This window comes from Neofelis nebulosa, chromosome 3 (genome assembly GCF_028018385.1).
Source record: "Neofelis nebulosa isolate mNeoNeb1 chromosome 3, mNeoNeb1.pri, whole genome shotgun sequence".
In the NCBI taxonomy this organism is placed as follows: domain Eukaryota; kingdom Metazoa; phylum Chordata; class Mammalia; order Carnivora; family Felidae; genus Neofelis; species Neofelis nebulosa.
Window position 1 is genome coordinate 46,062,191 of NC_080784.1, and position 55,256 is coordinate 46,117,446.

The following is a 55,256-nucleotide window of genomic DNA, read 5'->3' on the forward strand; positions in this document are numbered from 1 at the left end:
GACTCACCCTTTAAAGTAAAATCTACTCACCTTCTCTCAGATGATGGACTGGCTCCTGCATTTTGAGAACAGTGGCTAAGATCATGGACTCTGCAGCTGGATTCAAATCCTGGCTCTCTGTTTTATGGCTCATGTGACTTTGGGCAAATCACTTAATTTACCTAGGCCTCAGTTTTCCCATCTGCGAAATGGGGGATAAAAAATAGTGTCCCCCTCATCATTGTAATGATGATGTCAGTTGTGTATAAATGATGCCTGTGTGGTATAATCCAAAAATATACTTCGTCCTGGCTTCTGACCCAGAGCCCCTCAAACCCTCGGCATTTCCTCAGGGATAGGAGTGTCTTTCCTTATTCATAAGGAGCCTCTTGGATCACACCTGATTTTCTGCTAATGCTGACTGAAGGTGGAAATCTGAGGTAGCCTCCTGATGGGAGATGGGGCCTGTCACCGGAGAGAACTAGTGGTTAGAGGGTTGGAAATTTCAGTGCCACCGGCCTCTGCCTCTGGGAAAGGGGTAGGGGTGCTGGAGATTGAGGTCTATAAAGAATCCAACAATGAGGGGCGCCTGGGTGGCTCAGTCAGTTAAGGGGTCTGACCTCAGCTCAGGTCATGATCTCACGGTTCGTGAGTTCAAGCCCCACATCAGGCTCTGTACTGGTGGCCCAGAGCCTGCTTGGGATTCTCTCTCTCTCTCTTTCTCTCCTTCCATCCTTTTCCCACTGGCACTCTCTCTCTGTCTCAAAATAAATAAATAAACTTAAAAAAAAAAAAAACACCAACAATGAGATTCATGCTTCCAGATTGGTGAACACAGCAAGGTGCTGGGAGGGCCACACATCTGGGGAGGGCAAGGGAACTTCGCCTCCTCTCCCCGTACCTTGTCCTATGCATCTCTTCCATTTGGCTGTTCCCGAGTTGCATCCTTAAAAATAAGCCAGCAAAGGTAAGTAAAGTGTCTCCCCGAGTCCTGTGAGCCATCCCAGCAAGTTACCGAAACTGAACAAGAGGTCATGGGAAGCTCCGATTTACAGCCAGTCAGTCGGAAGTTTGGGCGGCCCAAGACTCCCAACTGACATCTGAAGTGGGGAGACTGAGCCCTCACCCTGTGGGGTTTGCACTGTTTCTGCGACTGGAGAGTTGATGGATGTCAGAGAACACCCAGCCTGGCACCCCCAAGTGCTCAGTAAATGTTAGCTATCCTCCTTCCCTTGGGCTTCCTGCTGTTTTCCTAACTGGTCGTGTTGAAAAAGAAACACCAGAGCCATGATGGAGTCACTTGTGCTAAGCCCCACATCAGCAAACCAAGACCTAATACCCAGCCTGATTTCTGTTTCAGGCCTCTCAGGAATCTGACCTTTGACCAGTCAATCTGGCATAACCTTGTCAGCGCTAGTGAGGTAACCTGTGTGAAAGACCCCAGCTTTTTCCCAAAGGAAGGAGACCTCCAGGCTTTGCTAGAAACTTCCTTTTCCCACTCCTTTCTGCCGATAAGCCCCTTCAATTTTGTGCAGCTTCGAGGAGCCCCCGTCCGCTTGCTGGATGGGGCGCTGCCCGGTTCATGAGTCATTGAACACATTTATTCAGTTGAATTGCATTTCTAAACGGTACCTACTCAGTTCTGTCCTCTCTTACAGTTCACCGTTTACATATTTGACTCTTCCATTAGAATGGAGGGCCCCAGCAGAGGGAATTCTTTCATTTCTAGGATTTCCAGCCTGTTTTCGTGCCCAACAGATAGAAGAGACATTTATTTCATTCGTTCGACAAAGCGTGACAGAAGTCTTAGTCATTGATTTAAGCAACGCGTATGGAGTGGCCACTGTATGCCAGATATTGTTTCTGGCACTGAAGATACAGCAGCAAACCCAAAGAAATTCTGTGGCCTCGTGACACTAACGTCATAGCAGAGGGGACAGATAACACGCAAATAACAAGTAAATAGGTGTAACCTAATAGATGGGGGTCAGATGAGGCAGCATAAGGCAATCAGGAATGATGAGGAAGACCCCTCCGACAAGGTGACCTCTGGGCAGAGTTCAGAAGGAACGGGGGGACAGGTCGTGTGGATTTGGGGGGACAGAGCGTTCCATGCACAGGGAACAGCAAGTGGCAGCAAGGTGGGAGGGCACTCCCCGTGCTCAGTCACGGAAGAGTTGGGGACCAGTGTGTTTGAAGCAGCGTAAGCCAGAGGAAGAGAAATAAGAGGTGTGGTCACAGTGCCCTTTGAGCTCATGTCCCCCTCACCCAGGGTATTGAAGACCCTGGGAAAGACTTTGAATTCTATTCTGAATGAGAAGAAAAGCCTAGAAAGTTCACAAAAGAGAGTTACCTCATCTGAATTAGACTTTATTTATTTTTTTAACATTTATTTATTTTTGAGACAGAGAGAGACAGAGCATGAACGGGGGAGGGTCAGAGAGAGAGGGAGACACAGAATCTGAAACAGGCTCCAGGCTCTGAGCGGTCAGCACAGAGCCCGACGCGGGGCTTGAACTCATGGACCACGAAATCATGACCTGAGCCGAAGTCGGCCGCTTAACCGACTGAGCCACCCAGGCGCCCCAGACTTTTATTTTTTTAATGTTTGTTTATTTATTGGTTTATTGACTTATTTTGAGACAGAGAGAGCGTGTGGGGTTGGGGAGGGGCAGAGGGAGAGGGAGAGGGAGAATCCCAAGCAGGGTCCGTGCTGTCAGTGCAGGGCCTGACGCGGGGCTTGATCCCACGAAGCATGCGATCATGACTTGAGCTGAAAAAAGTCAGATGCTTAACTGACTGAACCACCCAGGTGCCCCCGAGTTAGACTTTTAAATCTCCTGTCTGTCTGGCACATGGGGGATGACAAATCAGGGATGCAGGGGACCAGTTAGGTAGGAGGCCTGTCCGGTGGAGACACTGTGGCACGTTGGGCCAAGTGGGCGGTGAAGGAGGCAGAAAGAGGTTGGATCCTGGATGTGGGGAAAGCGAGTCCAGCCGGATTCCCTGACACACTGGAAGTGGGGTGTGAGAAAATTTGTCAGGAATGCCCCCTAGCAGGTGGTGACCACACTTAGCATGGTGGGCCCCATGTAATGTGTAAAACCGTCAGATCACTGTGGTGCATACCCGAGAGTAACATAACATGGTGCGTCAACTACACTTCAATTAAAAGAAAAGAAAAAGATTGACCTCCTAGGCGTTCGGGTTGAGCTGTGAGAAGAATGGAGCCACCATTTACTAAGCTGGAGAAGAATCAGGAAGGATAAAGTCTGGGGAGAAAATCAAGAGTTTGGCCCATCACTGTGTTGGGTGCTGGGGATACAATGTTAAAAAAAAAAAAAAAAAAAAAAAAAAAAAGCTGTGCTTGCTGCCCCCATGGAGTTGATAGTCTAGTAGGAGAGGCTGTGATTAAATAAGGGCACAAATGGCTCTGTAATCAGGAATTGTGATGGGCTGTGAAAGAAAGGGGGCCGCTAGATAGAATAATGAGGGACAGAGAGCCCTTAGTTTCCACTGGGGGCCAGGAAAGGCCTCGCTGAGGAAGTAGTGGCTAAGGTGACCCGGAAGAATAAACAGGCATCAGCCAGGCAAAGAGGGAGGCCAGGAGCTTCCCTAACCCCGGGCAGGAAAAAGCATGGTGCCCTCGAGAACAGACCCATGTTGCTAGAGGGAGTGATGGGGGGCCGGTGATGGAGGGGCGAGGGCTCTCCTCCCTCCTTCCTCTCCCTGGCCAGCCCTGAGGCACGTCTGAAGGCTCCAGGCTCCTCAGAGCTCTGGTCTTACAGATGCATCAGGATTCAGGAAGGCTCTCGATTCACAGCCTTCTCAGGTCACAGAGGGGGAGGGCTTTTTCTGGTGGACCGAGGCAGCCCAGCCCATCAGGAGCTATGGTTTCATGGCTCCTTGGGGTCTGTGACCCATTTCTTCTAGGCCCCCTTGGAGGACCTGCTCCACCCATCGTCTTTTTTTCCCCAGAGGCAGTGGAGAGGATGAAGCCAGACACAGGCTGACGCCCCTCTTCCTGAGCCCTGTGGGGGTCAGACTATTCAGGTGCCAGAAGGCAGGCAAGCAACACTGGCCAGAAGGAGAGTGTGTGAGTGTGTGTGGGTAGGGGTGGGATGGGCGGAGGTGGCTGTGCAGGGGAGAGAGAAGGTGGCATGGGGCCAGCATTTTTCCGAAGGTGTGTGGACGTGAGGCTTCAAGGTTGTAGGAAAACAAGCATAGAGGAGAACAAGAGTGACATTTACTGAGGCACTAAGGTGCTGAGCACATCGTGTGTGCTACAGCTGATCCTTGAACAACGTGGATTTGAACTGTGTAGGTACACTTCTGGGTGGGTTCTTGTTTTTGTTTTTTGTTTCTTTTCGTTAAGTGTGTTTTTTTTTTAAAGCTTATTTATTTATTAAATTTTTTTCATGTTTATTTATTTTTGAAAGAGAGAGAGAGAGACAGAGCATAAGTTAGGGAGGGACGGAGAGAAGGAGGGAGATGCAGAATCCAAGCTGTCAGCACAGAGCCCAACGCGGGGCTTGAACTCACAAACCACGAGATGGTGACCTGAGCCGAAGTCGGACGCCTAACCAGCTGAGCCACCCAGGCGCCCTAGTTTATTTATTTATTTTGAGAGAGAGAGAGAACAGGGGAGGGGCAGAGAGAGAGGGAGTGAGAGAATCCCAAGCAGGATCTGCACTGTGAGAGCAGAACCCAATGCAGGGCTCGGTCCCAAAAACCATGAGATCATGACCTGAGCCGAAGTCAGAGGCTTGACCGACTGGGCCACTCAGACGCCCCTGTGGATTTTTTTTACAGTACAGTACTGTAAATGCATTTCTCTTTCTTATGATTTTCTTAATAACTTTTGTTTCTTCTAGCATACTTTATTGTAAGAATACAGTCTATAGCACGTATAGCATGCACAGCATGTGTTCACTGACTGTTTATATCACCAGTAAGGTACCTGGTCAACTGTAGGCTATTAGTAGTTAGGTGTTTGGGGAATCCAAAGTTGTATTCAGATTTTCGACTGTGCAGGGCGGTCAGTGCCCCCAACCGCCATGTTATGCAAGGGTCAACTGTATTTCATTTAATCCTCAGTGTCGCCCCCTATGGGACTACTATATTGTCTCAGAGATGAGGACGTTGGAACTGCTCTTAACCAACTTAACGGTGGTTAAGCGACATGCGTGTGTGGGCACGCGTGCATGTGAGGACAGCTGCGTGTTGGGGCTGGAGAGGGCTCATTTGGCCTCACTCCTTTCTGTGCTATGACAGAGTCCCTCAGTGGAGCAGCTGGTCGGGGAGGGAAGTCGGGCTCTCCCAATCCCCCCCCACTCATGGTGGGTGAGGGCCTCCCCAACCCAGGGCCCAGGCTCACACATCAGCGTCCCTCTCAGCCCACGCAGCACTGAAGAAGACTGAAGAGGCGCAAAAAGCTACTTGGTGGAGAAAGCTGGCATGTGCTATTCCTGGTGGGAGGAGAGATCCAGATAAGCCTGGGGTATTTCGGGTCCCCCCATGCAGGGGGACAGGGCCAGCTGGGGGCTGGTGAGGCTGAGGACTGGGCTCTCCCTTTGCAAGGCATGTGGCAGGGGGCCCAAGGTTGAGGCAAACCTCAGACTTTGTCTAGAGCTAAGCTTGCTTCCAGCCCTCACCGCTATTTATAAAAATTATTTTTATCAAAGTAATGCACACAGATGGTTAAAATATGAAATCTCATGGAAGCGCTTGTAATGAAAAGGAACAGTCCCCTCCCAAACCAGCTCCCCGGAGGCGGCTTTCACCTGGTTTGCTTTTAGTTCTATGCTCTTTGTTGATGAAGCCACTGAGGGAGGTTTTTAATCCCCTGGGATGGGGGGGGGGGGGTCATTCCTCTGGCTGAGGGTGGCTTTGCAGGTTCAGCTTTCAGGAGCGCCCCCAACAGCTCTCCACCAGATGGAGCTGCCTTCAGGCTGGTGGCTCTCCATAGATTTTCAAACCTGGTTCTCTGGGTCACCGTTACCCTCTCCCAGCACCATGGCCTGTCCCCGCAGGTCCCTCTGGCCCACTTGGAGTGTATGGGAAGCCCCTCCAGTCACGGGGAGCCTCATTAACACACATCTACGGCTGAGCCTCAGCCTGGCAGGTTGGGCTTGTAATCTGCATGGGACCCCAATTCCCTGAAGCAGCTGTCCTCTTGGTGCCTTGCTGGCCATGGGGGATTTCTGGGCTGGCCCTTTGGCCTTTGTCTCTCTTATCTCCCTCTGCTTCTTTCCCTCTCTGTGTCATTTCTTCCTCCTTTCCTTTCCTGTCCACTTTGTGCACCCTAAACCTCTCCCCCACCCCACCCCCCTGGACGGTCAAGGTCAGACTTCCGTGCAGGAGATGAGGCTCTATTCCCTAAGACCTGTCAGGCTGCCTTGGGGCCCTGGCAGTCCTGTGGCCATGGAGGGGGAGGTTGGGAGAGACATCGAAGGAGGAGCCCCCTCCCTGGGCCTCCCTCCTGGGGACTGCGCTCAGGGAGTTTGGGTGTGTCACTGGAGTCTCAGTGCCCCGGGTGTGTGAGCCAGAGTATCTAGTTTTGGTTTCACTCGGGGCTGATTTGGCTGTTTTTCTGCCCCAGTCCCTAGCTGGGTCTTTGGTTTAAAGCTATGGGGAAGGGAAGCGAAGGCTTGGGTGTCCGGATTGGGCAGCCTCTTAAGGGGAAGTGGGGCCTCTTAACCTCCCTGTGTCCAGCTTCCTTATGTACTCAGTGAGATGCCCATGAGGGCAGCTGGTTGCGGGCGCTCAGGAGTTAGTTGCCTCTTGGACGGTCTCCCTTCCTCCTCAGCCTTAGAGGATCATGTTTCATTTATGAAGGAAGGCAACAGTTTTCCCGACAGCCCTTATCTGCTGGGTCCATCAGGACTCCACCCCGGTTTTCCATGGAGATTCAGGCAGACCGCAAAGCCCAAGCGGGCTGGGTCCAGCACAGGGACACTAATGTCTACTGAGATTTTACTATGTGCCAGGTTCTGTATACAGCGTTTTACACGCTGGATCGCATTAAAAAATATGCGTCCTTGATTTTTTTATGTTTAACTAGTCTCTACACCCAACGTGGGGCTTGAACTGATGACCCTAAGATCGCGTTGATGCCTTAATCACATTTAAACTTCACAACAACACCAGGAGGCAGTCATTCTTCCTATCACCTTGGGGCACCTGGGTAAGTGGCCAACTCTTGATTTTGGTTCAGGTCATCATCTCACAGTCATGAGATCGAGGCCTCCCCCCTCCCCACCTTAAGTGCTCTCTCTCTCTCTCAAAAAAGTTTAATATCACCGCTATTTACAGATGAGGAAACTGAGTCACCAAGGAGGTTAAGTCTTTGGCCGAAGGGAATTTGACTGGTGAGGAACAGATGTGGGAGTCAAACCCAGACAGACTGGTGCCAGAGTCTTGGAGCAAGCATTTTGGCTCTGTGCGTGCGTGCGTGTGCGCATGGGTACACACGTGTGCACGTGTGTGTGCCTGTGGGCAATAGCTGCTCCCCACCCCTGGCGTGGGCCTTCTCATTTCACTTCTGCAGCTCTTCTCCCTGTGAGCATGTTCCTAAATGAAATGCATAATGTCCTTTTGATGCCTGGGCTCCTTGAAGTAGACACAGTGAGAGCCCTGTTCCTCCGTCGCTGCCCGCCCCCCTCCCCCACCCTGCCACCGCCCCAGGCTTGGGCGTCAGCTCGGGGCTCTCAGGGGCACAGTGGCTGCCAGATTGGCCCGGGCCTCACAGGTGAACAGAGCCATACTGTGGACAGCCTATGCCACGGCCGAGACGCACAGTCTGGGAGAAGGCCCGTGACCAGGCACACAGACCCAGGCCCAGGCAGAGGAAGAAGGTGGCTCTCACATGCATCCCAAACCTGGACCTTTACAGTCCCTGCAGGCCCCAAAGTCCTCACACCGTCAGCAGCAAGGTCAAGTAGGAAAGCAAAGCAGGGACCCTGAGAGACCTCAGCTTTGAGGTTCTTGCCCTCACCTGCAGGCAGTTTGTGGGGCAAGGGTGATGAAAGGGATCAGAGGCCAAGGTGAGTAGAGACAGGATGCAAAGAAGGAAAAAAGGGGAGACAGGGAGAGGGCTGGGCTCACCCAGAGGCCCCCCCAAATGGAGGGACACCCGCCCTCTTTCTCTGGTGGAGGAGACGCCCCTCTTCGGAAGCCAGCAGGAGGCAGGAAGGCTGTGCCCCACTAGGGTGAGACCAAGCGGGCTGGGCTGTCTGGTATGGAGGTGTCTGTGGGGAGCCCTGGGGGATCAGCGGCAGCCCCTCCAGCCGGAGGCCCAGCTGGTAATCTCTTCCCCGGGGGCCAGCCGCCCCAGCTGAGGAAAGCTGTTGGCGGAGGCTGCCTCTGCGGATCCTGGCTTTATCTTCCCCACACATTGAAACCATCAGGCCCTCTGACTGCAGCCTGCCTGGCCCTGTCAGCTAGAGACATCGCGCTTTCATCCAAACCAGACCTTCCCTCCTCTGGTTCCCCCCACCCCCCCCACCGGGGCGGGGGGCAGTGAGCACAGCCTCACTCGTGCCCCCCTGGAGCCACTCTCAGAACTTCTTAACTAAAAGTTAAGATTTTGCTCTCCTCTCTGAAATGTTTACGAGGCCACCTTCCATGCTGGGCCCCTTGCTCCGCCCTCATTCTCCAAAGGGAATTTTAGTCGATGCTGCAGAAAGCGGGAGTTCTGGGGGCCCCCGAAGCACCAAGCTGCTCCATGAAAGCAGCGAGTGAACACTCTTCAGTGCTGCTTGTTCTGGGGAAGCCAAATCAGAGGCAAACCCTGAATTCCTCTTGCTCACGGCCAATAAAAACCTTGCTTCAGTGCCGGCTTCCTCTGCTGAAATCAGATATCCTAGTAATAAACAAGTCTGAAAGGCAGGGAAAGGCTCTTGCTTCTTTTTTCTGATTAGTTTTTCTTCCCTTTAAAAAAAGTTTTCTCCTATAACAGGATGCCTGCCCCAGAAACTTGAGCCCTGAATTGTGCCCTCTCCTGCCCCTGTACCCCCACTCCTCACCCTCTGGGTTTCTGCCGGCGGCCGAAGGGTGGGGCCTGCCTTCCCCAACACTAGGCCACTAGGTGGCTGAGCTCAAAGTCAAGTCAAAGGGTCTTGGGGAGAAGGGTCTTTGCTGCGGGGGGAGTTGACTGCCAGCTTACAGGGAGAGCTGGGTTCTCAGCCTTCCGCTGCAGGTGGCGGTAAGCATTGGGAAAGTGAGGCAGGAGAGGTTGGGACCACTTTTTTCCCCCCTGAAGACAGTCCTTCTGAATCTCTCTCAGTGCATCACGGGGCCGTAAAAAGCCCAGCACTGTGGATTCTGGTGTTGAGGGCACAGGTGAGAAAGCCAGACAAAGTGCATCTCTGATGAGAGGACTCGTAGGGCAGAGGACTTGGAGTTTCCCTTCCTGGGGTTGTCCTCGCCTGGGCTCCCCTTCCTGTCCTTGTCCCTTCCCAGGGTAAGCCGTGTCTGCACACGTGGCCTGCTGTGGAGCGCCCTCCCCTACGTGCTGACATCTCTTCTCTCCCCTCCCTCCCCCAAATAGGTTTTTAAGTGACTTTGCTGTCAGAGATGCTATTCTGTTTGTTTTTCCTTCTGACACTATCTCTCTGGAGAGTTTCTGGTCAAGAGAATTATGTCGAGGCGGCAGATTGCAAAAGGATTGCGCCTAATGGGGAACAGACAGACAAGACACCTTTCAAGTCCGGCCAAGTTTTCCCCCCTCTTTCTCTCTCTCCCAACTTCTCATCTTCCCTTCTTGGCTTCAAAGTTGGCCCTGGTTTGTGCTAGTTTCTTCGGTACAGCTGGCGAGTAAGGTCACACATTGATTTTATTGTGGAGATTGGCAGCTGGCTCAAGCTTTGCTGCGGAGTCTGAGAGCCTCAGGGCGGCACTGAGCTGGGGCGCCTGGGCGGGGTGGGGAGGAGTGGGGGGAGGTGCTGGCAGGGGGCGCACGGAGCCCCCAGAGTGCAGCTTAGGAAGGCACTCAGGCACCCAAGGAGTGGCTTCTGCTCCTTTGTGAGCTCGGAAAACCTATTTGAAATACAAGAAAGGTACCCAAAGCCCCCTCCCCTTTGTCCCTAGCATATTCCATTTTAAATGTTCATCTGTGCTGGACTTTACCAGGCAAAGAGTGTTAGCTCTGAGGTCTCTTGCACCCTTGAAGTGAGTAAAGGAGAGGAGGTGAAGTTCAAGGGCCCCCTACCTTGTGTAGAGCCCCTCAACAGCACGCGGCCACGGCCATGGCGGATGCCCATTGATGAAAACTGGCTGGAAAAGGAAGCCCTTTTCTTTTTTACCTATAGGCTTCTTGCAGGGAGAGGGCAGATTAGTACAACTTCTTGGTGGACGGTTTGGATTCTTTTGCCCTTAGTCATGAGGCTGATGTAATAGCAATTCGACTGATTTCATGGTAAAGACGGTCACAGTTCCCACAGCAAATCAGTTCCAATTGCACCACTGACGACATCCACCCTTATCACAGCCCTTCAGGAATTGGTGGGCGAGTCCTTCCTGTGCAGAGCTTTGGTGGGAAGCACGGGGCCACTGCTTTCAGAAGGAAAGAAGTGCCTTGGGTTTTAAGAATGTCCCATTTGACCTCATTCCCCCATGTAGCCGTGGGGAACACAATTTCCTGCCAGTCTGGCTCAAAGGGGAAAAGGGCACTGCTCTGCACGACCCGATCTGGGCCTCGCGGCCCATGGGATAGTTTGAATCTGGGGGGGGGGGGGAGATGTGTGTTAGGGAAACAGGATGACAGAAGGGAGAGGCTGGGTTCCACTCAGGCTGGGTTTAATTCTCTCCTCCCTGCTCATCCTCACTGCTTGTGGTTTCAGAGTTTGTTCTGCATTAAAGATGTGTCAGTTTTCCACAACTGCAATAGACTAAAAGCATACAGTTCTTTAACGGGAATACGCTTCTCTTAACTGAAACCTATAGATCTAAGAATATGCCGCTTACCAATCATTATAAGCCTGCTCTGGACTGGGAATCAAGAGCCCGGAGTTTATTTCTTACTCTGCCACTGACCCACTCTACCCTCAGAAGAGCGTGCAGAGGGGCACCTGGGTGGCTCAGTCAGTTAAGTGTCTGACTTCTGCTCAGGTCATGAGCTCACGGTTCATGAGTTCGAGCCCCGTGTCGGGCTCTGCGCTGATGATGTGGAACCTGCTTGGGAGTCTGTCTCTCCTCTCTGACCCTCCCCAATGTCTCTCCCAAAATAAATAAACATTAAAAAAAAAAAAAAGGAGTGCAGAACCTTCTCTGGGACTCCGCACTCTGTCCACAAAGGGACACCACCATGTAGCCTAAATTATCCTACCAACTTCTGTGAGGGCAAAATGAGAGAATATAGGGGAGAGCACTCTATGTGCCTGGAATGTTTAGAAAGTGAGGTGCGGGGAGCAGAGTATGATTCGAGTAATAGAGATGCAGTAGCTGGAAACTAGGAGGAAGTTTTCCAGGACAAAGCCTTGCGGGCTAATTGGGAGCCTCTGAGCATCCAAACCTTCTGAGGCAGACACCGGCCCTGGCAGCTGGTGGCACAGAGGATGCTAGGCTGAGTGGTGGGTCAGCCCCGAACAGCATGCTGTGGGGACCCGGGAAACTTGCTGGGGATGCTATCACTGATCTGATGAAAATCTGGGAGTGTTCTACCTGCTGCCTGTCACGTGTAACAAAACCAAAGTCACAATTTTGTTCAATTTTCTTTCCGCTGTGGGTACACTGGACAGACTTACCGTGGTTTCCCTTTCCTTATCTGCATTTGATCAGGCCCTGGCTCGCCTCTTTCATTGTTCTCAATCTCTAGGCACAATCCAGAGTTCTTTATTAAGCTTAGTTAGACCAGTTCCCCTCTCCCAAAGTGCTCCACGGCCACAGTCAGGCCACTAGCCCAGGTAGCAAAGAAATGAGGCATCTGGAAGAACCTAGCGGCGCCGCAAGAGTCAGTCACATCACTTGGAAAAATCGTGCTCTTTGGCCTCCACTCCCGCTCTCTGAAGGGGTGAGACTAAGGGTGAGGGGCCCCTCCCAGGAAATTTGCTGAGCTGGGAACCCCAATGCTTGCCCACAGGTTAGCCAATGTCGCCATCTAGAGGCCACTTAGAATATAGGTTCTTGCAGTAAGAGGTTAGTAAGCTCTTGATTTTGGTAATTCCTGAAATGCCAACATTTCCTTTTCTTGCCTTTAGAAGTTCAGAATTGCTCTCTCATCCACCGTGTGGCTTTGGCTGCATCTGGGACTCAAGGGAAGTCCTCCCCTGAAGCCAGGCTGGCACAATGTCAAGTGATGGGCACAGCTGCTACCTGTTGCTTCCAATGCCCCGCTCCTGTTAATACTCACTCGTTACACAGGGTCATAAAAAATAAATCTTTTAATTGCTTTGTAATTGGCACAGATGGTATAATTCAAACTCACATTTTTATTTACTAGACTCTGAGACATGTTATAGCTCTGACTGAAACAGTGCAGGAATCATAATGGTTTAAGTTTTACAAAATTACATTCAGCAGCAGCAGCAGCATCATGTTCTGAAAGTTATTTCATAAAATGAAGACTGGGGCTTGAATAAATAAGGAAAAAAACATCTAGAAAATAAACCACCCAGATGGAAGTCATCTGTTATGGATATCTGAGAATTGTGCTTTCTGGTGTTTGAAGACCTTGCTGCTACTTTATTAACAATCAAGAAGTTGCCAAATTCTGGCTTATATATATAGCAGGGCAGTGGGGACGAGGAAGGGCTTTAGAGGTGCCTGGAAAATGCTCTGCAGGAACAGGAACCTCAAAGCCAGGCCTTATTGGAACTGTGGGCCTGAACTGGCCTTAAAGGAGTTTCTGGGGAGCTACACTCACTGTGGGGCTGGTCTTTGAGGCTGCCTAGAGATTGAGAAGGAGTCACTGGCCTTTGAGATAAGAAATCACCATTAAGAGGATTAGAGTGGAGAACAAATCATAGCATTTAATTCTCATTGAGGAGAGCCCTGTCTCTTCAGGAGGATATTCGAAAGGCCCAAGTCCCTTTAGGTTACCCCTGCAGTTTTCAGGGTCCACAGGGACCACCGAGGTAACGAATGACATAACCTCTGATCATTGTGATTTGGGTTTGCAGACTACCTTGAGCCAGCTCCTGAAGTTACCTGCACTGTCATTCCAGAGTAGGGACAAATATTTACTGAGTGGAGTCAAACCTGGGCGCAGAAATCACTTTGCCCCAGAGCAGCAAAGGTGATTACTCAGTAGGGGGTCTGCATGAAGGGACTTTCCATTAACGTGGATGACAAATGGGAATCCCTCTCACTTTGGTGATTATAGGCATGAGTGACCACATTTTAATCTGGGGAAGGCATTTGTGGGTTGGTTGGTGCTCCTGGGCAGGATTCAATACTGAACTCGATTCCTGGCTACTGATTTGATACCTGTTTTGCAGAAATGTCTGGATTTCTCAAACCCAATCCAAAGCCACTACCTGAAGTGAGCTTCTTATGTCAGATCCTAAGTACACACGGTTCCCATCAACACCCACAATCATTAGCGCGCTCTCTCCAGGTCACAAGGAGAGCATGGCTGTGCTGTGACACGGGGAATACCAAAATGGAGACCAGGTAAGTGCATAGTTAGTGTTCCTGGACAGGCCCACGGGCCACGAGGCATGGCTGGCTGTGCCTGGGCTCAGTGTGCCTGGGCCACCTCCACTGGGGCCTTCAGGTCAGCCGGGGACTTGTCCAGGGCAGGTTTCTTGGAGTAATCTCGCTCTCCAAAAATGGTGCTTCCTATTCGGACATTCGTAGATCCTACTTCAATCTGTGGGAAAGAAGAGAGAGTATCAAGGGCTGAGTTTAAAATCATGCAGCAAATGCTGAAGTCCCGCCTCTCGTTCTGGCTTTGGAGGGGCTTCTATGAAGAACAAGGCTGAGGCAGCTGAAGAGGGGTGCAGGGCAGGGGTTCCCTTTGGGACAACAGCACCTCCGGGGGTGTGTTTAAGAAGTCAGGATTTCCTTGGCTGTCACAGTGACTAGGGGACATGACTGCCATGGAGTTGGGGCTGTTAAGACGTGTCACCCTGTGTGACTGAGACACAGTGGCACAACGAAGGGTTGTCTGACAGCCCACACCCCTTTCTAACGTTCCACTGTCAGAAGAAAAAATCTCCCAGTAATTGTTTGAGCACGGGACCGAATTCCAGTTCACTTATAAACACAAAGCATTTTTGCACCGTTTTGATATATATGATTTTCTGAGACTGCAACTACTGGATACACACAGTGAGGTTGACACTTTGGTTTTTAGAACTTGATCAAGTTATTTACTGTTCCAGAGCCACACACCTCTTTCAGCATATAGTTAACAGCTGTTGTGAATCTACCCGTAAGATGAACTCCAGACTATTTCATTAGGACTCACTGTCACACATCCATGCCCAAACATTTATACAGTGCGATGCTTTTTTAAAAAATTACAGTTTAGGGGCCTTTGGCTGGCTCAGTCGGTACAGCGTGTGACTCTTGATCTCAGGGTCATGAGCTCCAGCCCCACAGTGAGTGTAGAGATTACTTAAAAACAAAGAAAGAAAGAAAAATAAGAAATTAAACTATAATTTTAAAAAGTCTATTTAAAAAAAAAATTTTTTTTTAATGTTTATTTATTTTTGAGACAGAGAGAGACTGAGCATGAATGGGGGGAGGGTCAGAGAGAGGGAGACACAGAATCCGAAGCAGGCTCCAGGCTCCGAGCTGTCAGCGCAGAGCCCGACGCGGGGCTCGAACTCGTGAACCACAAGATCATGACCTGAACTGAAGTCGGACACTTAACTGACTGAGCCACCCAGGTGCCCCTGAAAAGTCTATTTTTGAGAGCGCGCACGCGCGAGAGAGTGAGCCAGGGAGGGGCAGAGAGAGAGGGAGACAGGATCCAAAGCAGGCTCTGTGCTGTCAGCGCACAGCCCAGACTCACGAACCATGAGATGGCAACCTGAGCCAAAGTCGGATGCTTAACCGACTGAGCCATCCAGGTGCCCCAAAAATAAAGAAAGAAAAATAAGAAATTGAGCTATAATTTTTAAAAGAGTTTATTTATTTGTTTTTAAGTAATCTCTACACCCACCATGGGGCTTGAACTCATAACCCAGAGATCGAGAGTCGCATGCTCTAGCAACTGGGCCAGCCAGGTATCCCTTCTGATTTTTCTTTAGAATCCCCTTAGGGAATTAGATGGAGTTTAGGAGAGTTATGTGTCAGGCTGTAATTTCTATACATCTCATTTCAGAAAAGAAGGGGGTGGGGGATGTTGGGACAGTTGAGGGCCACTGCTGTTGGCTGCTCTATAGCCATGATGAGGCGTTTCAAAGGTTTCTCCAGCAAACATTGCTTTCCTGCGGCCTTTCGGGCCCTCCCCTTGGGTGGACAGGGCAAGGAGGACACTTACCGCATGCTGGAAGTCCATGGACATGCCCATACTCAGCTCAACCTGCTCAGTGGGGACGTTGAGCTTTTTACACAGCTCCTCTCGGAGGGACAGTAACGCCTAACAGAAGGACAAGTGTCACATTATTTCCTCCTGCCTTCTCCAAGGGTGTCTGAGAGTGGCTGAATCTGAACATCTCTGACAAAGACTATTGGTTCTTTGTGGTTTCAAGGCCTGTCCAAATTTCCAGAAGTTACCTAAAGTTTTTTAGCAAATGCTCCTATTTTCAAAACAATGATCAGTCACTGGAAAGGAGGAAAAGAGCTCATTTTCTCTAGAGACTGTGTTTTAGCCAGGTTCAAGGGGAGTTGAGAGTTCAGAAGAGGGTCATAATACCCGACAGGCAATATCTGGGAGGGCTTTCAACTTTATTACAACAGCCAGCCCTGCAACAGCATTTCATTCAGATGCTTCTCTAGTGCATGAGCAATCCCGCCATCCTTGGACCCCAGTACCTGGAAATCTGGGTTTGGTCCTTGACTAAGATCATGTCCAAAGCTTCCTATGGTCATCAGCCCCACGAACTCCAGGCTGGGGCACTTGGCATTTATGTGTTCCACCATGGCTACTGTCTCTGAAGGCAAAAGGCCATGTTTACCTTCACAAAAAGAAACAGAAGACACTTGTACCAAAATGTTTTAAGTAGCCAGAGGAAGGCTCAGTTTCCATCCCTTCCTTGTAACAGAGGAGGTGACTCTCGGACAAGAGGACTTCTTGAAAAACACATATCCTCAAGTCCTAAAGAGTAACCTAATTTTTGAGGTCTTTGTCTATGTTGCTTCCCTTCTGAATAATAACCATCTGAATCTCAGTGATATGAGCCGAGAACAGCTAGAGTACAGGGAAAAGAAAAAAACACTGCTTTTCTTGGGACACCAACAAGACTCACATTGCCAAACACCAGATTTATCTGAGGATTCTTTTCCTAGTTCTGGTATTTCTACAGTTTCATTAATTTATTGGAATTTTAAACATTTTAAATTATTTTTTTAAATGTTTATTTATTTATTTATTTAGACAGCGAGTGCAAGTGGGGGAGGGACAGAAAGAGAGAGAGAGAGAGAGAGAGAGAGAGACAGAGAGACAGAGAATCCCAAGCAGGCTCCATGCTGTCAGCACAGAGCCTGATGAAGATTATGACTTGAGGCAAAATCAAGAGTCAGACTCTCAATCGACTAAGCCACCCAGGTGCCCCAAGACTGTAAACATTTAAAAATAAAGTATCTATCACACGGGTTTCACTATATATTTTCAAAATTTAATTGCACTTGCCAATTAACAACTAGAGGAGGAATCTGCAGCAAATGATTATTTGTTATGCAGTTATAAGGAATATTGATATCCTCTTTCCCTCACTTATCAAATGGAGATGCTAAGAACATTCACTTTAATCTTTAACTACAGCAAATTATAGCTGATTACCAAGAAATGATGTCACAGACTTGACCTGAAGTCAATTTCAGATTTACCTATATTGGTAATGTAAGATATAATCTAGGTATGTGTAGAAATAATGACAATTATTAAAATTTACAGAACACTTCTCTGCCAGGTACACATGCCAAGTCCTAAGAGCCTTTCACTTAATACAGTAACTATGAAGTAAGTACTCTTACTATCCCCCTTCTACAGATGAGGAAACTGAGGCACAGGAAAGCTAAGTACCTTTTCCAAGGTCATTCAACTAGAAAATGTGCAACTGGGATTTCAGTCTGGGAAGCCTGACCTGAGGGCCCATCTAGAAAATAGTCTTGGCACTGTGCTCCTTCATATTACGGTTTGATGAACACTGGTCTGATGGTCATAAGCAAACGACTAGTCTGTAAACAATAAAGTGGCTAACAAGTGAGATGGGTGGGGTTCTATGCCAACAGCTTTGCCCGCATTAAGACTTATAATCCTTACAACACCCTCTGAAGTAGGCATCATTATGACAGCACTGTCCACCAGGGAAACTGAGGTACAGAGAGGCTAGGTAACTAACCCACAGTTATGACGGACAGTGCTGGAGGTCAAACCCAAGATCTGATTTCAAAGCTCCTGTTCTGTTCACTAGGTTACAACGTTAACGCAAGCCCCTTGAAGGTATTCATTAACGGGTGCTCACGGGATTTTCTTCTGTTCTCTCCCAAGATTATGCTAAGTAAATTTTTTTTAACACTGGAGAAGTGTTATACAGGTAACTATGCCATCTCTTTTAGGAGTGATGGTGACTTTTGGGAATTTTCTGGAAATCAAAGTCACAATCCCCTTCCTGACTCGTCCAATTTTGGGCCACCAAAAAATTAAGAAATAACAACCCATGATGTTATGAAAGAATTATATGTGGATGGGCTTAGATGTCACTGTGCCTTCTAGATCCTACTTACAGGCATGAAACGTCTTACTTACAGGCCCATGATTTCCTTCTATAACCTTAGCTATCAGATACTTAGGCCTGCCATTCTTGCTGACCTTCAACCATCCTAAGGGAAGAAAAATCTATAGTTAGGTCTGGTCACTTACTCTCCTCTCCACTGGTGTTAACCTGGACCATAACCTTTAACCTTTCAGGAGAACCTTTTTTCTGCCACGAACTGTTCACTTTGTCTGCCAACTTCACAGAATCCACTGTTTCCAGCATGAAGAGATTGGGCACAGCTGTAATGAGAAAGAGGCAAGGTAATTCTCCACTCGTCCCAGTGTGGCAAGCAACGCGCAACCAATATTTGACTTGGCAGATGGGAAGACAGTTTTCCAGAAAAAGAACAAGACAGTTAAGTCTTAGTTCTGCTAAGACTCACGTGACAGTTTTACTAGATGTGAGTTCGGATGTCGGCCCATTGCTATCTAATCAGAGAAGACGAACAGGGGGAACGCTGACGCACCACAATCCGGCAGCGTGCCAACTCTAAGAGCTTCCTGAGGGTCGGGAATTGCAGAGATTCCTAATAGCAGGCTTGATCCGACTAAATCGCAGCTCACACAGCGAGAAACAGGTCAAGATGACAATAAAGAGAGGATAACCAATGGAGGTCAAAGTGCTTCCCTGGCATGCTAACACCATGTTCTTAAACTGTGCGCTGGGGGTGCTCTCATTCAACAAGGACATCAGAATGACCTCAATACGGAGAGCTAAGGGAGATGCTGACGTCATCAAAGCCATCTTCTTTTCCAGAGATGCATGTGAAATGAAGTATTAGTCTTGCCCAGATAAAGAACGACAAAGACAGAAGCAGCATCAGCACCTTGCATTTATAAACACTGAAATCCCCCAGGCAATTTGCTAACTGTTGTATATGCATGATTTCTTTTTAATCTTTTTCTTAATTATTTTTTTTTTGTTTTTTAAAAAGATTTTATTTTATTCTATTATTTAACTTTTTTAAATGTTTATTTATTTTGAGAGAGAGAGAGAGATAGTGAGCAGGGGAGGGGCAGAGAGGGAGGGAGAACCCCAAGCAGGCTCTATGCTGCCAACGCAGACCCCGATGGAGGGTTCGAACTCACGAACCATGAGATCATGACCTGAGCTGAAATCAAGTCAGCCACTTAACCGACTAAGTCATCCTGGCCTCCTAAAAGATTTTATTTTTAAGTAATCTCCACACCCAACGTGGGGCTCAAACTCACAACCCTGAGGTCAAGAGTCACATGCTCCTGTGACTGAGCCAGCCAGGTGCCCACTTCTTTTTAATCTTTATCATGGTTCATAAAACACTATTATTACCTCCATCTTACAGATGGGGAAACTGAGGCTCAGAAAGGATAAAGTTTATTCCAGTTTACAAAATTAACAAATATTAGAGCTGTGACTTGAAATGATGGCAAACTGACTCCATATTCTTCATACTGAATTTGAGTTCAGGCTACTTCACTTAAAAACTTACATATATTTTAAAAAACAGACTGAAAGTATGCATGCTTGAAGTTGGAAAAAAAAAAAAAAGAAGAAGCAATATAGAAGTAAAAGCAATATATGCAGTAAAAACTCCAAGCCTCTCACCCTAGAAACTATCACTATTACCGCTAGAATAAGGATTCTTCTAGATCTATTTTAGTGTATTTCCATCCAGTCGAACACACACACACACACACTCCCCAGACATAGAATTTCCTGTTATTTTTTGAAATAACATACAAATTGGCTCCTACTAAATGTTTTATGGGTTGCTTGCTTCCAGTTAGCAATACATGTTGGAGATTTTTTACATCAGTAGCATAAACCCACCTGTACTTTTAACAACTGCATCGTTCCACAGAACAGATGATCACAATTTATTTAACATTGTTCTTGTTAATAGACATTGTTTCTTATTTACTATAAACCCAAAGCTTACACACAGGCCTCTGCACACATATACATGTTGCTATAGGCTGCATGAGTCCGAGAATTAAAAATTACTAGTTAAAAGAGGAAGCGCAATTTAAATTGTATTGGATATGAGAAATTCAAAAAAGCCCTACCATTTTAGAGTCCTCCTGGCAAAATGTGGAGTGCTCACTTACTCATGCTCTCAAAACATTGCATGTTAGCAGCTTTTTAATTTTTTTGCAAACCTGACTGGTGAAAGGTAGAATTTTTTATTGTGTTTTGCATTTCTCTTATTGAGGTTAAGCATTTTTCACTTGATTCCTGGATTTGTATTTTTTATCCTTGTAAATGACCCGTTCGTTTTCCCCTATGTTTTTCTCATTGATTAAAAATATATACACATGGTTCTTTATGCATTATGGACATTAACCTCTTTTGCTTTTAAAAACTATTATTTTAATACCAATCTGTGCTTTCTTTTTGCTTTAATTTTTGTGTAAGCAAATGTGCCAGTTGTTTCTTTTATGGTTTCCAGACTTTATGCTTTATTTAGAAAGGCCTTTCACCAACTTGAAAAAATAAAAATATTTTCCTATGTTTTCTTCTAATACTTGTTTATTTTTAAAGTTTATTTATTTATTTTGAGAGAGAGAGAGAGAGAGAGAGAGAGAGGGAGAGGGAGAGGGAGAGGGAGAGGGAGAGGGAGAGGGAGAGGGAGAGAGAGAGAGAGAGAGAGAGAGAGAGAGGAGGTGCGTGTGAGTGCGCGAGCCCTGGAGGGGCAGAGAGAGGGGGAGAGAGAATCCCAGGCAGGCTCTACACTGTCAGGGCAGAGCCCAATGAGGGGCTTGATTTCATGAACCATGAGATCACGACCTGAGCCTAAATCAAGAGTTGGACACTTAACCACCTGAGCCACCCAGGTGCCCCTCTTCTAACACTTTCAGGGTTTTGATTTTTCACATTAGGATTCTTTAATCTAGCTGGAATTTACACTGTGAGGAAGGGAAGCTAATTTAATTATTTCTCAAATTAAAAAGCTGATTGTCTTGCTGCGTTTATTAAGTGTAAATAGTCTCTCTACTTGCCCCATACCTAGTGTGAAATAGCTTTTAAGAATAATGTAGTAGACTTCTGCTTCCTGACAAGATGGAGTAAGTACGGGGACCAGAGTGACCATTCCACCTGAACAACCAAATGGACAAAATGTGTGAAACATATATGAAACAATGGTTTACAAGACCTGTGTATCATAGAGTGAAACATAGTGATCTCTGAGACATGAGAAACACATGAAGTGACTGCCCCACCTCTCTTTCCTGGAGAGTTTCTAGAATGTGTTGCAGAAAAGGGGAAGAGAGGAAGAGCGTGGGCCTTAGAATGAGGACATGAGCTAAGAATATGGAAAGACTATGCAGCTAGAGTTCACAGGACAGAATTCGGGAGAGGAGAGAGCTGCATACAGAGGCATCACCGGTGATTTGAAAAGGGCTCCCCTCCAGAACTCAGCTGGGTACAGACCGGCACGTGCATCACCCAGGGCTGGGGAGGGAACTATTTGAAAAGATTAGAAGAAACAGTGCCTGATGTTCACAGAGGGCATGGAATAGTGCCTGTTTCCATCAGACAGGCTGGAACATTCAGGATTCATGGGGCACTGGCTAGAGTATACAGAGGGCCTTGCCTCAGAAATGGGGAATAATTAACCCTGAACTGAGCTCTCTCCAGTCACACCAACTAATCTTAAAAGCAAGACCTAAAAAGATCAAACTGTTCCCGAGTAACTTAACTGTGTTCCAAAAAAGCTCAAAAATATTTATAGGAATACAAAACTGACCAGCCCCCAACAAGAAAATTCACGTTTGGCTATTCCCCACCCCCCCACCCAAAAAAACCAGGCACTGAAAGACTCAAAGAAGCAGAAAATATGATATATTAAATCAATCTATTGAAACTGTTCCAGACTGTCAAAGATGATAGAATCAGTAGACAGCACATTAAAAGTTACCATAACTGTGTGCCATCTATTAAAAAATAGAGAGAGACAGGGAAGATATTAAAAAAAGAGCCAAATTGAACTTCTAGCATGAAAACCACATGTAGGAGATGAAAAATCCACTGATGGAATTAATGGCAAATTAGACAATGCTAAAGAAGATCAGTTACTTTGAAGATATTATCCAAAATGAAACAGGAAAAAAATCATTAAAATTAAAAGGGCATTAGTGAGCTGCCGAAACACCTCAAGCAGACGAACAGGTAACCGGAGTCCCCAAAGGAGAAGAGAAGTTGTGGTGGGGAGGGAGTGGGGAGGCAGAACATATATATGAAGAAACAGTGATTGAAAATATTCTAAACTTGACGAGAACTATAAACTCCAGATCCAAGAAGCTCCATGAACCCCAAGCACAAGAAATGTGGAAAATATTACACCAGGAAACATCATCATCAAATACTCAAAACCAGTGATCATGAGAAAATCTTGTAAGTAGCTAGAAGAAAAAAAAACACGTTACATACAGAGGAACCAAGATAAAGATGACATCCTATTTCTCACTGGAAACAATGTAAGTGAAGAGAGTGGAGTGACATCTTTAAAGTCCTGAAAGAAAAAACCGTCAAGCTGGAATTCTATAGCTAGCAAACATTTCTCTGAAAAATAAAGGTGAAGGTGCAAACAGTTCAACGGACAAGAATGAAGTTGCACCTCCCTCTTCCTTAGGCTATACATAAAAATGAATTCAAAAAATCCCCAAAGTGAGAGCTAACACTATAAAACTCTTAGAAGAAAACAGGAGTAAATCTTGGTGACCTTGGGGGCACCTGGTTGGCTCAGCTGGTAAAGCATGTGATTCCTGATCTCTGGGTCGTGACTTCAAGCCCCACATGGGGCATAGAGATTATTAAAAAAAAAAAATCTTTGTGACCTTGGATTTCCTAGCTATAACACCAAAAGCACATGCCACACACACAAAAAAGAGACAAAGTACACTAAATGTACTTTAAAATGTCTATTTTACATTAAGGTGTACATGAAAATGAAAAATTTCTGTGCTACAAATGATACCATAAAGAAAGTCAAAAGACAATCCATGGAATGGGAGAAAAAAATCTGCAAATGATATATATCATAAAGGCCTGGTACCTAGGATATATAAAGAACTTTTACAACTCAATAATAAAAAAAACCAATTAGGGGCGCCTGGGTGGCTCAGTCGGTTAAGCGTCCGACTTCGGCTCAGGTCGTGATCTCGCGGTCCGTGAGTTCAAGCCCCGCGTCAGGCTCTGTGCTGACTGCTCAGAGCCTGGAGCCTGTTTCGGATTCTGTGTCTCCCTCTCTCTCTGACCCTCCCCCGTTCATGCTCTGTCTCTCTCTGTCTCAAAAATAAATAAACGTTAAAAAAAAAAATTAAAAAAAAAAACCCAATTAAAAAATACACAAAGGATTTGAATAAACATTTCTCCAAAGAAGATGCACAAATGCCAATAAGCACATGTTCAACTTCATTCGTCATTAGGGGAATGCAAATCAAAACCACAATGAGAAACCATTTCATAAATTTTTTTATTATTCCAGTTGATCTCCTTTGCTGACTTATTAGCTATAATTCTCTGTGTTACTGGTTGCTTTATTTTATTTTTTAAATAAGTTCTACATCCAATCTACACCTTGAGATCAAGTCATGTGCTCTACTGACTGAGCCAGACAGGCGCCCCTATTGGTTGCTTTAAAGTTGAACTTATGCATAGTCTACCTTAAAGTGGTGTTATACTACTTCATATATAGTTTAAGAACCTTATAATTGTGTACTTCTATTTCTTAACTTTCCATTCTGTATGCTATTGTTGCAATGCATTTTGACTTTTTCATATGTTATAAATCCCACAATACATAATTATTTTTGTTTATATAACATATACTAATAAAACAATAGATAAAAATTATTGAAACTAAAAGTAGTTCTTTGAGAAGACTGATAAAACTGATAAACCTCTAGCCAGATGGATTAGGGGAAAAAAAAAGAGAAGACACACATTACCAACATCAGGAATCAGCTGACATCACTACAGATCCTACAGATATTAAAAGGATAATAAAGGAATATTACAAACAACCTAATGCTCACAAATTCATTATTTTTTTTATTGCTTATTTATTTTTGAGAGAAAGAGAGAGTGCAAGAGTGTGGGAGAGGGGCAGAGAGAGAGGGAGACACAGAATCCGAAGCAGGCTCTAGGAACTGAGCTGTCAGCACAGAGCCCAGCATGGGGCTCGAACTCCCAAACTGCGAGACCATAACCTGAACTGAAGTCGGATGCTTAACCAACTGAGCCATCCAGGTGCCCCATAAATTCATTACTCTAGATGAAATGGACAAACTCCTTGAACCTTGAAAGCTCACCCAAGAAAAATCAGATTATATGAATAGTCTTAAATCTATTAATAAAATTGAAACTACAGTTAAAAACCTTCCCACAAAGAAACTCCAGGATTCACTGGTGAATTCTACTAAGCAGTTAGGAGAGACAATAACAATTCCACACAAACTCTACCAAAAGACTGAAGGGTTGGGAATACTTCCCAACTCATTCTATGAGGACAGCATTATCCTGTTATCAAATCTACAAAAAGATATTATAAGAAAGGAAAACTACAGACCAATGTCCTTTGTGACTATAGATGCATACACTTTTTTTTAAGTTTAGTTATTCGTTTTTGAGAGAGAGCAAGAGAGGGGCAAAGAGAGGGAGAGAGGGAGAGAGGAGAATCCCAAACAGACTCCACACTGTCAGCTTGAACCCATGAACCATGAGTTCATGACCTGAGCCAAAACCAAGAGTTGGGTGCTTAACTGACTGAGCCACCCAGGCGCCCCTAGATGCAAACATTCTAAACAAACTTAACAAATCAAATGCAACATTATAGTAAAAGGATAATACTGCATGACCAAGTGAGCTCATCCCTAGTAATATAGGAGTGGTTTAACAATAGAAAATCAATAAATGTAATTCAACATGTTAATAAACTGAAAGAGAAAAACGGTAGGATCATTTCAATGGATGCAGTAAAAGCATTTGACAAAATCTAACATCTACTCTTGATAAAGCTTCTCAGCAAATTAGCATTAGAAGCGAAATTTCTCCTTCTGATAAAGCACATCATGAAAAACATGCATGTACACTCTTAGCCCTTCTACTCAACATCGTATTGAAGGTATTAGCTAGTATAATATGGCAAGAAAAAGAAATAAAAGGCATCCAGATTGGAAAGGAAGAAGTAAATTGTCTTTGTTCATAGATAACATAATTGTCTACGTAGAAAATTATATGCAATCTGCAAAAAAAGCTACTAGAATAAGTGAGTTTAACAAAGTTGCAGTATACAAGATGAATATACAAAAATCAACTGTATTATATATTAGCAACACACAATCAGAAATTAAACAGAATAACAGTATAATAGATAGCATCAAAATATAAGAAAAACAAAGATATAAATCAGAAAAAAGATGAAGAAAACCTGCACAATGAAAACTACAAAATATTACTGAGAGAAAATAAAGAAGACCTAAAGAACTACTGAGCTGTACCTTGTTAATGTGTTGGGAGGTTCAATATTTTTAGTATGTCATTGTTCCCCATATTGATCTATAGATTCAATACAATCCTAATTCAAATACCTGGCAGGGCTTTTGATATATAACATATATATATATACACATATATAAATATATATAAATATATACATATATACATATATAAATATATATAAATATATATATTTATATATGTGTATATATATTTATATATGTATATATTTATATATATATATATATATATTTATATATATGTATATATTTATACATATAACACATGTATATAACATATATAACATATATTTATATATATAAAACATATATAACATATATACAACATATATATATATATATAAAACAAATATATATATATTTGGTAGAAATGGACAAATTGGTTTATATGGAAATGGGGAGGATCTAGAATAGCCAAAATGACTTTGAAAAAGAACAAAGCTGGGGGCTAACAGTACTCCATTTTAAGAATTATTATAAAGCTCCATGAAACAAAATATCATGCTTTCAGTGTAAAAGTAGGTAAGTAGATCAGTGGAGCAGAGTAGATAGTCTAGCAATAAACTCACAGATAATCGATTTTTGATAAAGGTACAAAGGAATGCAATGGAAAAAGGACGGACTTTCCAACAAGTAGTGTTGGAACAATTAGATATTTATATGCAAAAAAACCCCCCGGAAAACCAAAAGAACTTGGAATCATACCTTGCACCACATACAAAAATAACTCAAAGTGAATAATGAAGCTTAATATAAAACTGAACACTATAGAACTGCTAAGAGAAAATCTGTGACTTGAACCATAGAGAAATATTTTTTAGACACAACACCAAAAGCACAGTATTGATAAACTGGGCTTCGTTAAATTAGAAACTTGGGCCCTTCAAAAAACACTGTTAAGAGAATGAAAAGACAAGCAACAGAGTGGAAGAAAACACTTGCAAAGCATGTATCTGATAAAGGACTAGTCAGAATATATAAAGAATTCTCTTGTCTTAAAGTAAAAAAATCCAATTAGAAAATGGCAAAAGACTTCAACAGACACTTCACCAAAGAAGATAAACAGATGCAACCATGTGAAAAGATGTTCAACATCATAAGCCATTAAGGTAATGCAAGGACACTACCACATACCTACTAGAACGGCTAAAATTAAAAGACTGTGTTAAGTGTGGGCAAAGATGTGGAAGAACTTGAGCACTGCTTGTGGGAATGTACGACGGCACATCCACTTTGGAGGATGGCTTGGCAGTTTCTTAGAAAGTTAAACATACATGATGATGGGTACAGGGTTTCAGTTTTTTTTTTTTTTTCTTTTTTTTTTTTTTAATTTTTTTTTTCAACGTTTTTTATTTATTTTTGGGACAGAGAGAGACAGAGCATGAACAGGGGAGGGGCAGAGAGAGAGGGAGACACAGAATCGGAAACAGGCTCCAGGCTCCGAGCCATCAGCCCAGAGCCTGACGCGGGGCTCGAACTCACAGACCGCGAGATCGTGACCTGGCTGAAGTCGGACGCTTAACCGACTGCGCCACCCAGGCGCCCAGGGTTTCAGTTTTGAGAGAGGAAAACAGTTCTAGAGGATAGAAAGTAGTGATGGCTGCAAACAATATGAATGTACTTAATGCCTTTAATCTGAATACTTAAAAATAGTTAAAGGTGATAAATTTTATGTTATGTGTACTTTCTCAGAATTAAAAAAAAAATTAAACATATACTTATTGTGAGATTCAGCCATTCTACTCCTAGGTATATATTTTAAGAGATAAGAAGAAGTCCATATGGGGTGCCTGGGTGGCTCAGTTGGTTAAGCGTCTGACTTCAGTTCAGGTCATGATCTTACGGTTCATGGGTTCAAGCCCTGCGTTGGGGTCTGTGTTGACAGCTCTCAGCTTGGAGCCTGCTTGAGATTCTGCGTCTCCCTCTCTGCCTTTCCCCTGCTCGTGCTCTGTGTCTTTCTTCTTCTTCTCTCTCTCAAAAATAAATATTAAAAAAAAAAAAAAAGAGTCCATACAAAGATGTTCATAGCAGCTTTTTTTCCGTCACTGCCATAACAATTTTATTTGTCATGGCCCCACATTAGAAGCAACCCAAATGTCCATCAGTAGGTGAATGGATAAAGCAATAAAAAGGAGTGAACTACTGATACACAAATCAACATGATGAACCTCAAAATAATTATGCTGAGTGGAAGAAGTCAGACAAAAAAAAAGTACATACTTTATATTTCCATTTATATAAAACTCTTAGCAAGGTAAACTAATCTACAGTGACAGAAAGCAGGTAAGTAGTGCTGGAGGAGGGGAGTGGGGAGGAGCGGAAAGAAGGGGTTATTACAAAGGGCATGAGGAATCTTTTTGGGGTGATGGATATGTTCACTATTTTGATTGTGGTGATGGTTTTACAAGTACAAACATACGTCAAAACTGATCACATTGTGCCCTTTAAATATATACAATTTACTACAGGTCAATTATACTTCAATAAAGCTGCTTAAAAAAAATACAGGTTATTTTAGAAACCTTGAGAGAAATAAGTATTCAGTTCCTCAGACAGATCTCCACATGTCATTGTCATATGGTTAAGTTCTTTTGTAGTTAATTCTTAATTGTACTTTACTGTATATTGTGTTTTATATACAATATATACAATATATACTGTATTTGATTTACTGTATATTATTATATTTTATTTACCATAGTCTTACATCCAGAGGGAAAAGAAGAAAAATGTCTCCCTTGCCCACTTAATAATTTTATGGGATACAATTCCTTACAATTTATTTGGAAGACCACCAAATGATACCTAACACAAAGTAGGGTAGGTTTCCAAGTACATACGACCCAGTCAATGGTGAATTCATTCTATTCTTGGTATCAGGCTTTTTCCTTATATTAAGCACTAACATTTCTTTTCCCCAAGACTCCAAAACACAAACGGTGAATTAGGACTATTCTAAAAGCTGTTCTCTTTTCCACAGAAAGTAGTATAAGTAGTATAATGATAGAGAAATTTTGTCTTCATGTTTAGAATTTGATCTTACCCATCAATTTGTTGACATTTTGTTTCTGTAGGTGGCCAATGAAGTGCCATTTGATCTCAGGACACGAAGACAGAATCTGAAGGAAAAAAGGTAACCATGTCTGACTCAGAATTTATGAAGGCCATGCCGGCTCAAATACCTTACACACTCCCTTCTGACTTTTCATGTCTATGCAATAAACTGCTATCACCCTCTTCAGCTGGGCTCCTAAGGATACTACTACCTAAGGCTTCTGCTCTGTTCCTCTTCCTTATTCCCATCAACTCCCTCCATCTTTTAGATATCATCCATTAAGGGCGAACTGATTATGGGGCACCTGGCTGGCTCAGTTGGTAGAGCATGCGACTTGTGATCTCAGGGTCATGAGTTCAAACCCCATGGTGGGTGTGGAGACTTCTTTAAAAAACAAAAAATGAAAAAAACCCCAAGAAAGATGAACCGAGTAAAGTTTTCCAATCTCAGAGGATCCAGGATTATAGCAAGCTCCTAAATTACCATATCCAAAAAGCTACAAAGGAGATGACTATAGTTTTAGTTTTAATAAAGAAAGAAAATCTAGCTGAGATTTATTTGGAGCTCGAGGTGAATGGAAACATTTCTACTGCCAGTCAACCTTGCTATAAAACCCACCACCAACAAGGGTCTAACTTTCAACTGCGGAGCCAAGATTAGATGCAAACTCAAGAATTCAGATATTCACTTACTTTGGGATTTGATGCTTTTTCTAGCAGTTCTTGAACCTGAAGGGAAAAACAGAACAAGTGAGAGCCTGGCAATCACAACTCTTCCAAAGGGAGTTTGGAAAAGGGATCTTACGTAGTTCTCCCCGAAAGTGCGCTGGCCATGACTGTAGGCTTCAATCACCATATCTGCAGGTTTGGTTTTGCTGACTGCTACCAGTCGGGGCTGGATGGCTGGGAGATCCTGCCAAGAGAGAAAGAGCCCAGTGGGTGAACGTTTAGGAATATTATTCCAGTGAGTTCTATAAGATAGACCCTGTAGGATCAGTTGGCATAGGTCTTAACTTGACATTTGGTAAGCTCCATTATTCTTATACTGGAGGGGGGACCAGTATCAAATAATGTTGATCAAATGTCTTTCAAATGCACGGCATCCAAATCTAATATGGTAGCTACTTTAATACCTAGTAAAACACAGTTCTCTCTCAGGAGACCTGGGAAGGTAAGTAAAAGCAGTATTTCTTTAAAATGTGGTCTTTGACCAACTGCATCAGCATCATCTGGGTACCACTCCAGACTTACTGACTCTGAATCTTTGGGGCTGGAGTCTAAGAATTTCCTTTTTTTTTAAATTTGAGAGAGAGCACAAGTGGGGGAGGAGGGTTAGAAGGACACAGAGAGGATCTTAAGCAGGTCCCATGCCCAGCATGGAGCCTGATGTGGGACTCGATCCTATGACCCTGGGATTATGACTGGAGCTGAAATCAAGAGTCGGACTCTCAACTGACTGAGTCACCCAGGCGCCCCTGAGAATCTCCTTTTTAAACAAACTCTTCAGATGATGCTCTTGCATGCCAACGTTGGAGGTTTAAGAATCAGTTTGTTAAGGGAAGGCATTACTCTCTGACTAGAGGGGATACCACTTCTGGCTTCTGAAACCCCAAGGTTAAATTTTGGAAACTCATTCTGGTCCTGGTATATTCAATAATATTGCCCCCCCCCCGCCAAAAGTGGCCTGTGTAGGGTAGCTATGTAATTTATTGTTCAATCTAATTAAGAACCAGCAGCAGAACTGAGGCAGGGACACCACAAACTCTGGACTGAGAGTTAGGCCCATATGACCCTCTTACGGCCATCACGTAAAGAGCAGGGCTTTCCTGAACTCTGCTGCAACCAAATCTATACAGAGGCAACAAGAGATCCACCTATCCTCACATAGCTCAGTTTTCACAGAGCCAATGATCCTCTGCAATTTTTACAGAATCACTGTATTTTCAAAGGCTCTAAGGATTCAGATCCATTAGCAAAAAGTTCCAGCTTCCTTCTGAGGGATGATGCATCACCAGCCTTTTATGAGACCATGTCATAGCTCCTAGGATTACATTGACGAATTGATGACTTCCAGAGAGAAAAGTGGAACAGGCGGCCCATCCACCTGTGGAGTTTTGCTGGGAGAACTTCCCAGAGTGATGTTGATTAGGGACATCCCTAGCTTTCCTTGGAGAATCGCCGAGAATCATAGAACATTAATGCCAAGGGTGGGCTGAAAAGGCAGTCAGAGCTCATTCCGTTGCCTATCCAGGTGAGGAAACTCCCGGCCAGAGCAGTTGAGTGACTTAGTTCAAGGTAAGCCAAGGAAAGACTACACTGATATAGATCTTCTGTCTCCAGAAGAGCATTCTGAGTTCTGACACCATAAATGCTTGATGGGAGAAACTCTGACCTCTCTGTTCAGTTGTGTTTCACTCCACACCATTGGCTTAAACTTGCAGTGAGGGGGAGCAGACACTGACCCTTGATCTAATGAAATTCCCAGAGGAGACAAAATACATTAGAAGGGGGGGGGGGGGAGGGAATCTCCCTCTAGACTGCTTGGGATTGGATGTCAGCTCCCCTCGAGTCCAAACGTGCCATGCAGCTCTGGGGTCTCCAGAACCCGGCCCGTCCACCGTCTCTTTCACCTCCGGGTGGAGCCGACTGTTCCTGAGCACCTACTAGCAGTCAGACGCTGCCACACACGTGATCTGGGGATCTGGCCTCCTCTGAGTGCTCCTGTAGTAGACGTCTCCTCTTGTAGCCTCTGGGCACGGGACTGGCGCTGCTCCTGTCCGCTAAGGCTGTTGGCCACGACACGAGGTGGGACGGGCAATGGTCGCGCTGCTGGGGGACTGGTCATCTTCCCGGGTAGTGGATACCTTCTGCTCCAACTAAGCCAACCTCCAGAAAACCTGACAGACTCACGGCGAGGTGGCTGAGGACACCCTTCGCTAAGCGTTTTGGGGGCTCTGCAACCCGCGCCAAAGCCAAGGCGGAAGGACGGCTCCCGCCCCTCCGGGAGACCCCTCTGCGTCACCGTGACGACCCATTCCCACGCAGGTGTTTCCCCCTCCTCAAAGCAGCCGCCCACCGTCCCCACGCTGTCCCCTTCCTCACCCGCGGCCGCCGCGCCACCGCCTGCTGCACGCGCTCGTTCACTGCCCGAAGTGCGAACCCGACTCCCAGCTCCGCCGACATGCTGCCAGCTCTCCACATCCCCCGAGACGAACGCAGAGCCCCAGACCCGGGAGCCCCCCAGGCAGAGACCACCTTCCGGTCCCGCCCAGTTCACGTCTGGTGTGACCCAATCGCAGCTCACCACTGAGTCGTCTCACCCAATCGACAACGGGCAGCGCGGGGGCGGGACGGGGGCAGTGTGGCGGGAGGCCCCACCCCGCCGCGGCGGCCATCTTGGGGAGGTCGTCCCCGGCCTTACTGGGGACAGCCTGGCCCCGCTCTGGAGGCGGCGCTCCGGAGGCGGGGGGTGGGTGTGGGGAGGCCAGTCTGACGTGGTTCCGGTGCCCCCTAGCAAGCCTTGCCAGTCCTCCTGCCTGAGCCACGGCCCCCGTCCCCGCGGGAGCTTCTTGACGCAAAAAACGCGGCCTGTTCCGGGGTCCTGGTTCCTTTCTTAAAAGACCCACATTTTTGCCGGTCCCTGGCGTTGAGAGAGCTGTGAGCTAAGATTTCTGTGCGCGGGGACCAGGGTTCGAAGTTGCTAGAGCCGGAGACATCGCTGCTCAGATGAGGCTCGTGAGGAACCCTTAAGAGACAGAAAACAGTTTCTGAAGGAAACGGCACGATTCAATTATATGGCTATTCTTGTCATCCTTGTGACCAGTGCTGTCAAATAGCAATATGATGCGATCCACACATGTATTCAAAGAATTACCAATAGGCGCAGAAAAAGTAAGACATTTTAATGAATACTTTAAACACCACGTTAAAACCCAGTACCTCCAAGGTAAGGTTTCGGTATGTAACCAATAGGGAACCTTACTGAGATCTTTTTAAGCGTACGTAATTTACAAAACCCGGTGCAGAGTTTTGACTTACCGCATGCCCCAGTTCGGGCTATCCATTATTTCAAGAGATTGGTGACCACCTGCGGTAGCGCTGCCTTATCAGAGGGCACAGGTGGCCTTGGACCGCCTAGCATGAGCTCCGCACACATTCAGTCCAGTCTTGAGTGTCCTTATGTGTCCAGCTCTCGGCAGTGTGAAGGTCATAAACATGGCGAGGAGCCAAACAATGTAAAGGCTAACACAGTAAAATACGAAGTTTAATAGATGGTGAAATAGTAGGTGCTGTGGGTGGGTAGAGAGAATTCTGTTACGGAAAGTGCTTTTGGCTGTACTGTTTAAAGATTCTCAAACGTTTCAACTGGATGGAGTGGGACGCTATTATGTTGGAGAAAGGGCCAAAGTGCGTCCCCCAGGTTGTCTTGGGGTGACCGGGCTTACTTCAAATCTTCAGGAAATAAAGGGCAATATTCTTTCTTCTATTACCATCTCCCCAGACCCCAGGAACTGAGATAAAATTTCATATGTTGTGTTCCGGAAAATCACTTTGAGCAGAACCAAGGGTGCTTGCCATCAAGAACTACTTTGGGGGAAGTTTCTGTTTACAGGTAACTGGGGGTATCTGTAAATTAGGGTTGTCAAAATGGCTCTGGACTTGATAATTGCTACTCCTGACAAAATGATAAAAATTTTTAAAATGACTAGAATAATTATTCATGGTGTGTATATAATAGACCTTTGCTCTAGAGAGATGGAGTTGAAAGGTCTGGGGCTAGGCAGCGGTCACTGGTGAAACAAAAGGGATTACAGTGATGGAGATCATGTTGAAGAGATGTATAGAGGAAGCATTGGGTGAACCTGACATAAAGTGACACGCTATTTGGAAAACATTTAAAAAACCATAAACACCTCATCAGAGCTAAAGGATGTACAATCCAGGTGATAGGTTATTACGATAACAAGTAGGAGTAACTTCATAGGTCAGGTGTCATCTTTGAATTCTAAGGTCAACCTCCCCCACCCCGGCCTCCACTGTTGAATGTGTGCATGGCTCCCGAAAAGGCATCAGGAGAGTGATTTGAACTTTCAAGTTAGTAAGGATAGTGGTGCCAAGATTGGGTAGTGGTGGCACAGGATTGACACACCGAATTTTGGTTTCATTGTTGAACTGGCATCTTGGATAAGTTACTGAAGTTCTTAGTTTTTCTTTTATAAAATGGAGTCACAATCTCCTTCAGAGCTGCAGGGGGGATCAATCAAGATAACGTGTTAACACCCTTAGTAGAGTGCTCTGCCAAAGCGAGTGCAAAAACGTTCAACACATGTGAGTTCCCCCACCCTTCTTATCTATTCAGTCAACATTTATTGAGGCATTTCTCTGTAAAGGTACCTTTGGGGAGACCAGAATGAGTAAGACAGGCTTTACTACGGATTCATTTCTAAGATGCTTTTCATCGCTAACCTTCTATAACTCCACGGAAATAAATGGAAGTAAAGGCAAAAAGATCAAGGTGACCCCGGTCTCATCATTTCACATTTTCCAATTTCTTTACTTCTTAGCTATGCTTTTGAATGAATTGTATTCCACTTTTTTCTCCTGGTTTTCCTTTTTAATTTCTTCTCTTCCTCTTTCTGGGACATCAACCATGTAATTTATTTAACCTTTCATTCTTCCCTACCACCTAATCCTTAAAAAATGGAAGTCCACAATCACATCATCACCAGCAACTGTCTTTACATTGCTCTGACAGTTTGCAAGGATAAAGGGGAGAAGAGAAAGATTAAAAAAGCCAAATACCCAGAGGAACAGATTATATAATTTTATAAAAATCTAGTATACTTATTCATCCTAAAGGCCATCAAGTGTTTAAAACATTCACCTCTATAGTCTGAGGCCCTGAATTATGGGAAATGCATTCATGGATTTTAAAACTGTTTCCTTCTGCGCGTACTGTGATTCTTTCGGGGATAAAAAGAGATAAAATAATAGAAAATTAATGTTGCCTGGTTACTTGGCTCTAAAGAGAAATGGAGAAATAATGTCTGTGCCCTAGTTTAAATGAATTGAGGTAGAGAAACCATGACAACAATCCCTCAGCAAACATACTGTCACATTTGGCTTTTGAAATGTGAATATAGATTCTAGAACCACAGACCTAGGGAGGACCTTTAGAGATCATTTGATCTTTCATACAGAATTAGAATGACATTTAAACCCTCCAAACAGCATAGAATCTCCCCAATTTTTGAAAAGCATCAGAGAAAATGTTATTCATGTTAATCCCTGGATTTATTTCCTATTTGCACACAACTATTTCTCTGGATTTCAAATTTTAGCCGGTCTTATCTCAAGTAGAATCTTTTAAAAAATACTTCATTCTGCAAACTAATTTCCTCTTCTCTGGTCTCTGGGGAGCTAGAGGATACCTAGCCAACCATTATGCAACTTCTATGAATGTGAAGTCGCTAAATTCCCCTTATGCCTTTTATGGGGTCAACCCATGGTGTTTATTTTCTTACTTTTTAAATTTTGGTCTTAGCATTTTGCTTTGCTAGCCTCCTCAACTCTTATTTTTTATTAAAAAAATTTTTTAATGTCTTATTTATGAGAGATACAGAGCTTGTGCGTGGGAAGGGCAGAGAGAGAGGGAGATCGGGAATCCGAAGCAGGCTCCAGGCTCTGAGCTGTCAGCTCAGCGCAGAGCCCAAAGCGGGGCTCAAATGCACGAACCAAGAGATCATGACATGAGCCAGAGTCAGATGCTCACTACTGACCGAGCCACCCAGGTGCCCCACCTCAACTCTTTTTAAATCAGAGAACTGGGAGTTCTCCACAGGACCAAACCTGCTTACTTTTTACATATGCCATTTCTGTAGAAGCTGTATTCTTAATACTGTTTGCTGCATTCTAATATTGTTCCCCTTTCCCTCTCTGTGCCGGGCAGTCTGTAATCTTATAGTGGTACCCACTTTATGGTTGTATGCTTCCTAGGCCTGTTTTTCCAAATGATTGAAAATGTTATTTCTGAGCGCTTACCCACAGTAGGCACAGGGCTAACCCCTTCACGTGCGTTATTTCATTTCCTCCACTCAACCCGTTTTATAGATGAGGAAACTGAGGCTCAGAGAGGTTAAAGAACTTAAGGCCATACACCTAAGAAATGGTAGAGCAGGGATCTAAATCATGGCAGTCTAACGTCAGTAACTACATTCTTAACTTACCTATTCAATTGTAAGTTCATAGTATTTGCGTAGCAGCTCTCAAAGCAATAGAAAAAGTTTGGGAGCATCATTAAAAAAAAACTCAGAAAGCCTGGGCTAGGGTTGCCAAGTTTGGCAAATAAAAATATAGGATATCCAGTTAAGTGTGCATTTCATATAAATAATATTTTTTTAGTGTGTCTCATGCAGTGTTTGAGACATCCTTACACTAAAAATTATTAGTTGTTCATGTGAAATTCAGACTGAACGGAGCACCCCGTATTTTGTTTGGCAGGCTTAGGCTGGGCGGCTTTCTGGAGTACAGACTGTAACTTTCTCACTAAATTGATATCAAAATGAGTTTTGGCTCAACTCAAGGAATCTCTGCCCTTTGGGGAAGTGCAGCCGCTATGGATTCTTTAAAATCAGCAACCTCTACAGCACCTACCCAGACTCATGCCAAGTTTACAGGTTAGTTGTTTACTGTTTCCACATTGATGATAGGGGTATTTGTCTGAATATATTTATGTATATATATATATATTTCAAAGTTTACTTTTGAGAGAGAGAAAGCACGCACAAGTGAGGGGGTGGGGGGAGGGAGAGAAAGAGAGAAAGAGAGAAAGAGAGAGAGAGAGAATATGAATCCTAAGCAGGCTCCATGCTCAGCAGAGCCAGAAGGGCCTTGATCCCATCATGAATCTGGGGTCATGACCTGAGCCAAAATCAAGACTCAGATTCTCAACCTATTGAGCCACCCACGTGCCCCACTAGTTTTATTTCTTTATATCACCTATCCCAACATGAGCTATTGCTGAATTTCACTTTAACAAAGAAGTAAATACAGGGGCACCTGAGTGGCTCAGTCAGTTAAGCGTCTGACTTCAGCTCAGGTCATGATCTCACTGTTTGTGGGTTTGAGCCCCGTGTCGGGCTCTGTGCTGACAGCTCAGAGCCTGGAGCCTGCCTCGGATTCTGTGTCTCTCTCTCTTCTTCCCCTCCTCTGCTTGTGCTCTGTCTCTCTCAAAAATGAATAAACATTAAAAAAAATAAAAAGTAAATACAAAGACTTGTTTTATTTAGCAAGACTGAAAATAAAACTCAGATATAAATTCACACCTTTAGTGTTGTCTAAAACAATTCCTCCAGCTATCAACCTAAGGCAATTAATCCAGCATATAATTTATAGAGTTATTAATATAACAAGAATCATTTCTCATTTACAAAGGGGGTCATTAAACTGTTGGGGCTCTTTCAAAGTAGAGTTTGTTTGACTATTCAATTACCAGCTTACACAGAAATGGAAATACAAACACAAACTGATTGGCTATTAACTCTTTTCTAAGGAAGCAATAGAAACTGTGGCTAGAATCCTACTGAGCACTAAAGTAGAGGTTAAGTTCATGGACACAGAGCAGCCACTAGCCAAGATACAGGTTTATTTTCAACTGAGGGAGGTTTATCTTCAATCAAACTTAGAGAAGTCAGTAAATACGGTGATCTTACTTTCACTACTTACTCTCTGTAAATGGCAAAGTTATCAATGCTGAAAGATACACATACCCATAGAAATTACAACAGATCATGTATAAAACAACTTTTTTTGGATCAATATAGTGCTACAATTGTCAATTTTTTTCCTCCTTCAACTTAATATGACCACAGTTACCTTCAGATTTATGTTATTTTAGTCTTATAAAAATTATTAACAAACTTTGGCTTCCTTGCAAATATTCTGTCCTTATATTAAAAAAGTGATTAAAAACAGTACCGAATATGAACCACTTCTGTAAAGTTTAGTGAGAAACATTCAGCCAAGGTGACTTTTCCTTGGAAAATCCTACAAAAACTGAATTTTATAAACAGTTACTTATTTTGATAGAAGTTCCATTTATAAATAGCAGCCATGACTTTGCTGCCTACAAAATTGTAGGCTGTCACATTTTACATGTTTAGAACTCAAATGTTTTAAGATTGGATTTTCTAGCGAGTGTTAAAGAAACAAAGTCGCACAGACAGACTGGTTAGTCCCATGCTGAGGAAACCGCTGACCTCCATGATTTCACCATTTAGGCAGGTTATAGATAACCGTTGAATTTGAACCGAGGGCTACTGCAACATTTATACTTTGTGTTTAAAGAGGAAGCAACATTAGCAGTGAGGGGGGCAGGTGCAGCAGACTTTACTGAGGCTCAGTTGTGGTTAAAGTGTATCTAGTGCAAGGGACAAACTATCACAGAATGTTGGTATTAGGGAGACTTTCAAGTTAAGAACCTGAGCAAACGTACTGTTCAGAGGCTGAGACATCCTTGCCTTGGGTTCTGTTAAGGTAGCGTTTTCTGAGGCCGAGGCGGCAAGTCTCAGGGTAGGGGGAGCTGACAAATATGAAAACTGGGGATGCTGGATGTCATGTGTCCTGTTGCTCCTAACAAGGGATCAATGGCACCAAAATGGAGGAGGGTGAGTATATCTTAATGACGGTTACCCTGTTGTCCTCGGGAGACTGTCTTCTGCAAGCGCCTGTGAGCACATTAAAACCCATCATTCCCACGAACATGTGGTTGCCTGCACAAAGTGTGACCAGGACCAGTGGTTTGAAAATTCTAAGTCCCAGAGATAAGAACAGAGAAGGGCAGCATTTCAGAGGAGTTCACATTTTGTTTCTACCTAAGCAGGCTGATTGTTCCCAGGACCCTAGACAAGCCTGGTGCTACTTGGGAGCAAGCTGGCCCGAATTTTGGGGCCGTTCGATAAACCAGGTCTGGGCATGGGATCAAAAATGAAGTGGGGATCCGTGCCAGAAAGTATCATTCATAGTATCGCTGAGGGGGTACAGTGGTAGTTTCTTTGGTGGTGGGGGGAGGGGGGGGCTAATAACAAGGCTGAATCCTCAACCAGAGCTTGTCATGGAGAATACCAACGTGTTTGCAAGTTAACTCGAGACACCTAACAATCTGGTGCACGACTTGTAGGCTACATAAGCTGAACACCACCCCACCCCCCATTTCAGGATAGAAGAAAACCTTTCATGTTTGTTCTCCTCCATCCCAAATCTCCCAGAGTGACTCAAATTTTTCCTACTTAGAAATGGAAAAACAAAAACAAAACTAAAACCAAACTCAAACATTTGAACAGATTTTGATGCAGCCCTTCCAACCCAGGGGCCGGGGCAGGGCCTCGGGCATGTACCCCCATCGCTGTCTCTGGAGATTTAGCACTCAGTCTGACCCCTGTGTGGCTGTCAGTGCCCTAGATTTAAAAATACGTGCTACTTAGAGAATGGGCTCCCTTTTTATCGCTGCGTCAGACTAATGCCAGCGCAAGCTAGAAGCATTATGACTAGGAGATCTTCCAGGGGACCGTCCTCCTCCCCCACAGGAGCTCTTCAAGGTAGAATCCCCACAATAGAAAAGACACTTGATCTCAAGGAACATACGCAGTTTGCCAAGCAGGTGCCACGGTGGCTGAGAGAGATGACGACCCCACGTCAGCAGCTATTAAGACACTTGGGTTGTTTGTTCCTGTCTTCCTGATGCCAAGTGGAATTAATGAACAGACGTGAGAGGAAAAAACCAAATCACAGAACAGGTGAAAAGTTTTAAAAAGAAGCGTGTGGTGGTGCCCAAAGCCTGACTCTGGAATGTAGTTGGAAACCACCGCTCTTTGAGCCCTGGGGCAAGGAGGGCAGTGGACAGAAAGGTCTGCAGAGCCGACAGCTCAGGTTCTTCCTTAAGAGGACTCCAGAAAAGCGTGCCAACGTGACTCACAGACGCCCCGAGAGAAATGCCAGCAAAGCCCAACATCCCCTGCAGCTGTCCCCCCGCAGCTCTGCTGGCAAACTCAAAAGCACACATTTGCTCAGTTGCTGGGCCTCAACCCCAGGTGTCTCCCACCTTGGAGGCAGGGGCGAGAAAACTGGACCCCGTTTTCCCAAATAAGGGAAATCAGATCACCTGGAGGCAACACCCTACGTTTCTCCCACTCTGTAATGACTGAGTCCCTCCTTAAATCTGCTTCAAAGGGCTAAAATTAGTGTCTAGAGGGCAAAGGTCAAAGCCATGGTTTCCCAGTCTTAACAGAAGTCATCTGACCCACTTACCTGAATAAAGCCCCAAATCATCAACCCCTTCCCGTCCTTCCCAGGGAGGGGATCTATTTAAATCCATTTCTTCTTTTTTTTCACTACCGAATGTGGGAGAGAGTCAAGGCAGGTAATGTGGGAGTGGGAGAGAGGAGCATCCTGGTTCATCATTCAAAAATAAAGATCTCTTTTAAGTGTCATTTGAGGTCGTATACAAAAATTTCAATTCTCTTCAGGGTCTGCTTCCAAGGGGTCATCATCGAAACTCAGCTTGTCAGCTAGCCCCTCGAACTGCTTGCCCAGACCACCTGCGGAGTCCATGAACATGTTCGGGATGTCTTTGCCAAAGTAAATCTTGCTGTTGGAAGCAATGGCTTTGTACTTCATCAGCTGCAAATACTCAGGGGTCAGCTTCAGCTGTAAGAAAAAAGGAAAGGCGGCTATGTGGAGGCAGATTCAAGAAAACTCTGGGTGGCACCCTTCACTTTTCACAAGGAGAGGGTCTTTGTCGAAGAAATGTGCCTTCCCTACCCCTTCCTGGTCTCACTGTTCTGTTAGTAACGGGTACTGATTTCCAAGGTCAGAGCTGCAAGGGAGTTTTAGGGAGTTTCTGGGTTTAGCACGACAACTGAGCTTCTATTGAGGCATGGCTAAGGAACAGGGGAGCACCAGGCCCACACAGCATGGCAGCCAGCACGTCTGGCTAGGAGGGACTTTGGTGGCAGTGGCCATCCAACATCACAAACCCTCAAAACACATCAGCCCAAAGCCAAATATACCCTCTTGTCACCAGGTGCATTGGGCTTTACCTTGTTTGCTTCAGCGATTTTCATAGCGGTGTAGCACTCGGCATCAGCTTTTGCCTTCTCCCGGGCCAGAAAGGCAGCATCTGAGGGCAAGAACGCAGTGAACTGCAGTATAGATGTTACCAGAACCCTGGGCCCTGTGACGTTCCCCTGGTTGCCTCTGTGACCTTGGGAGACTGCTCTTTTCTCTCTGTGGTTTGGTTTCCTCTTCCGTGAAATGGTGGAAAGAGGCATTTTTTCCTACTTCATAAGTTGTTGTGAAAATCAACCATGGGTGAAAAATGCTTTGAAGTCATCTCCGGATAGTGGGGACCAACTCTGAGCACGTCTGTTGCTATGCCCAGCGACACTTACGAAGGCAGTCTCGGGAAAAGTGCTGCCAAGGGACACTTCCTGTGTCCACAGGCTGAGTCCTTGTCGCTCCGCGTCTGGGAAGACAGGGGTGGGGTGCCACTTCACCCCTCTTGTGCTGCACAGCAAGAGCGCGAGGAGCCCAAAGAAGGCTCTAAAGACAGCCAGAAGTGGCTCCCCCTAAACCTGGATGCCACGAACATGAAACAGCTCGGTCCCTCTCCACCTTCATTTCTCTTTTATTTCCACTGACCGTTTCAAAAAGATTCTAGTTAACACTGGTTAAGCTGGCACAACTCCCAACAGGAGAAGTCCATGCCATGGTCCAGACTAACACCTGTTTGGATGAAGACCTATTTAAACTTCCACCATGCAAGCAAAACACTTCCTTAATCTGCTGAGACCAGCTTTCTGTCAAGCTGATGCAAAACTTTTGATGCTTGCTCCCTTGCCTTGGGAATGCGGCCAGCCTCGTGTAATATCTGTAGCAAAAAGCCTGGAAGAAAGGTCAGCCTGTGGGTGGGTTCTTACTGCACACCCCCAGCACGGCCCCGGGCGGAAAGAGCGTGCAGTCTGGCTGGGGCGCTGGCTGCATGGGGCCCACTCAAGTGGTCTTAGCACCTGATGACATGTTTTTATAAGAAATAAAAATGCGTTGTTTTGCAGAGAGCTCCCTAACAAGGAACTGCTGGCCTGTAAAATCCCAGCTGGCTCCTCACTGGGCCCCTGCAAAGCCTGAGAGCCCCATGGTGAGTACAAGTTGACATGGCATTTCGAAGCTGGGCCTCGAGGTCCTATTTTTGTCCTAGAATTTGCTTGATATAAGGCACCACGTGAAGGAAAGGGCAGGTGGTGGGAATGAGCTGAGGGCTTAGGGGCAGGGAACTGAAGGTGAATAATATTCAGAAAAGCCAGTCAAGAAAACACTTTTCTCCAGCTCCAGTGTTGTTGGTACCGAAAAGGTGTTTTTTTCAGACCTGCCTCAGTATCTACCATAGGGATACTGAGAGCAGACTTAGAAGCCACAGCTGTGGGGGGTAGGCACGGCACAAGGAGGGGCTGTTCTGGCCTAGCCTCTGAGTTCACTGCCACTGAGACCCTTGCCAGACAGCAGGGATTTACACAATTTCCCTTTTTCTTAGTCCTCACCCGAGAGCACCTAACAGCACTACATGGACATTTGTTGAATGAATGAACGCTCTCTGAAGTGGAAAACGTATGCCAGCCTGGCCCAAATCTCCCCCAAACTTGAGTCAAAGCACAGTGAAAAGGAATTTTCCAAAGAAATCCGGACATCTTAGAACAAAGGTTAAAGAGCCAAGGAAAAGGGCTCTCCCGACCCCACCCCACCCAGCCACACAGTGGGGCGTGAGGAAAACTCAGGCACTCATTTCAGCTTTGCTCACCTTCAATTTCCGAAATCTTTTTCTCGGTCTCCTTCTCCATCACCTTCTGCCCATAGGTGATTTCTGCCACCTGAGCCACTTTTTCTGCCTCTGTAGTGACGATGTTGAGAAAAGGCTTAGAGCACTATGGATATCTTACAGGCTAGACTAAATCCCACCCTTCCTGTGATCAGAGTCCCTGATGCGGGGATGCGGATGTGTTCAGAGGGAGGGCCCCAGAGGGTGACCACGGTGGGCACGTGTGGACTGCACCCGTGAGTGCAGTACCCCGACGTCGGCATGAGACAGTCAGCCGGGAGACCTGGGCCCTCCCACGAAAGTGAGGAATGAGTCCCAATCTCTCTCCTAAGTCACAGGGGTGTTTCTCCCAAAAGAGTATTTTAAGGAATATGGTAGTGTCTAAAAAGGTTCTTCCTGCCACTTCACTCTGGGAAGCAGTCAGTAGTCGTTGATGATCTAGTGCAGAGGTTAGGAGCCGGGTTCTGGCCAGGGTCTCTGCGGGTGAACCCCATTTCCACCACTTACTTGCCATATGACACTGGGCACGTTAGTCCCTTTGTGCTTGTGAGGAGACGAGTCACATGTAAGTGCTTAGAAAAGTGCACAGCTCATGGTAGGTGCTTGAGAAGTATTAGCTACTACTATTATCGATTAAGAATTAACTAGGAAGGAATCCTTTCATTTCAGAGATAGGGAGAGACTCAAAGCTCACCGGCCCTGCCCACCATCTGACAATTTCAGCGTCGCTTCCGGGAGTACAAGTGCCGCTCCTGTGCGCGGCCAGGGTTTGCAGGACCGTGTGACCTAACTGCGCCCGAGGCTTCCTCGCCATCTGCCCGCCTTCCCCAGCCCTTCCGCCCTGAGAGGGGATCCCAGAACCACATCCAGACCGATCAGGGCCTTCTTGCGCTCTGTCTCAGCTTCCTTCTCAACCACCTTCTGTTTCTGGGCTGCAATGAGCAGCTTTGTCTTCTCGCTTTCCCTGAAGGGAAGAACAGTATGCAGCCGTGAGGCGGCTGCGGAAAACGCTTCCAAGGAACTTCACTGTCCCCTGGAGGAACCAAACTTCTGCTGAGGAGAGGCAAACCTGGCTTTCTCACTCTCGCCTGGAAGGCTGTTCCCTGTCCCAAGTAAGAGCAGATCTGTTGCAGGCAGTAATGCGGCTCTCTTTCTGCTCCCAAATAACTCATTTGTGAGAAGTAAAGCATAATTTACTTAGGTAAAATGCACCTGCCTGCCCACTGAACCGCCTCTTCCTCCCATCTTCTTTGGCACGAGCCATGAAGCACAAACAATGCCCCCTGGCCCTTTTCAAAGCATCACTGCTTGAAAGGGCTTCTCCGGAGCCCAGGTGACTGTTGTGACACACCCGCCCCACCTTACAGTGCAGCGGGCTGTGCCGAATACTCAAGGAGGGGAAGAAACGCATGGCACGGCTTCGGTTAACTCTGGGATGGGATGAGGTGAGGGGTGTGGGACAGAGTGGGGGGTACAGGTTGGGCAGAGGGAATACTCACATCAACTCGTAGTTTCTGCGGATCGCCTCGGGTATATTGGGCTTTGTCACCCGCACGGCCTGGGGAAGGATAAAAATAGCACCTGATGGGAAGGTGAGGGTGGTGAGGGACCCGAGCAGCTGCCACGAGCCCTTGATCTGCTTGCACAAGAAGGACATCCCTTGGAAGAGTGGGGGATACACCTTTACCAGGGGGTGTCCCACAGTGGCCATGCTTACTTGGATGACGAGCCCGGGGGCCATGGAGGTTAGGTCCTGTTGCAAAGCCAGCTTGAGATTTTCATCAATCTGATCTGGAATCAAGAAAGACCGAAAACGTTGTTGTTACGTTTTTTAGGCAGGGTGGAGGAAAGTGTGAGGGCAGAGTACAAACTAACACACCAGCTCAAGAATGCGCCTGACAGGCCAAAGGTCTTTCCAAGGCAGAGCCCAGAAATCTAAAGATACCCTGCACGTCTTTCTTGTTTTTAAAAAATTTTTAATGTTTATTTATTTTTGAGAGAGAGACAGAGCACGAGCGGGGGGAGGGGCAGAGAGAGAGGGAGACACAGAATCTGAAGCAGGCTCCAGGCTCTGAGCTGTCAGCACAGAGCCAGACATGGAACTTGAACTCATGAACCAGAAGATCGTGACCTGAGCTGAAGTCAGATGCTTAAATGACTAAGCCACCCAGGCGTCCCCCGCCACCCATCTTTCAAAGTGACATCCCTGTGCGGCCCCTCTACATAAGCTAGATGGGAGAGTGTCCTTTTCCTGTGGCCTCCAGATAAAATCACCGAGGCTGTTGAAAATATCAACCTTGCCCAAAAGGAAACTGAGCTTTCAAAAGAACAAGTACAAACAACAATTCTAGCACATTTCTTGAGTCAGGCAGCAGCCTTCCCCTAGACAACAGCAGCGAAACAGAGGGCGGGCCCCCATTTTCAAGAGGAAGGAAGGTGGAGTGGCTGTGTTAGGTATTTCGAAGGGAGCCAAGCACATTAAATCTGGTAATTTTAGAAGTTTCTACCAGAAAAACAGACTCTGACGTCAAGGAAAGCCCCAGGGAAGACTATTTCCATTAAGAACTCCCATCAAATAACACAAGGGGAAAATGAAAATTTACGGTTCTGGAAATGAGCCCAAGTCCTCTGATGTGTCGTTTGCTTTGGCCCTGATTGCTCTGTCAGAATTCACATGGGAGTCGTTTCATAGGGAAGTTTAGGAAGAGCTCTAACTGGTTGCCCCTTCTGGCTGTGACTGTGCGGGGCCACAGCTGCCCTCTCTGGCCTGGGGCTTCTCTTCCTGGCCCCCCGCCCTGAGGTCTTCTATAAGACCCTACAAGGCCCTGAGAAGACTCCATGAAACCTCGAAATCTGGCTGGGACATCGGAACTGAATCACCTCTCTTATTACTGTCAGCTGTCACCTGCTTGAAGTAGCCGTTCTTGGTCACCTGTGCCCAAAGAGGAGCCACTGAGGAACAGCAAATGCCTTTAACAGATGCCCAAATGGAGGCCCATGGAGGTTCAGTGATGTGCTCAAGCGAGTTAGCAGTCAAACTAATAAACCTGTTTGGTCACTATGCTTTAATTTTTAGGTCTAAAATGGCACTTTCTTCAGCTGTCATATCGGTCAGCAAGGAATTTTAACATTTCTATGGACTGGATATGCTCTCATGAGCCTGTCAGCGTGAGGGAGAAACGCCCCAAAGGCAGCACCTCAGACCTGATATATGTTTAACAATTTGACAGATGGAGATAAACATCACATTTCATATTTTCTATTTTAGATAGATCAACCAAATTTGAGATGTTCTGTGCCCTCCCTAGGTTAATAATAACATTGTCATTTATTAGTGGACACCTGTGGTCCTGGGCTAGTAACTTTCTAGGACAATCTGGAAGAAATATTTTGCAAGGTGGTTTATTATCAAAGCAATACTAGTAAGTTTTTTACACATTATAGTTCTGCAGATAAATTCTGATTAGGTTATATTACACAAAGAGGTTGAATCAGGTCAACTTCTGAGCAAGTACCAGGTAATGTTTTTATAAAGTGGGCAGACTGGGGTGCCTGGGTGGCTCAGTCAGTTAAGGGTCCGACTTCGGCTCAGGTCATGATCTCATGGTTTGTGAGTTCAAGCCCCGCATTGGGCTCTGTGCGGACAGCTCAGAGCCTGGAGCCTGCTTCAGATTCTGTCTCTGTCTCTCTGCCCCTCCCCTACTCGCTCTCTGTCTCTCTCTCAAATATAAAAAATAAAACATAAAAAAATTTATAAAGTGGGCAGAGAGGATGCAGCAGGGTAAGCAGTGCAGTGATGAGAATTAGGCCGCGAAGCTGAGTCAGGGCTGTGAGTCCTGAGAGGACAGAACCAGGAGAAAACCTCCATGCCTAACGAGTGGGATTTGAGACATGAATTTCTCTTTTACAGATGCAAATAGATTCTAAGCAAGACAGTGATCTCCCAAGACTTAATTTTTCTAATCAATTGATTAATTTTTTGAGAAAGAGAGCATGAGCAAGGGAGAGGGGCAGAGGGAGACAGAGAGAATCTTAAGAATCTAAGCATGGATCCTGATGTGGGACTCGATTCTACAACCCTGGGGTCATGAGCTGAGCCAAAATCAAAAGTCAGATGCTCAAGCAACTGAGCCACCCAGGCACGCCAAGACTTAACTTTAAAAAGAAAAACATTTCAAAGCAAATATATTTTCTGAGCTTCTCTGTAAAAGCAGCTTCACTAAGCTACTAAGTTTATCTCTATGACAGTAAGTTTTCTTTCTTTCTTTTTACTTTATCTTGAAGATTTTATTTTTAAGTAATCTCTACCCCCAATGTGGGGCCCGAACCCATGACCCTGAGATCAAGAGTCACGTGCTCCACTGACTTAGCCAGCCAGGCGCCTTGCCAGGAAGAAGTTTTCTAATGCAAAATGATGTCACATTTTCATTTTCTCTTCATGGAAATTAGACCCCTTTGCCTTTTGTTGTTTCAAATGCTTTAAAATGTTCATTTAATGGCACAAGTTCTAAAACAGTGGCTCTAGAGAAAAGTAATGATATTTTATAAAATGCTAATCAGTTTGAGGTAAAAAAAAGAAAAAAATAAGGCAAACTTACTGCATTTTTTGTAAAAGCATGCTGAATCCAAACCCTCTAAAGTGAATTTAGATTCACTTCCTACTGCAGAAAAATTGAAAGTGACTCTGACGATTTCCCAAATCTGGAACACCGTGTGCAGGGGGCTCTGATCGCAGTCTCCGGCAGCACCAGGCGCTCCTCCCCTGTCTACTCTGAAACTTCCTCACGCACAGTCCTTTTTCAGGAAGATTCCTGGGAAAAGTCACGGTCTAGTCCTCATATCAAGACTAGCTGTACCATCGTTTACTTTCGGCACCGGCTACTAGAACACTTCCGGCAGCAAGCTGAACCAGAACGCTTCTTGCGAAAGAGCTTTAAGGATTACTGAACTGTTTCCCTCCCTTGCTGCTAAAGTCACACTATGTTTATTTTGGTGGCTAAAGAGGACAAAAGGTATCCACTTAAGTACGTGGATTCTTTTAAGGATTTTCCTATTCATCCCTACAGGTATAGGGTTAAAAAGACCCACCACCACAAAGCTCTGGGAACTTTAAGTAGCTATGGTCCTTGTCCCCCTTCCAGAATTAAATGCGACTCCTGCCGTCCTCCTCACCTTTCCTGGGTTCCCTGCATTCGGTGTGGTGTGGTGGGAAGCAAGGTGAAGCGAGAGTTCTAGCTTCAGCCCTGCCATTTGTCTCTTTGGGCCTCACTCAGTACCCTTATCTGAAAATGAGGCTGCTGGGTTGGATACTCTCTCAGGTTCTTAAGAACTGACCCTGTCTTATTACAGAAGGGTGTTTTAGGGACAGCAGGTGTTTTAGGGACTGCCATTCCAGCCCTGATGTGAACCAGGAGGCCTCTAGTCCACTGTCATCCGTGTGCCCAAACTTCACCTGCCTTCTTGACCTTCTGCTATCAGCACAGACCGGTGCCTGAGCACTGGGCTTGCACTTCCTGTCCACCCGTACCCATCCTGCCCTACGGTGGCTCGGAAGTCGGTGGTGGGGGGAACAGCTGCCAAGGCATGCCATGGCCAGAAGAGGCTTCCTTACCAAAGAGCTCGATGTAGACCTCCTGAAGCGTATGCACGCTGCAGAACTGGTTCAGTTCGTGGTGGATCTTGTTGAAGATGAGGGCCTTGTCGTAGTCAGCAGTGTAGTTCTTCACTATGTCATACACTGGGAGGGAGGGTGGGATTGCAAGGTAAGAAAAGGCAGCCCCCCCCCCCCCCGCCACTGCCTGAGGTGCTGCAGCAGACCCTGGTGGTGGGGGGCGCGCGGGGGGACATGCTGGGCAAAGTAAGCCGGTGGAGAAGGGAAACTGGAAAAACGTACCTGCGTTTGGGACCAAGAAGTTCACCACTTCAATTCTGTCAAAGTAGATCATTACACCACCACTGTTGGAGGAAGAAGGGACAGAGAAGTCACCAGTAGGCTCTGGAACACAGTGCAGTCCCAGGGCGATGGCGTAAGAAGTGTGACTCAGCAGGAAAGAGTTCGAGGGAGGTCAGAAGGCAGGAGGGATCTCCAAGTAGGAATCTTCCAAGTTTGGAGCAAGAACACAGTCTCCCAAGAAATCACACCTCCTAAAAATATCTCCAGACGGAGAAAAATGAAACTTTTGGGGGTACCAGTAAGAAAAAGAATAGTCTGTATCTTTTGAATCTGCCATGCCTTTTGACTGAAGCAATCAATTGCAGGGAAAAGTCAAGGTGTTCTCAGAACTTAAAGGTCACAGTGGGATTTTCCGGTCACCATTTCTCATGGTCTCCACCCTCACTTTGGTTCAGCCCTTCCCTTTCCCTGCAAATATTCGTTTTTATAAACAATTTTGGGTATACAGGAACAGTGAAAAGAATAGTACAACTAACGGCCATACACGAACACTAAACTTAACAACTGTTAACATTTTACCTTCTTGATTGATCTTTTTTATGCTGAACATTTCAACGTTGCAGTCATGATACTCTTTACCCCTTCATACTTTAGTAAGCAACACTCACCTAGGAGTAATGACATTCTCCTATGTAGTCCTAACTCCATCCCCAAACGTAAGAAAATTAGCAAGAATCCCTTAACAGCCTCTGATACCTAGTCCTTATTCCAATTTCCTCACTTGATCCTGTTGTGGACTGAAGTGTGTGCCCTCCAAAAAGCCATAAGTGTAAACTCCAAAACCCCCAGGTGACTGTATTGAGAGATGGCCTTTCAGGTGGTACTTAAGGTTATGAGGGCTTAGGGGTGGGGTGCTCACCCAATTAGAGTGGTAAACGAAAAAAGGCAGCCACCAAACATCTTTTTCTCTGCATGTACAGAGGAAAGGCCGTGTGAGCACACAGCAAAGCCACCATATGCAAGCGAGGAAGAGAGGCTTCACCAGTTTCCACCTAGTCTGTGGCACTGTGTTATAGCAGCCCGAGCTGACGAATCCAGGCCTTCTCTGTCTTTCATAGCTGGTATTTTTGAACCAGGTTCTAATCAAGGCTCACCATCCATCACATTTATGTCTTTTAAGTCTCCTTTTCAACCCAAAGCTCCTCCTTGTGATGAGATCAGGCCCATTATCCCAGGAGATGCCCTAATTCTGGATTTGCTCCCATGTTTCCTTGTGGTGGTGTTTGTCACCCTGTCCAGTTTAGATCTCCTTTACTTTCCAAGCAGACCACTAGAGCAGTGTTCTGTTTGGATCGCCAGACCCTGAGGTCTCCCCCTACCTTTTTATTTATTTTTTATTATTTTTTTAAATGTTTATTTATTTTTGACACAGGGAGAGTGCAAGCGGAGGAGGAGCAGAGAGAGAGGGAGACACAGAATCCGAAGCAGGCTCCAGGCGCTGAGCTGTCAGCACAGAGCCTGATGTGGGGCTTGAACTCACGAACTGTAAGATCATGACCTGAGTCGAAGCCGGACGCTTAACTGACTGAGCCACCCAGGCGCCCCTCCCCCTACCTTTAAAACATTCTCCATAGCTGGTTATACAAAGCCTATCTTCTTGTATCGGGTCATTTGCCTGCTGAAGGCCTTTAGTGGATCTTCACTTGTAACAGAAAAAGTCCAAACTTATCACAGCATTCCAGGCTCTCCCAAATCTGTCTACCTCCCATGATTTTCCCCGATGCACTGCACCGCCTAGTCAAATTGGAGCCTAGGGAGCTAGGAGGTGGGGAACTTGGTAAAACTACCAGGAAGGAATGCATCCCTTTTCGCTACCTCTTGCTGCAGTCAGCCAGACAGCCCTTCTGTTGCTGCAGGTGTAACTGCTTTATCCCGGGGCCCTTACCTAGTCCCGCAAGGCACGTTCTTCACCTCATCTGTCTGCAGTGTGGTCTAGAAATGGAGGAGACATAAAATGCTGTAAAATGGGCAGTGACAAGCAAAGTAACTTCATTTTAGAATCCCAAATGGCCTGGTCCTTGAAGTTATCTGGGATGAGCTTTGCTCTTGTTAAACATGAATGTTTCACCTAATCCTCCTTACTTATAGGGTGTGACACCCAAACAAAGGTACCTACCCACCCCCCCCCCTTCACTGTAAGTGAATCACCATACAGATGAGCTTAGTAATGACTTAGTAAAAAAGACCCTGCATTAGGAGTCCTAAGACCTGTGTTTATCTCTGTCTCTTCCTTTACCAGTCTTGAGATAGCGGATTCTTTATTTGGCTCAGCCCATTCTCATTCTCAGCCTTATTGTAAGACTCGTGAGGTCATGTGCACAAATGCACTCTAGAAACCATCGAGCAGAGGAAACAGCAGAAGTGATGTACAGGGAGAATGCTGAGGAGGTATCCTGGGATATTTTCCTGGGTTAGTTTTAAAGTCATTCTCTAAATCTTATTCCTCTTAGCTGGACATACTTCAAAGATGGCTAGTCTAACTTACCCAGGCTTTTAGATCTGTCATAACTAATCCTACTTCTACTTAGATGTCATTTCCCTTCACTGAGTCCAACTCCTCCCACCCCAACCAAATTATGTTCACATCTATGAATTTCAAATAAGAACCAGCAAATTTACCATGTTTTATTTCTATTTATCTTGGTAGCCTGTGATTTAAAACACACAGACACACGCACCCTACTTTCCCTTCTATACATTCAGAACATATTCTTCTTTGGTTTTACCTTGAAGTGAAGAAATAATTCCCAGCTGGGGCTGCTGGGCCAAGGCAATGACCCCATCCAGCTATTTCAACAACCAAATAAAGCTCTAGAGTACATGGTTCATGGAGCCTCATTCTCCATTAGATATATATACATACACGTATACATATATGTACACATATACATGCATATGTGCATACGTGTATATAAACATGTGCATATATATACATACACATGTACGTATGTATGTATACACATATATATATGTGTGTGTACGCGTTTGTGTGTATGTTTGTGTGTGTGTGTGTGTGTGTGTATGAGATTCCTTGGAAAGGCATTATACTGACCTAATGGTAAGTAATTACAATCACGCGTTTGTCAACACCCCAAATCTGCAGTGGTCCAAACATACCCCATAAGCCAAGTATACCTGCACAGACTTATATGATGTGATGAAAGGGAGCATGAGATGGAAACCAGGGCCACTGGTGGAAGTCAGTAGGGCACCGCCTCTGCAGAGGAAGAAGAGAGAGGCAGTTTAGCAAGAGGTATCTATTACATCAATACTATTTGCACCGGCCCCATAAACGTTTCATATAGAGTGCCACATGTCTCAGCCATGTCCACAGACCCCTTCCTCTCAACTCGACCCTAATATTCTAGGAAGTTTGATGGTAAAACATAAAACCATTATTTATGCTTTTGTGGCAAGAAAAATAGGCACATGGGCCAAGTGGAATAAAGACGGCAGAATCCCTGGCAATACTTAACGTAAGAGGAACTCTGTCTTTGTCATATCCGTTGAGCTTGTAGCAATCCAGGAGGGCAGTTAAGTCCAGTAACACATTTATCAATTAACTGCACTAATGCTGGATCCCAGTGACATGAACAATCAAAAGAATAATTTTAAGAAATGCTTTAAAAATCATTTACAAACAAGGGGCACCTGGGTGGCTCTGTCGGTTAAGCATCCGACTTTGGCTCAGGTCATGATGTCATGGTTCGTGAGTTTGAGCCCCGTGTCGGGCTCTGTGCTGACAGCTCAGAGCCTGGAGCCTGCTTTGGATTCTGTGTCTCCCTCTCTCTCTGCCCCTGCCCCACACACCCCCCACCACACTCTGTCTCTAACTCTCAAAAATAAATAAAAATGTTAAAAAAATTTTAAAAAATCATTTACAAATATTTTCCAGGCGGTAGCATTACTTTATAACCAAGTTGTATGTAAAGGGTAACAAAGTTAAAAGCCTTTTTTGGGGGACACATAAGCAGAAGGTGGGGAGAAATAAAGGGGAGAGTGGATCTCAACGAGACTTTTAGAACTTGCTATCAGCAATCCAGGAATAGGCATCTTGAGCATATATAAGAAGGAGTTCATAAAGACTTAAAGCAAAAAACCTGGTCATGGAGGTTACTGAAAGGAAAGCAACCCAAGATTTGTAAGTGCTTCTTTGCTTTATATTATGAAGGAAAAAAATACATTATTATATTTTTTAAAAAGAGCAATAAAACAGCTACCCAATGGAGCTTTCTTGTAAGAACCACTATCCTAGCGCTTGCCCGAATGGTTATGTATCAATCTGCAGGATTTCTCATTTTGCCTGAAACGTTAATTTTATTTTATTTTTTTTTCAACATTTTTTATTTTTGGGACAGAGAGAGACAGAGCATGAACGGGGGAGGGGCAGAGAGAGAGGGAGACACAGAATCGGAAACAGGCTCCAGGCTCCGAGCCATCAGCCCAGAGCCTGACGCGGGGCTCGAACTCACGGACCGCGAGATCGTGACCTGGCTGAAGTCGGACGCTTAACCGACTGCGCCACCCAGGCGCCCCGAAACGTTAATTTTAAAGAGTGGGTACAAACTGGCAGATCAGGCTAGCTCAAGTTGCCATCAAGAACTGGTGCTCATCGGAGGTAACCTTGTGGCACCAAGATGCCGGGAGGGGGATATGAGAAAACGAGGTTTCAGAGATAACCTGCAAGCACTGGTTTCCTGTGGATTTTAACTCTAAACCTCTATACACATTTATCATTCACCATCCACAGCATCAACTTGAGACTACTAAGTTTTATATTTACATTTATGTATGTATATAAGCATGTGTGTATATGCCCCCCTCCCCTGGTCACTGACACAACAGCTCAGTCTAAAAGATTCCTCTATTCAATGTACACAGATATTCAACAGAATCTGCTAGACAGTGAGTAGGAAAGAAAGTCATTTAACAGGAAGTTGCAAGCTTCTCCCTGTCCCTTCCTTACCTGTAATACACCCCAATATGTCCCTCTTCTATCTTGTGCACAGCTGAGAAAAGAGACGCACAAAAGAAACTGGAAGCCACAGCCACAACTGCTCCCAACTGAGCCATCAGTGAGCCTTTATCCTAGGGAAAAAGATGCAAGAAAATGTGTGTGGTCCGACATGCAGGAGAAAAGCCATGACAAGCAGAGAGAGCACCTTACTAAGCTGGGCTCCCTGCAAGTGGCTCCTATCCAGCCTGCTGTAGTATGAACACAAGGCTAGATCTACAACTCTCTTCATCCCTGTTCTCAGGCAACATTCCCACTCCTTCCTTAGCTGTGGAATTATACTCCCCACCTCGCTGGAGAGGCAGTGGCTCCAGATACAGCCGGGCCCCAAGAGAGAACCAGTGCCAATTGGGCAGCGTTCAGAACACAGCCTTCTCTTCCTGTGAACACGAATGTGCTGTCACGGGAGCCACTCACGCTAGTAAAAGGGAAGAGAGGCAGCTGCAGTATGTTGCCCAAATTACAGAGGATGTCAAATGACAGGCAGTTGTGGCTATGTAATTCTGGTCAGAGCCTCCCAGTCCTAATTGCCTGCCATTTCAAAAGAAACCATTATTTAGTCTTTCCAGATGCTGGAGCGACAGACACAGCATGTGAGCAGAATTCCATGATGGGATTCTCTGGCTTTTCGTCCACCTTCCCAGTTATTCCTTTGGATCTAAATGGGGGAGGGCTCTACACTCCCTCCCATACACTTGACTGGCACTTTGCACCCGACGGGTCCCCAAGCCCCACGGTTAGAGAAGAAAGAGGGTTCCCAAGGGTGGGAAGACTGGACTCCTGGGTCCAATTGGGTCCAGGCACCAGGATGAGAAAGAGCTGGCATCTAGAGACTCATTTTCTGAACACCGAAGGATCTGGAAAAACGATAGTAACTGACAGCAAAGTTCACAGGCGTGCCCGGGCCCACCCGTGCAGGGCGTGGATTCTGCCTCCCAGGACTAACATAGCTGGCTAGGGCTCAGACATCTGCAAGGCACTTATTTTACCGTAGCGGACTCCAGCTACCGATCTGCAGCTGCGTCCTTTCTGCAAATGCCCTCCTCCCCGCTCCCAAATCGCGCCCCTTCCCAGCCCTCTTCCGAGAGAGGGTCGCGCGTCCCAAGCGCCCTGGGGCTGAGGGGGAAGGGACGAAACAGAAAGGGGTTGCTTTCTAGCTCCTGAGGGAGAGAGGCTGCTGGGGTTCGAGCCCGGGAGAACGGCTGATCAGCTCGGGCCGGGAGCCGCAAACAGGCCCAGCGCGCACACTAAGGGGCGGGGGCCGCGTACCAGGCTGTCCCTCCAGGCGCTCCGTACTCGTCCGAACCCCCGTGCAACCGTAGAAACCGCCACGCCCCTCCACACGCTACTTCCTTCCGGGTCCGTCGCCTCGATGACGCCTTTAGTTCACGCGAGAAGACTCCCGCCTTCTTAGCTTGTCAGCCCCGCCCCCGCGCTCCCCGAGTTCGTTGTCCGCGCGTGGGCGCCAGGGGGCGCCCTCGGCTTGGTCCGGCCCGTTGGGACCTCTGGTTAGGGTTTCCAGGGCGGGGACGGTGCGGAGCGCCTGGAGAGTGACGCGCGGGAGGAAGCTAGTAGCGGCGGGTGCTGAGTGACTGAGCGTGTAGCTTTCCGAGGTCTTGACTTTGGAATTTGCCCTGGATTCCCCCCAGCCCCCTCCCCAGCCCCCCCCCCCCCCCCCAGCCCTGCCATTAGGTCAAGTGTATTTTTCGGGGCAGGTACCAGCGAGTTGCAGACATTCTAGCCCTCTGCTCGCGCTTTCCTGTAGCACCGGTGAATGAAACACGTCTTTTAACGCGTGGATTAGCACCTTTACGTCGTTCATCAACAAACAGTCCCTATTTTGAATTGCTTTCCTAGGAGCCTTGGCCTTTGAGGTCCCCACAGCACCATACAGTAGACAAAAAAGGAGTTATCCCAGTTTTAGTAAATAGGATCCTGAGCTCAGTGTGGTGCGGGGGTAACGGTGGATGAAAGCCTCCCTTGCGCTCCGTCAACTTCGGGAGCTTAACTGCCTTTATAA

General features: G+C 45.9%; 2 protein-coding genes, 1 long non-coding RNA gene and 1 other non-coding gene across 7 annotated transcripts; 2 read left to right on the forward strand and 2 right to left on the reverse strand.

The window, feature by feature from the left end:
- Positions 1-12,341: 12,341 nt before the first annotated feature.
- PLPBP (pyridoxal phosphate binding protein) lies at positions 12,342-31,662 on the reverse strand. Of its 3 annotated transcripts, XM_058720708.1 has the most exons (9): positions 31,505-31,612; positions 31,067-31,299; positions 29,208-29,315; positions 29,096-29,131; positions 28,392-28,467; positions 17,954-18,088; positions 15,904-16,046; positions 15,410-15,508; positions 12,342-13,789 (listed from the first exon to the last, which is right to left on the reverse strand). In XM_058720708.1, the coding sequence occupies exons 3-9, from the start codon at positions 29,256-29,258 to the stop codon at positions 13,658-13,660; spliced, it is 672 nt and encodes a 223-aa protein (XP_058576691.1). In that variant the 5' UTR covers positions 29,259-29,315; positions 31,067-31,299; positions 31,505-31,612; the 3' UTR covers positions 12,342-13,657. The 3 variants fall into 3 exon arrangements, with proteins under 3 accessions (XP_058576691.1, XP_058576689.1, XP_058576690.1); XM_058720706.1 differs by lacking the exon at positions 31,067-31,299 and having other exon boundaries at positions 31,505-31,662; XM_058720707.1 differs by lacking the exons at positions 17,954-18,088; positions 31,067-31,299 and having other exon boundaries at positions 31,505-31,662.
- Positions 28,706-28,778, forward strand: TRNAT-UGU (transfer RNA threonine (anticodon UGU)). The gene has a single exon. It is a non-coding gene; the product is annotated as a tRNA-Thr (tRNA).
- A 150-nt stretch (positions 31,663-31,812) lies between the features above and the next one.
- LOC131506750 (uncharacterized) lies at positions 31,813-45,338 on the forward strand. Its single transcript, XR_009259119.1, has 6 exons — positions 31,813-32,293; positions 32,904-33,014; positions 35,903-36,078; positions 41,512-41,594; positions 43,240-43,381; positions 45,168-45,338. It is a non-coding gene; the product is annotated as an uncharacterized LOC131506750 (long non-coding RNA).
- Positions 36,665-54,625, reverse strand: ERLIN2 (ER lipid raft associated 2). 2 transcript variants are annotated; one of them, XM_058720704.1, is made up of 12 exons: positions 54,506-54,625; positions 53,189-53,310; positions 51,358-51,439; positions 50,108-50,154; positions 48,163-48,224; positions 47,881-48,006; positions 43,987-44,060; positions 43,769-43,827; positions 43,142-43,233; positions 42,252-42,341; positions 40,498-40,577; positions 36,665-40,105 (listed from the first exon to the last, which is right to left on the reverse strand). In XM_058720704.1, exons 2-12 carry the CDS (start codon positions 53,293-53,295, stop codon positions 39,911-39,913), a joined length of 1,014 nt encoding a protein of 337 aa, XP_058576687.1. In that variant the 5' UTR covers positions 53,296-53,310; positions 54,506-54,625; the 3' UTR covers positions 36,665-39,910. The 2 variants fall into 2 exon arrangements, with proteins under 2 accessions (XP_058576687.1, XP_058576688.1); XM_058720705.1 differs by lacking the exon at positions 54,506-54,625 and adding an exon at positions 54,226-54,485.
- Positions 54,626-55,256: the final 631 nt, after the last annotated feature.

Coding starts and splice junctions, on each gene's coding strand:
- ERLIN2 (XM_058720704.1), bottom strand. CDS start 53,295: ATGGCTCAGTTGGGAGCAGTTGTGGCTGTGGCTTCCAGTTTCTTTTGT. Junction 51,440..53,188: donor CATATTGGGGTGTATTACAG/GTAAGGAAGGGA, acceptor CTTCCTCTGCAG/AGGCGGTGCCCTACTGACTT. Junction 42,342..43,141: donor GCGCAAGAAGGCCCTGATCG/GTCTGGATGTGG, acceptor TCGTCACTACAG/AGGCAGAAAAAGTGGCTCAG.
- PLPBP (XM_058720706.1), bottom strand. CDS start 31,603: ATGTGGAGAGCTGGCAGCATGTCGGCGGAGCTGGGAGTCGGGTTCGCA. Junction 29,132..29,207: donor GCACTTTCGGGGAGAACTAC/GTAAGATCCCTT, acceptor TTTTCCCTTCAG/GTTCAAGAACTGCTAGAAAA. Junction 16,047..17,953: donor TAACACCAGTGGAGAGGAGA/GTAAGTGACCAG, acceptor CTTTTTGTGAAG/GTAAACATGGCCTTTTGCCT.